The sequence below is a fragment of the Diadema antillarum genome, unplaced genomic scaffold, assembly GCF_040938485.1.
Source record: "Diadema antillarum isolate AM-2024a unplaced genomic scaffold, OU_Dant_1.0 scf00000031, whole genome shotgun sequence".
NCBI classification, from domain to species: domain Eukaryota; kingdom Metazoa; phylum Echinodermata; class Echinoidea; order Diadematoida; family Diadematidae; genus Diadema; species Diadema antillarum.
In genome coordinates, this window is record NW_027270920.1 from 1,560,392 (window position 1) to 1,620,984 (window position 60,593).

General features: G+C 37.2%; 2 protein-coding genes across 2 annotated transcripts; one reads left to right on the forward strand and one right to left on the reverse strand.

Moving 5' to 3' along the window:
* Positions 1-6,053: 6,053 nt before the first annotated feature.
* On the forward strand, positions 6,054-16,733 carry LOC139741369 (very-long-chain enoyl-CoA reductase-like). Its single transcript, XM_071651954.1, has 11 exons — positions 6,054-6,145; positions 8,526-8,576; positions 10,085-10,136; positions 10,717-10,761; positions 12,140-12,243; positions 12,719-12,831; positions 13,560-13,665; positions 14,439-14,511; positions 15,093-15,136; positions 15,540-15,732; positions 16,068-16,733. The coding sequence occupies exons 1-11, from the start codon at positions 6,140-6,142 to the stop codon at positions 16,193-16,195; spliced, it is 915 nt and encodes a 304-aa protein (XP_071508055.1). The 5' UTR covers positions 6,054-6,139; the 3' UTR covers positions 16,196-16,733.
* Positions 16,734-29,989: 13,256 nt separating this feature from the next.
* Positions 29,990-48,458, reverse strand: LOC139741756 (dystrophin-like). The gene is made up of 14 exons (XM_071652343.1): positions 48,318-48,458; positions 47,856-47,917; positions 46,997-47,071; positions 45,962-46,166; positions 43,062-43,147; positions 42,068-42,147; positions 40,451-40,525; positions 39,559-39,667; positions 38,692-38,858; positions 36,558-36,688; positions 35,707-35,763; positions 34,557-34,742; positions 33,164-33,407; positions 29,990-31,012 (listed from the first exon to the last, which is right to left on the reverse strand). Exons 1-14 carry the CDS (start codon positions 48,371-48,373, stop codon positions 29,990-29,992), a joined length of 2,556 nt encoding a protein of 851 aa, XP_071508444.1. The 5' UTR covers positions 48,374-48,458.
* Between the last annotated feature and the right edge of the window lie 12,135 nt (positions 48,459-60,593).

Consider the following 60,593-nt stretch of genomic DNA (forward strand, 5'->3'; position numbering starts at 1 on the left):
GTCAAATTCATGTTGCGGCTAGCCAAACACCACAGTTCTGCATGATAAGCCCCATTACCCCCAGCACCACTCTCCTATGCAACATAAGGCAAGGTGTTTGTTGTAGGGCTAACCAATTGCGAGTATCGAGGTGGAAGGGGAGATGATACCTCCTTCTTTTAACCAAAAAAGTTCAAGAGATAATTTCAAACTGAATTATTCAGAGAGCTGTTAGTGCAGGGGTGCACAAACAAACAAACATAAAAATCCACAGGTGCATGATAGTGTGTATTATGTCTTTTTAAATTATAATCCTTACGTATATTTCATTATGCAGGAATGGCGGAAAATAATTACTATCATTTTTTACTATATATATCTATACCATACACACACACACACACACACACACACACATATATATATATATAACAGCAATAGGTTTCTGCTCGGAGTCTAAGAAAGCATTGATTCACAACAGTAGTTCAATATGAAAACCCCCTGAGAGATGTAGTTTTGACTGCTTACGTCTCTCACGGAGTTGTCATATCATTTGTGTACACTGTATATATATTTCACAGTCTATATTTCACACACTCACTCTGATGGGAATACACTGCATGAAACTGTATGTGAGAATCATGTGAGGAAGTTTGTGTAGATCACTTGCTACATGTTTGAGCTTATGTGATTTGAATTATTGTTTCTGCCTGGTAATAAATAAAACATTTCGCCGTAAATTAACCATAGCAGAACATTATTTTAAAAAAATGACAACTAACATTGTTACAGCATGTGACGAACTGGAGGGTAAAGAGAAGAAATAAATAAGATCGATCAAGAATATATCTACCAAGAGGGTTCCCATTACAGCCTCTGCAAGAGTTTAAAAAGAGTTTGGATTCTTCAGAATATTCAGAGCCATGGGTATATTAAGAGGAGATAGAGAAACCCATGAATATATATATATATATATATATATATATATATATATATATATATATATATGTATATATACATAGAAAAGATAACGAAGTAGAGTAGTACTGTAATGCATTTTGACAGTCCAACATGTTGGACTGTCAAAATGCATTACCACTCTACTTCGTCATCTTTTCTATACTGGTACCAACACGCGGACTACAAGTATCATTTATAAATATATATAGAGATATGTACATATATATATATATATATATATATATATATATATATATATACAAAAAGCTGCATCGCTTCGGCGATCCCTCACATTTATTCCAAAGTTGATTTACATCATTTGGGTTTATGTCAGGTTAATGTGTGTGTGTGTGTGCACACATACACACACTACAGCTTCTGACCACACGAGCAAAGATTAGGACGAATACCGATCTAGGGCTTGCAATAGCTCAGTCGGTAGAGCACCGGTCTAGTAATCCGGAGGTCTCGGGTTCGAATCCCGATGAAAACCCATTTTCTTTGCTCAAAGTTTTCGCTTTATATATATATATATATATATATATATATATATATATATATATATATATATACAAAAGAAAATGAAATGCATAAATGAGTTCTATGATGCTCAAGACGGGAGGGAAAGACAGAAAAATAAAAAACAAACATACAAACAAATGGGGGAGCTCATACAGGATGAAGGTATACTAGCAGTGTCAAAAACGACAGAAATGAAGGAGTGTGTGACTAAGAGAGAAATGGATGATGGGAGAGATAATGTTTTTCATTCATTGATTTATCAATCTATTTCCAAATAATACTGACGGAACTACATTGGTCACAATGTATAATAAACGGAATTCATACATTTTAACAATATTTAAGGTATATAGGCCTATCCTGAAATGCTATAGGAGATGAGGAGGAATGCTAAAAAGTAATTAGCTTATATAGAGTGCATTCCCCATAAATGATACAACAAATTGCATGATTGATATATTATTACAGATAAAAAGCAATATTACAAAACAAACCTTCCAAATATTGAAGACATGGAACCTTATAGCTAACTAATAACACCCTGCAAACGTTGTCATGCAGTAGAGGAGAGATTGAGAGAGAGAGGTAAGGAGAGATGGGGGGGGGGGGGGAGTGCAAGAAACTAATTACGTAATGTTGAGATAAAGCGGTACATGATTATAATTAAGAAGACAAGATTTTATGGATGGTTATAACCAACGTAAGTAATATTGCTTGAGTTTGAAAGAAAATAGAGTTTGATGTTCCTGGCTCTTTTACAATCGTTAAAGAATCAGTAGAATTTCTTGATGTTGAATAAAAACGTTAATTTTGATGATGCGACTCAGGTCAAATTTTGTACATTATTATATTTTCTTCAAATAAATTGTGAAATAACATAAATTTGGGGCCGCTTTTAAACTATCACAGAGACTATCCCGAAATTTGGGTCCACCAAATGTAAATGTAGATTGTGCGAAAATAGTCCCATATAAGGAACAAAAGCATAGAATTCAGTAAAGTGATGAGTTGTGTGTGTTTTTTTTTTTTTTTGGAAGGAGTGGTTTCTCGCAAACATAATGAAAATGAGAGGTAATGAATTATTGCTGAATTTGTATGAAATTGGCCAAGATGATAATAAAGATCAGTTATCTTTAAAATCTTGTTTTAGGAGAATAAAACATCGGTGTGAAATTTCTCAGGACACGTTGCTAGAAGGGTTATTGCAGCAGACGCAACAGCTATAGTCTATCGAAATAATTTCCCTCAAACTAAACTGATAGGTCTATACATGGGGAAAAACGATTTTGAACTTCAATGTTTATTATCGATTATCAAACCTAACAACTTCAATAATGTAACTTTACATGCACCTAACATTAAAGAGGTATATGTATTATTGGGGAGATTGTGTCTAAAGTGTTACTTATACAGTACTTGGTTTTGAGAAATTTTAAAGACAACTTGTTTGACCCTATCCTACAAAGCACTTTTTTTTTGGTAAGATCAAAATTAAAGGTATGATGTGTCAAAGCGCACATCACGAGCGCGAAGCGCAAAGTTCCTTGCGGTCGAGGTCCAGGGCTCACTTTTAAAGGGCCCTGGAAGCGAGGGTTCTAGATGCTCTCTCGTGCTCTCGTTATATAAGGCTTATTTTTCAACATACGATTACACTATACGTAAGAAATCATTTCAAGCGGGAGACACAGAGCCAGGGAGGGAGCAATTACTATTTCTCAAGCGGGAGAACGGGAGATTTTGCAAAAATGGGCTTTCGGCGGGAGATCTGCCGTCGACAGCGGGAGAGTCTCTACGTATAAAAGTGCTAAGGACCGCCCCCCCCCCCCATCTACATTATTATGTATCATCATAATCATTCATCTTGTTTCTTCGTATAATCTGAGATACTTCCTAACTAGTTCATCAATTCAATTCAATTTGATCTCTTGTTGCATAAAACCCTTACCGCTTTATTATCTTCAAATTAGCTAATCCTTGATGCTGATTGGCTGTGAAATTTTGACGGTAGTTACCATTGAAATTCAATGGTAAGTTTTATGCAACGGGCCCCTGGTTTTATTATCCACTTCCTGAAATTTGTTCCGTTTTGCATCCATTATACAGGACATATCGGCACATAGGTACTATATACATAGGCCTACATCAACTCATATGTACAAGTCATTGCTCCTATCTATGTATCAAAAATAATGATATCAATGTAAATGTCAAAATAAACATAAATTATAATAGATTTCATAGAGAAATGCTAAGTGAAAATTGTGCTTGGTATGATGTGTGAGCATGCAGGTAAGTTTGTGGGTTTCAAAATGCAACATTTAAATATTATAGTGGATGGTGTATTATTGGAACAAAAACAGAGTATTAAATTCCTCGGAATATATATAAATGAAAATATGAAATGGAATGTTCATGTACAATATATCTCTGATAAAGTATCTCGTAATGTTGGTATACTTCAAAAGTTAAAGTATGTCCCTCAGAATATTTTATTTATGTTATATAATTCACTGATATTATCGCATATTTCTTATTGCAACATTGTATGGGCAACATCAAAAAGCCACATTGATAGTATATTACTTTTGCAAAAGAAAGCAATACGTATATGCACCAACTCAGGTTATCGAGACCATTCAGATCCTTTATTCGCAGAATTAAGAACACTTAAGGTAAATGACATTAACTTTTTGCAAAACTCACTCTTTATGTTTCGCTTACATAATGGTCAGTTGCCATCTTCTTTTTACTCATTATTTCAATTAAATAAGGAAATACATTCTTATCCAACAAGACAATCTGATAAGTTTCACTTGTACAATCCCAAAACAGTGATGGCTCTGAAATCTGTCAGACATACCGGACCCGATGTTTGGAATTCTCTTCCTTCTGAAATTCGAAGTTTAAAGTCCACGTATTTTTTTAGGAAGGCTGTAAAAACGATGTTGTTCTCTGAATATCAGTAATTCCATTGTCATTGTTATATACACGAAATTCTTTCGTACAAATATCGACACAATTAATCTATTATGTAATAATGATTATGTAACCGACCATGACCTGTATCAACTGTCCACCTGTACCTCGTTGAAGAAATATTTTGTCATGTCTTGCTAAATCAGTGATACAGGTGATTTTATTTTGTATAAACCTTTAGTGAAAGCAGACAAGCCTCTCCCTTCCTTTTCTCCTTTCAACTATCCTATCTCTATGCAAGTCATCCCTCCCTCCTATTCTCCTTCCGATGTAAATTATATATTATGTTATGCTACGGGGGCTGCACGCAAATCAAGCTACGCTTATGCTGTAGCCCCTCTGTATTATTCATTGTAGTATGTTTTGTTGTACTTTTGCTGTACATTGTACACAGGCAATGAACAAGAAAATACTTATATATATTGTGATATTTATGTTTGTACATGAATGTGTATATGTACAATGATGATACAGAAACCAATAAATCAAATCAAATCAAATCAAATCAAATCAAATCAAATCAAAACGAGTTAATTGAAGTAGGTCTTTATAGTATAGGGCCTATACTGTATAATCAGTGAAAGTTTTGCAGGTTATGTGTGAGTGTGTGCGTGTGCGTGTACTGGTGTAGGCCCTTTACAGTGTGTGTGGAATAATGCATCATGGTCATGATTTATTCTCCCGCTGACTCAAATTACAAAATTATCATTTGTTAACAACTCGTATCCAAATAAGCTTAGGCCTTTATCAAGATAAATATCAATTTGTAAATACATTAACATCAGAAACTTTACAGTGTGTGTGGAATAATGCATCATGGTCATGATTTATTCTCCCGCTGACTGAAATTACGAAATTATCATTTGTTAACAACTCGTATCCAAATACGCTTAGGCCTATATCAAGATAAATATCAATTTGTAAATACATTCATATCAGAAACTTGAATATATAATTTAATCAATATGTTAATCAGGCCTACTTAGGCCTATATGCTTGCATAATGGATGATTTATGGGATTAAATTAGGCCTGTATTGTTATAATTCATGATCACTGAAACATTAAAGACTTTCTTGTCCAGCCTTATGCTGTTGTTTTGTTCTCTCCCCCCCCCCCCTTCTCTCTCTCTCCCCTCCCTCTCTCTCCTTTATAAATCTCTCATATCTCTCTTCTCTGTTCTCTTGATTTCATAACGTACGAGTGGTCAAACATGGTCATTTTGTGACTAAAACATTCCATCAACTATATAATGTTTAGGCTATAAGTAGCCCGATATAGAATATGGATATCATTGTTGATGGGTAGAGTCCTATGGGATATGCATTTCAGGGGCGGATCCAGGAATTCCGTAAAGGGGGAGTGGGCGCAAAACAATATTTCTGGTGCTACTCCTGGGTTTCATTTTTTTTTTTTTTTACTTCTTTTGTTTAATAACAACAAATAAACAGGGTGCGGGGGGGGGGGGGCGCCCAGTGTGCCCCCTCTGGATCATTTAAATACAAGTATCAACACCTGGCGATATTTTTGGCGATATAGGAGCACTCTGGAAAGCAGAAAATACCAATCATGCACGCGTGATCAACTACGTAACCAACAACCCCCGCCGCCTGGCCAATTGAACCCGCGCAGGATCCAGGACACTAATCGAGGGTCGTGCCTGATTAATCATCTCGTTGCGTCTTCCACGCCATTTAAGCACCATGGATGTAAGTTCATATGCGGATTTACTGTTTTGGCAAAACACTGCTTTCATGTCAGATAGAAAAAATATCACAGGGGTCAATTTGTTGTACGAAGTATCATAAATATCAAGGCCGTAATGAGGCAGCATGGATACGGGCACTCGATCCCCTGCTGCTGCAGCTGTTGTGCCGCACCCGACGACCGGCGGCCAGGCTTTTCTATGAGCTTACTGAGTAGGCTTTCATGTCAGATAGAGAAAAAAAAGCATCACAGGGGTCAATTTGTTGTACGAAGTATCATAAATATCAAGGCCGTAATGAGGCAGCATGGATACGGGCACTCGATCCCCTGGCCCTGCTGCAGCTGCTGTGCCGCACCCGACGACCGGCGGCCAGGCTTTTCTTAATGAAGTAGAAAAAGGAGTATGGTATGACGATGAGCTTAGTGCGCGGTAGAATTGTACAGGGGCAGTATGTCATTCTGCTGATGCAATTTTCGGTTACCCTAGCTCAAATGAGTTTAGAGAGAACATTTGCTCTTCCAAGTTGTCTTTTTACATGTGTTTTAGCAGTTCCGGAAAAAATGAAAAATAAAACTGTAGAAGCTAGACCCCAACACCTGTTACTATTAGTCGTTACCACTGGACCATGGCCATGCTATTAATAATTAACGTTATAATTTATTTAACGTTATGGAAATAAAACTATTGACACAGAGTAACAATTAGAAATAGAAACTAATAAAATCTGTTAGACTTATGAATGAATATCTAAATTCTAACGTGATCATACAACATTCTTGGCATCACCCTCTCTAAACAAGTTAAGTACCGGTACCTTGGTATTAATGTTCAAAACGACTTGCGCTGGTACAGCCAGACCCACCAAGCAACAACGAAAGCATCGGTTGTCTTGAACTTCCTCAGACGAAATTTTTCCAACTGTTCAACATCTGTGAAGGAAAAGTTATGATCTTGAATTCTTGATTATGCAACTGCTGCTTGGGACCCATACACAAACAAGAATGTTTCCTCCATCGAACAAGTCCAAAGACGGGCTGCTTGTTTTGTTACAAACACATACGACCAAGAAGCAAGTGTCACCCAGCTGCTTAGTTCATTAAACTGGAACTCACTCCGACACAGACGGGAAATACATCGCTTATCCTGTTCTCATAAGATGCTCCATAAGGAAATCGACATACATCACACAGACCATATTTGCCCTAAACCAGATAGAAGTAGGCGGGGGCATTCAAATCAGTTTGAGGTACCATCTAGCAACACAGATATGTACAGGAATTCTTTCTTCCCTCGAACCACAAGGACATGGAATAGCCTTCCTCAATGTGTAATCTCTCAAGTTCAGCTAAGGACTTTTAAGACCATGTTTTCAAACTGTATTCTCCCAAACTGAGTCCACCCTCTGCTGCCACCTCCAGTTTAAACTCCACTTGGGGTCTTTTGGAGGATCACTACCAAGTACCAAGTTACCAAGTTAATACTACAGAGACACCAACCCAAAGCACCTTCTGATCTGGAGATTCTCCCGCCTAAAACCCCTAGCAAACGGGAGACTCCAAGTTGATGTGTGCAAAGCATGAAGTTCCTAGGGTTCTAGATGCTCTCTGGTGCTATCTAAGGCTTTTTTTTTTTCAACATACAATAGCAATAAGTAAGAAATCCTTTCCAACGGGAGACACAGAGCCAGGGCGGCAGAAATTAAATCTCAAGCGGGAGAATGGGAGATTTTGCAAAAATGGGTTTTCGGCGGGAGATCTCCCGTCGAAAACGGGAGAGTTGGAGTCTCTGATACCAGGTACTATGTAATTTAATAATACTCAATAGCCTGGTGTCCGGACTGGTGAGCGAGCAGGGCAGTTCCCCCCCACTGACTCCCCCGCCCAAGAGAGACACATGTCCACATGTCATGATCATGGATGAATGTTATTTAAAGACCTTGAATGCCTGCTTGGAAAAAGAGGTTTCTATTCTTTCCAGGGTGGCCCGGCTTGGAAATATTAAGATTGAGAATCTGCCCCATACTGAATTGTGAAGTTTCCAATTGTTCACTGATATTTATGCCAGTACGCACACAGCCAGAGAATCTTGACTGGTGTTGATGTCATTACCAATGTCGTGATGAGCGTATGGTTTGATGCACATAATTCACTTATAGGTGCTTAATTTATTCATGGTTTTCAAATGTACCCAATGCAATGGGCAGCAGTGATTGAGTCAGGCCACCTAACGTAGGCCTTACCTAACGTTAGTGTGAATTTGCACAATCCCAAGATTCAGGGTTTTGAATACTTCAAATATTCATTAGTGCACACTTGTATCCATTTCCACATTTTGTGTCACCTGTTAGACAGTATGTGAGCATTTCTCTCATCTGGTTTCAGGTCAAAATCTTGAGTGCCCGCTCGGGAAAAGAGGTTGCCATTCTCTCCAATGTAAGTATGACTTTTCATCAATCATAGAAGAAATCATAAATGTGGTGAGAAGCAACATTTCATTGTTGTAAAGTGTTTTACCATTAGTGGCAAACTTTCATCATTTTGTTACTTTAGCATTAGAGGTATAGAAGGCCTTTAACTTGTGATAAACAAACAATAGAAAAAGGATGCCACAAGTCCACTATATTTAAAAGTGATGTAAAGACCACACTACAATAGTCCATGTCAAGGAAAGGTTTATATCCTGTAACTTAGCATTTGAAAAGCTTTAATTTGGCTCCTGTGGAAATAGTACAATCCCTGTAAAGATCTGAGTTCTAGATGATTCTTGTATATTTTGCATTATAACTACTAATATTGATTAATTTGCATCTCTCAAGAAAGTTCAGTAATCAGCCGTTTGTAAACTGAAATAGTGGAAGGCTAGTCCCTTGTATTCTCGGGCAAGTGTGTAAGGGAAATGTGCATTTTGACAATCAACTTGTCAATGAGTAAAGGTGTGGTGTGCTTCATGACCTGCGATGTTAGATTTGAATCTATATTTTGAACTTGTTTTATCATTTTTGATAAAATGTTGGCACATCCTTTAGAAATGTTTTAAATATGAGTGAAGACTAAACTGGAACTATGATTTTACGGGTAATTCATTTTATGGTCCCTCTATCTAATATCGTGACAAGATTTTGTACTTTCCAACTTAATGATGTGCCAAAGGGGGGCAGGGGATTTTAAGCAAGCCATCATGTAATTGGCTCTGCCCCTGGTATAAAGAATGACTGATAATCACAAATGTCATTCACAGGGATGCAACATTCCATTATGTTTTCATACACATGATTATCTCTTCTTTTTGCTTTTTTTTTCTTTTGTTTATTCTGCTTTCTTCATTATTGAAGATTTTTGCAGAGGATTTTTTTTTTCTTAAGAGGGGAAAGAAGTTACTGTAAAACGAGGAATTTTCGCGTGCATTTTAATTTCGCGAGCGCCGAAATTCGCGAAATTAAAATGCACGCGAAAGTTTTTGTCTACACTACATGCATTGAACGCTAGTGGCTATTCGCGAAAATTTCATGCCACGAAAAAGGCTGTCGGCTCCAATTCGCGAAAATTTCATGCCGCGAATATATCATTTTTACAGTATTTCCATCCATCCATGTTGTGTTGTTATTTTATTATTTTTTTTTTTTTAAACAAAATTTTCATGAGCAACTGTCGGTGATGATGTAGAGTAGAGCTACGCCACCAGGGAGGTGAAGGACCAGCAGTGTGCTGCCCTCGATGGGAGAATGGAAAAAAAAAAGTTAAAGGTCACATGAATTGAATGAAATTCCATCATGTATCTTGGAAGTGTGTATGATCATTCATATATTTCCTTTTAGTTGATATCATTTCTCTTGTTATTTTGCAGATGTGGTGTTTGCTATTTGTAGGCCTACAGCTTATCGAAACAAGAAATTACTGATGTACTATAAGCCACCTTCACACTAATTTCTTTTCTTCCCCAGTTGAGCTCCAGCTCCACAATTGGTGATGTCAAAGATGCGCTCTACCGGAAAAGTAAGTGATGCTGTGGACACACGTCACTGAATGTCACACACGAACATGTCCACATTGATAAGTGCTTTGATAAGTCACAGGTCCACAAAAGCCCAAATTGTGTGCTCGTTAAAAGACTCAACTTTATTGGGGGCAAGGATTTCATTTTTCTTTAAAAAAAAAAAAAAAAAAAAAAAGATACTCTGGTATATTATTGTGCTTTGTCTCTCACTGTGTCAATTTCCTGTGTTAGTCTTGCAGCATATGTTTAGAATTACTAATTGTTTTAAACTTATTTTAATTCCAAGCAATATTATTGTGATAATGTGACAATTAACTGTTTGATTTTGTATTGTGAAAGGAGTGCTTACAATGCATAATGTATAGTGCAGCTGTATTCCTGAATTGATGATTTTTGTGGTAAGATGCGAACATGGTATTCATGCAGCACCTTGCTCATCTCATCATTAGAACTGGCAGGTAGAAGCATATCTATTTGCTATTTTCTTTTTTTATGGTAGCAGTAGATTGGTAATTTTTGGCATGTGCCAAAAAGCCAAATTTAGCCATTGGATTTTCCTGATTATTTCTTGTTGTGTAGATTCCAAATATTATCCAGAACGACAGTCATACAAGACAGAACCAAGTAAGTACATGAGTGCATTTGATGTTAAGTGAATATCACTTTGGAGGCAATACTGAGCATAAAACATTTGAGTTGTAAGCAGCAATTGACTTCCAGTAGTTGCAAAGTAATACAGCTAGTACTTACCTTTTAGGAGTCACTTAGAATAGCAGTTGCTTCAAATCAGTCAGTCAGCCATAAGCAATATAAAAGTCCTTCCCTGGACTGTCCCGTAGACTCAAAGACTAATGTGAAGGTAAGTATTATGTCCCAAGAGATGTACAGCTCATATTAGTCAACAGGTGATTTGTTGTGTGATAGGGTTTACGGAAGTGTTCCATAAAGAGTTGGCAGCAGGGGCAGTACAAAACCATGTATTTGGCAGTATGACTCAAACACTTGCAAAATTCATAGATGGTTAGAGCACTTTGCTCTCTAAACTGGTTTATGAAGATTTTTTGTTCTTCCTGCTTTATTTTTCCTAACTCTCTTTCACATGTGAAGCTGAATTCATTTTGACAACTTGTGTGGTACTCATAATGCAGAATGTATGAAATGTTACATTGTCTTCATTTATTACAATTTCAAACCTCAGTCATGTTTCAGAGCCACAGACTGTGTCTCCAATGCTGAACTGGAATGTCCATTGTTCTGTCTTTCTGTCAAGTATAACTCCTTTTCCCCCCAACTATTGGAGAATGATGCATATCCAAATGATACCAGAATAAACTTGATGTATGTATACATGCGTACATGAACTAATATCACTTTGTGTCATAAGGTCGTAGATCACAGTTCAAAGTCAAATTAAAGTACCCATGATAATTTCCAAGCATCCCAATTGTACTTGAATCCATGATAAATAGTACATACCCCTGCTTGAGCAATTTATTGTCAACCTGAACTCTCCAAATTAAGTCTGACATGAGGAATTAGTACTCTTGGCAAAGACTGAAAATTAAATGGGCATGTTTTGAGGGTTAAATGGCATTGCTTAACTATTTACATGTTACAAGGCATGTATTTTGCCTATTGCATAATTTTGCTTATGACCAGTCATAAATAAAGTATAGTGACCTTTCATTAGCACATACACATCATAATGGTAACTAGGCAAGATTTCATTGTTTATTTACCAGGTACTTTTGATGAGGGTGATTTACCAAATGACAAGGTTCTGCTTCATCATTTTATAAAGCAAGTATTGGTAATACACATCAGTCCAAACACCCTTGCCTATTGCCTCCAGCATGTGAGACTGTGCCAAAGATGTCTATATTGTGTGGGTAATTCTTGATATTGCCCTCATTGATGTGTATTATGTGTATACCACCACATCTCAGTGTTGTAAGTCGACATCTCTCGCCTTTTTTACTCTCACTGTCATCAATGATGTCAGAGGGCAAGTCACTAAAGGGGGATGTAACTCTCGGTTCCCTGAACATCACCCATGGAGACACTCTCTACTTCAAGGATCTGGGACCTCAAGTGGGATGGACTACAGTGAGTGAGACACAATGCGATGATTGCTGTGAAGGTTAAGAAAGCGTTTTGGATCGCTGAACCCAAGGATGAAAAATACTGGCATTGATAGGGATGAGGTGTGGTTGTTTTAGCTTTGCTTTCTCTCTCTTTGTATTCCATTTTTGGATGGGGGTCTGAAGAAAAAAAAAAATGTGTGAGGAATGTTAAATCATTGTTATTGCTAAGTTTGTGTGTACATTGTCTTGTTGTTACATAGTGTGTGTGTTGGGAGTGTTTGGTAGGGCTTTCCTGCTTTTTTAGTAGGAGGTGGAATCTTTTCAAACCCAGAATTAAAAACAGAAATTACTTTCCAAATCACCCCATAAAAAAAAAAAAGACAAAGTGGAACGTTCATGTAAGGGGATGATAGGAAGAACAAGTTTTTGATATTTTGAAAGATTTTTTTGTGTATTTCTTTGTTCCGTTATTATCTTCTGATTTTGATCATCCTCAGGTTTTTCTGACTGAGTACAGTGGGCCTCTTTTTGTCTACCTTCTCTTCTACCTACGACCGTCTCTCATCTACGGAGCTGAAGCTGCCTCCCAACCCCGCAATTATGTAGTGAAGTAAGTACTTTCATCATCATATCACACTGTACTGACTACTATAAAGGAAGTGTTTCAGAGAGTACTTGAAATTTTGGAATATTGCTGGTACCCTATCTGTGTGTTGTATGATTATTGTGTATGTGTGTGTGAGCATGTGAGGGTGGATCTATAATTGTTTTTAAGTGTCAGGACCCCTGGAATGCACAGCAGCAACCTTTGGGTATCCATGATTTTGCAGAGAGATGAAAGAAAATATGAAAGCCGCTTGTTGCTGAAGGCTACAAACGTCTCTCAGTGTCTTGTCCAAGACCACAGGACAGACCCTGCAAGACCTGTGAAGTAGACATTTGCAAGAGACGTTAACATATCTACACTCATTTAGATGGATATCATGGTGATGGTGATTATAATGTTGATGATGATGATAGTGGTGATGATGATGATAGTGGTAATGATGAATGATGATGATGGTGATTATAAATGATCATAGTGATGATGGTGAATGACGATGATGGTGATGAGGGTGATGGTGATGCTAAATGATGATGGGGATGATGATGGTGATGCTAAATGATGGTGATGATGGTGATGATGATAGTGAATGATTATGATGATGGTGATGATGATGGTAATGATGGTGGCGAGTGATGGTGATTATGTAGAGGATGAATGATGACAAAGGTGATGCTGGTGATGTCGATGTGATTTTTTCATGCCTAACATCTCGCCATCTTGCCTCCATCAAGCCTTGCTGTTGGATGTTGGGTCCTCCACTACGGCAAGCGGCTGCTAGAGACAGTCTTCATTCACCGATTCTCCAATGCAACCATGCCTATCATGAACATATTCAAGGTTTGTTTCTCCACCACTTTAACCTTCTACATTTTGCCTTCCTCCCTAAACCCTAATCTTGCCAGATCTGACACAGATCACGGTATATAGTATATATTTCTAGTGTGATGTAAAAGTTTAAATATTGTCTGGTGGTTTTTTTGTTTTGTTTTTTAAATCTCACATTTGTGTTCCAAGTCATTTCTTCACAAATCGACATGTCTAGTGATGTAATGATTACAAATGATTACAGATTACCTGGTATTTTGTAGGAGATGGATTACTGTATCTAATGTAATTAGCATTTTTCTTCTCACTCGTAGAATAAGTTGCCTTTTCAGCTAGCACCTTTGTTTTATCCATATTTGTACATCCACATTTGCACAATAGTGTTTTACATCCTTTTCTTTTTCCTCTTGTGAGGATCAAAATTATCCTATTAGTTGATAATATACATATGGACAGTCAAATAGCCCTCCTCCTCCCCCCCCCCCCAAAAAAAGAAGTCTGTACATTTTATTATTATTATTATTATCATTATTATTATTATTATTATCATTATTATTATTATTGTTATTATTATTATTATTATTATTATTATTATTATTATTATTATTATTATACTATTATTATTGTTATTATTATTATTATTATTATTATTATTATTATTATTATTATTATTATTATTATTATTATTATTATTATTATTATCATTGAATAGGACACTTGTAAGAGCTTTGTTTATGTTTGCTGCTTCATTTTGTTACCTCTTAATTGGCTTTGATGTCTTACAGAATTCCAGCTATTACTGGGGATTTGCTGCCTTTATCGCATACTTCTTAAACCACCCTCTCTACACTCCTCCAAGTAAGTTGAGAAAAATTTTCTCTTAATCACAAGAGTATGTCCTTACAGCAAAGTGAAACAAAAAAAAAGATTTTGCCTCAAACCCAAAAAAGGAATATATCACAGCAGAGAGAATATTTGTTCAGTAATTTGCAGAAATTTAGGTGTGTGTTGTAATTGACTAAATTGGTTCAGACTAATTTATACATTAACACATCAGTTCCACAGCTCCTTCCCTGATCTCATGTAATCAAACGATACCTTACTGTTTTAGGTGGGAGTGTTATAATATGATGTGTATTTCAGGGTGGTAAAAATATCTGTGGAACAGTGCAATACATCTTTTTGATGTTTTACAGAAATATGGAATAGAAAATGTAGGTTTTATAGTAACTTTGATACATGATAGCATGAGAAGAGAAATGTATTCACACTCTAACTTATTTTCAGCTTAGATATTTTCTTGCCTGTTCTTTTGTTTCGATTTTTTTCTTCCTCACAGCAACTTAAATGAATTCATATTATGCTAGCTTTCACTGATTTTCATAGTGATATTCTGACGTGTGATTGAAAGTTGTTGTACCTTTACTCTTGACATCCAGCTCTTGGCAGTGGACAGGTGTATTTTGGACTGTTTCTGTTCCTGGTAAGTGATTGTCATGAAATTCTGTATGTAAGGAAGTGGATGTTGTCATGGTTAGGGAGGGGGATTGTTTAATGATAACCTTGAAAAGATCCTATGTAGCGTGTGTATATAACCAAGGTTAATATCATCACTGGTACAATGAATCAAGTGTTGAAACAAAGAAAAAAAAAAGAATTGACTGTAAACTGATTGCACCATAATGCTTCTATATCCTGGTATATGAAATCATCGAAAAAATATCTTTTTATTCAAATTGATTGCCGTCACCTTTCTTCAATATTGTCTCTGAAATCTGTGGTCTCGAAGAGTTACATTGCAAAACTATGTCCTGTTAATGTGACTGAATATATTCTTCACATATCGTGTATGTATGAATAAAAGGCTTGTGCTATACAATTCACAGCTCTCTGAATACGGAAACTTCTGCATCCATGTGGCACTGCGTGACCTCCGACCCCCAGGCACCAAGGAGCGACGCATTCCCTTCCCGACCAGTAACCCCATGACCCAGATGTTCCGCTTTGTCAGCTGTCCAAACTACACTTACGAGACAGTGGCCTGGATCGCTTTTGCCATCATGACGCAGTGTTTACCAGGTCAGTGTTTGGGGGGAAAATGACAGTCTTTATTCACAGTGGTAGCTGTGGAGAGCTCACCTCTCAGAATAACATATGTGGGACTATAGTGTGTGTTCAACGAATCCCTGTATAGCTAGTACATGTAGGACATTCTATATTTTTTCATGGTCGGCAATTCGCGAAAGTTTAATGCCGTGAAAGAGGCCATCGGTTCGCATTAAAGAAATTCCAATGCTTCCGGTTTTTCAGTATTCTGTTTGCTTGATTTTAACTCAAGTCACAATTCATTCAAGTCACCTTGGAGTGACATTCACCTTTGAAAGAAAGTTTTTGTCGTTTCCCATCTTGTCCAGTGCTGCTGTTCTGTCTGGCCGGCTTTGGCCAGATGGCCATTTGGGCTGGAGGAAAGCACCGCAACTACAAGAAGGAGTTCAAGGACTACCCTCGCAGCAGGAAGACCATCATACCCTTCCTCCTCTGAGTATTGAACCACCGACCTGCTGGTCCACTGCGGCATGGCTGTGTGAGGCATGATCAAAGCTCTGGGCAAATGTTATTTGCTGGAGGCAACCATGCATTTGAGAATCTGGTGTTTTTCAATCACATATGCAAGAGTGTTTCTGAAAGGTAATGGATTTTGATATATGAGAGAGTAATCAATTGAAAAGGATATGGCGTGTAAGTAACTCGGTGAATTTTTGCTTGATTTTGTTTCTGAAAGTCGAGCCATTTTGCCTCTCAATGGACAAAGAGTTCAGCTAAGAAAAATCTTCCAGGCATGCAACTAATTTGGCTTCTGGGATTTGATGTAAATGGACATTTCTCTCTTTCTTTTTCCCCATACCAGCTGACAATGCTGTGTGTATGGAAATCATCGTAGCCAACAAATTGTGGAGCAATGAGATCAAATAAAGAACATTTGTATTTTCATTACGTTTGTGGACATGATGGGTTTCAATTCTGTTTTCCATAATGGCTCTCAACTCCCGGGATGATTCATGTATTCTCTCTAATCTACTGTAAAACGAGAAATAATCGCATGCATTTTAATTTCGCGAAATTTTGCGAGAGCCAAGATTCGCGAAATTAAAATGCACATGAAAGTTCTTGTCTACATTACATGCATTGAATGTTAGAGGCAACTCGCAAAAATTTCATGCCACGGAAAAGGCCGTCGGCTCCAATTCACGAAAATTTCATGCCGCGAAAATACATAATGTATTGTGTTTTACAGTATTCCACAATCATTTAATCAATCAGTACAAGATCTGTAAAAATGGGCACATCAGATCTGTGAAATAGACTGAGTTTATTTTCTGTGACTTCTGATGGAAAAGAAAGGTTGGAAATGAGATTGTTACCTGTATCTAAAATGTCTTTCCTTCTTTTCTAATGATGGGGTCATTTGCTGTGTAATTGATGCCGAGCAATTTCAAATAGACGAACTTGGGGCCTCAATACTACCATGGTTTGAATTTGTCTAATGAGGCGCATGGTATGAATGGTACAATTTGTTCAGTTTCCCAGGGTATTCATGTGAATGTTTCTTTTTATGTTTATGAAGGGTGACAAATTGCAACTTTTTTATTTTGTTTTTAGATTGGTTGTATTTTATAAAGATTCCTGTGAGTTTTCCATGTGAGATGCAATTCTTTTTTAGAATCATGTCAATAAATATCAACCATGTGTCTGTCAATTCTTAAGGTATTCAAACAAAAGGAAAAAATTGCATGTTGCACCCAAGCCATCATCAGAAAAGGAATTTTTTTAAACATGTAACATTCATTCCATAGGTTGAAGGCCTCGTTCTGATATCTTCCAGAAAGAAAAAGTAATGTCAGTCCAGCAAAGTAGAACAAAGTGCTATGAATGATAGGCAAGATATACTAGTTGTGCTAGCAAGTAGTTCAAATTTTAACTCCATAGTTTAAGATTTTTAAAGGTATGCCCGATTCGTATCCTCTGTTTGCATGAATGTGTGTGTGTTTAAAATATCATTCTGTTTTCTATCAATGTAATTAATGTCTGATCTAGCATGATTTACCAATACTTATTCACAATGATGAAGATGCATCGTATACTAATGCTTGTATTGCAATACAGGATATTTGTTTTCTGAATTACCAGTAGAGATCGATCTTTGCATTTTTTCAGTGACATGAAAGTCTCAGTATTTGGATATAGACTTACCAAGGATGGTTGCCACCAGTATGGATGATTTTCATAGAAATTTCCACTTGAGCTACAGTACTTTAGGGAAAAATGTCTTCAATACACAAGTTTTACATACATCCAGGTCAAATGGACCTGCCACATCAGTGTATACTGGTACATACATCACAGTTGTGATAAGAATTAAAACATTTCTACTTGTATCAAATATTGTGAAAGGTTTGTTTGTGACTTCCCTTGTTTCTGTGAGTCCATGACATATTCCAACCCTTTGTTAGGTCAAACATCCAGCTAATTTAAGTTGAAGTTAACATGCCTTCCTCTGGATCAATTGTTGACTCTAGTGGAAATCAAATGTTTTTCAGTCTCAGCAAATTAGGCTTCCCTAACATTTTTAACAAAAACAGAAACAACAACTCTTCCCCTCTGAATTGATATTTCCTTCTCGTACCCAGGTCACTCTATGAAAGAAACTGATGTCATATTAGTTGAAAAGGTAGAATGATACTGTTAATATTGAATGAGTTCTCAGCATTGTTAATGTGTGTACCAAGTAGTCTATGTCATGCATTCATGCTATTGGTATGATGTAATCACTACACAGTTTGTCCAAGGTACAAGATGGTATGTACTGGTAGTTGTGAATATCTGTGTGACATTACTATGTATGCAGTAACTAATTGTGGAAAATGTTTTTAGTCAACCACAGACGAAAAAAAAAAAAAAATGAGCCCTTAACCACTGGTTTGATAATGGACTGGCCTCTTTATAAAAATGTCAAGTCACAAAGTCTTCTTAATGAGTGGTGGTAGGCAGTGATATTTAAATCAGATGGGGTACTCTTGTGAAATTCAGAATCATTTGTAAGGTCTTCATCTTCAATTTTTCAGTAGCATATTTTGTACAATACGCCAGTATGTGTTCCCCAATGTTTTGACACACCTGTTTTATAAAGACATGATTTGATTATTCTGAAAATCATGCTGATAAATGCTTGTTGAGGTGTTTTTATTATGTTGATGTGTGCTTCCATATCGGTAAATATTGTGGAGAGTAGTGATTATTGTGTCTGTTGCAGTCACACGACACAAGATCGATCAAAGAAAATTGAATTTGAAGTACACTTTGACCCTCTTTTATTTCGTGTTCTCCCAATTCCCCAAAATATTATAGGAGGTGATGTTTCATAGTAGAACACAGTGTTATGCACAGGGCAGACTTTGAAAACAGCTTCATACGCTGTGCAGGAGGTGATGTTTCATAGTAGAATACAATGCATGAAACTTTTGGTAAAATTACCATAAATATGGACATGACAAAAGTTATGGCATTTCCTCTGAACTGCTTTCAGTACAATGTACTAATGCTTCACCATTGCCTACAATAAAGACCTGTGAAGAGTGCAAAAAGTTTGTTTAACCTGATGCTCCATCAAGCAAAAGTGGTCCAATCAGGGAGGTGTTACAGAGAAGGAGAGACAACTACTGCTCTCCTTTGAAGTCATGCGCGGCACCGCCGAGAAGTTATGCGTTCAACTACAGGTGTTACCCATGTGCTTTGACAAAAGAGAGCATCAATAATCGGGACTAGCGCTCTCACATCTAGAAATACTTGCCCCTACTGCAATTCGCTCTCTCTTTCAATGTGATGGCAACAATGAATTTGTATACCTTGAATTGGAGCAGCGAATCAAAATGCAGTGTAAAACTGACAATTTAACAGCAAATATTTTAAAAGCACGCTGGAACACACTTTAGCGGAGTACTTTATTTGAAAGATCAAAATATACCAGATTAAAAAGATAGAAAACTAACATGCGGAAATGTGCGCATTATAGAAAAAATTAGGTTTTTAAGAGGGCCTAATTTTCATTTCATTTCGATTTGCGCATTACGAAGAAACTAGAAATACATGTTTATGATATTGAATTCTTTTTTAAACTATTTTAAATCAATTCGAGTATTTCATTTAAAATTTTACGGTGAAATAAAGCTTGTAATTCAACGAAAGAAGAAATGCGTTCTTCGTCTCAGAACTTCCGTCTTGCAACTAGAGCAGTGCCGAGCATGACTTCAAAGCGTAGTGGAATGCTAGACATCCCATTGTAACGCCTTGAACCCAAACATGTGTTTGCATGAATTAAGAAGAGTTGCCACTCTATCTCTGTAACATCCCCCTGGTCCAATGAAATGGAGCACTGTGGATGAAGCTGTCTTCAAATTCTGCCCAGCACCTACATCTCTGGACAAGATGTTTAACCTAGTGTGTCCCTTTAAAACCTTGTGTAAAATTGTTCTGCTGGCAGAGCTGGAATGAATTAAAGTGGTGGGGTCCTCTGGAAGAACAAAGGTTACACTGAAGTGACTACACTTTGTAAAAACAGTAGGACCACATTTTGTATGATCATACACAGCATATGAAATTTTGTTGCTACACATTGTGCCAACAGTCAAACACCCTCAACTCTTTTGTGCCACATTCACACACCCAACTTTAAAGCTTTTTCTCTTGTGTCCGTAACATGGTTTATATTTGTCACTACTACACTTGAGAGAGAGAAAAAAAAGTAGTTATGAGTACCTGAAACTTCCTGGGTCCATTATAGCCGTCACACTGTGGGTTTTTTTTTTGTGTGTGTGTGTGTGTGGGGGGGGGGGGGGGTGTTTGTGTGTTCTGAAGTGTGCTAAGATTGATCTATTCATATCTTTTGAGATGAGTTGATGTGTTAACATACATGCATCATCTACGGACAGCACCTATCAGTGTTGAACTTTATAGACAACATAATTATCTGTAAAAGAAGATGTAAGAACACAGGACTAAATCTAAACAGCTTAACACAGCATTTAAACATGTCAAGTCACAATTCATTTATTTCAGCTTCTTTTTTTCTCTCTCTCTATCAAAATAAAATACAAATACAAATGTAACTGACATAAATATTAAGCTTTCTCAAGGTGATATTTTTAAAGGAATCTTTTTTCCTTCAGAATACCCAAAAAGACTCAAATTACATATCTTTGTAGAAAAACTGAGCCTCTTCCATTTTGTGCAATGCTTAAAAAAAAATGTTGGAATGTTGCTAAAATGCCATACAGTGTAGCAAAAGCAAAAATTGTCAGAAAACATTGGGTATGAGTACAGCAACCTGAATACAGTATAAGTGGTACATGTATACGGGTCAGAATTTTGAACGATGTACAATTGAGCCAAAACAAGACAAAATTTAAAAAGTAGGAAATTCTCCAAATTATTCATCTTACCTGAAAGAGTATAACTCAAGCTTTAATATGAACCCAATTATACTAGGATTTTCCCAGAGGAACAAGTTTTTATTCACCGTTGAAGATTACCATGTCCAGAGCAGCGAACGTCCGTGAGGAATAGTACTGCACATACACTTGAATACCATTTAACACAGTTTGCAAAGATCTGATTCAGTTCAAAATCCTAACGAAATATCTTAAGGGACATGTGTACGTGCTTGCAGAATATTAAGCTTGTACTTTTAACCTGTACGTAATGGTAGACAACTGATGATCTCACTAAATCCGTCGTTTCTGTTGAAATATTGCTCTTCCGCTAAACACTTTCTCCACTTTACGCGCATTTTACAGAAACTCATTATTTTGACCTCTTATTTCACTATCCCATACTTTAATCCTCACTCCCAAATAATAACATACCTTTTTAAGATGTATCTGATCTAGGCAGTCTCTATAACCCAATAAACATAGCATAGTTGTCATCACGGAGGTTCGCATGTAGCTCACGGACGTTCGGAACAAACAAGATGCAGCTCTCTTGAGTTGGAAACGCATTCTACTCACAACAAACAGCAATTTTATGTCGAGAACAAACTCCTCTGCAAAATCCTGAATAGATATTACCAATTCTCAATTATATAAGCTTGTTTATCTTCTCATACTGAGGAGTCAAAGAAAACAATTTTCCATCTCTCGTAAGGGAACGTACAAACGTACGTGTAATCTCAGTGACGTAGTCCATCCTTGAGAACGAATATATTTATCAAAATTTCGTTATCATGAAGTAAAGATTCAGGTCCTAAATTTGTTATCTAAAGTCTACAATGCAAAATTTGCTTATAACGAACATGGTCACAGCTAAAATTATGACAAAGAATTAACATAGAAAGACAACAGAAATGTGCTCCGTTATAGAAATACGAAGTTTAGCTGAGGAGGGCAAACCGATACGTTGGGAAGAAATCCCTCTATGTTTGCTCCTTGTGTTACACACTGTTACCGAGGAGAATTTGCATTATTATTTTAGTCAGAAATGATAAAAGGTTCAATACTGCGAAGTTTCGTCATAACAAGGCAAAATAAGTCCATATAACTTGGATGGATGTTTGTGACTTCGATATTATACAATATGGTTTGTTATAACAAACATTTTGTGGCGCGTCATTTCGGAGGCTCGTTATTCATACAGTTTGTCAATACGAAAATTGATAGAGTTCCTATAATTATGAAGCTTTTTTATTCGGTAAATGATAGGAATCTCCGAAGGTTAATCAAAAGGTTTATTAATTGGAACATGAAAAATCATGTTCGCTTATCCAAATGTGGAGAAACAAGTTAACAACTAAAATCCTCCAAATTTCAAAACCTCATAATAACCGTTTTCACCTAAACGAATATCAGGCCCTTTCCACTTTTAGAAGAACGGACCTAAAAATGATGATCCTTAACATTTATTTTTCGGACTATCAAACTTTCGGAATAAGGAAATTTTTAATAACAAACCTCCTTAATTAACTACAAACTTTTTTTTTCATTTTCGGAATAACAAACCTTTGGACATCGGAGTAACGAATCTTAGGAAGAGCGAACATATCAAAGTGCAACCTTAAACTTATTCTTAATCATTACTTTTTTAACATGTGTTTTCAAAGTAAGCACAAAAGCACAAACAAGTTGACGATCTCTCTGTCCCTTAAATGTCAAATGAAAAAAAAAATCTTGGAAAGAATTGAAAATGAACATTGCTTTTCATTGATGAGTATAAAACAACACCATGTGATGATAAGCGGAGGATTTGTTTGTTTTCATCAGACAATAATTGTATACTGCATTATTTTTGTTCGCTTGTGACGGCATTTCGATGAATAAAAAACATAAACAACCAAACAAAAACTTCTCCAGAGGAATTTGGTACAACGGGAGTGCACTGGTAATTCTTTTCTCTGTGTGTTGGAGCTCGATCCCTTCTCTCTTTCTCAGTCATTTTCATTCAACTGCTTTCACGTCCTTTTGAAACTTTTCCATTTTTTTTATTCAACACATGCCCATTACAGACTTCTTCCGTCATTATCCTGCTTGTGATTATATAGCACTTTTCGGATTCGTTTTTGTGTGTTTTGTTTTGTTTCTGTTTTCTGTTTGGTCGCAGCATGTCCAGGCTATTGAGGGAATGAGAGAAAAATCGTCATGAAGAGAAAAATAGGAATGAATTAAGGCATTTAATATCATGACAATTACAGCGAACGTCCGTTATGGAGACCAAAACTGGATGTGTTCTGTTTGAGACGGCAGCTACCATACTCAAAAGATAAACACTTGGAGCACCTGTCACTAAAAAGTGGCACTGATCCTCTTTCTCCTACTATGTAATCCATTGATTTATTCTACCAACGAACATCCGTGACCAAAACGTTTTCCTTTTGTTATTACAAGTAAATTGAGTGCTGAACATTATTCACTTGTGGGTATGAGAGGCTCGGTGATTTGGTAATATTTTCAACAAACATTAACTTTATGTGCAGTGATATATTTGTAATTATCAGAAATTTCCTTTCTCGGACAGAACGTCCGTGAGCGAAACTTTCAGAACCTGTAATAGTACAAATTGTCTCCAGATCCTCGTTAGAAATACATTTAAATGCACAGAAATTACAGATTACGCAAAATTCCATTTTCCTATAACTTTGTTTTCAGTGTTTAGCTGTTTTTGTATAATTAGAGGGAAAACAAGCGTAAAATTGTGAGTAAATTTTCAACTGTTTGTTCATCATGATCACATAACGCCTTAAAAATTCTGAAACTACTGCTCTAAACTCATTGTTAACTTTGTAAAACTTTATTTGTGGCTATTGGACCTAAAAGTTTTAAAGAATACAGGACACTTTCGGGACAAGTTATCCCTATCGGAGGGATTGCATACGTCACGGACGTTCGCTGGAATTGTCACGGACGTTCGTTCTACTGATATGGTCATGTTCCAGGACGGATAACTAATCGGCAGAGAGTACCTAGCCTTCCTAACTCTTTCAAAAAAGTGAAAAGGTATTGTCAATGCAAATTATAAGAAATATGACATCCTTACAACATATGTATTGCTCAGAGGGGGATCAGGAGGTGAATTTTCAGAGAAAATATTAATTATTTGCTTGGTTTTCGGTGAATTGCATGGTCCAAAAACTGCGGACAAGCCTCAGTCCGCTCCAAAAATAACATGCAGCTCCTCGGCTAGAGAGCCAAAGGTAAAATGCACCTTCGTCATCAAAACAAGATGGTGTCCCACTCGAAAACGTTTTAATCATCACGGACGTTCTTTTTTTCTCGGAGGTTCGTCTAAAAATATAATTTCGGTTCCTATTTGACAAAGGATGGACAGAAACTCAAAACAAACATATTATCGTGTGGCTAGATCTTAGTTGATTACGACTCAGAACAATATCGCCAATAACGTTTAATGGGATACGATCTTTATTAGAAAATAGCGGAAGCACGTCCGTGACGAAAACTTAGTATAATTTTGCATAAAAGAATATTACGTCCCTTGTACAGCCAGCAGACGTACAATTTTTGCAGGATATGTTCATTAGGTGGATCACCAAATTTTCGTATACATTACAGTTGGGACAACAAAGTAGAATTTGCAGCAGCGACAGAAATAAAAGCATCACGGATGTTCGTCTGTTTTGGACTTTGATATTTCAATTGTTCTCTGTGATTTTATACGTGCTCATAAAGTTCTTATAATTTTGTGGTTCATACCCATGATATGTCAGATTTCAGAACATGGTCAGATATTAGATGCCACGTACCATTAAAAATGCACATCATTAGTTTGAAAAACAAAAAATATTGTGAAAATAGCGTTTTTACCGTATTTTTACGCTTTAAGTCCTTGTCAAATGAAAAATATCAGGCAAAAGTCAACCAAACCTATATTTCCTGAAAGGAAATTTACCAATCTTTGAGATGACATGAAAAAATCTGGTTTCTTATGTCATCCTGGCGTGTTCTAAGGGAAAGAATGTCATGAGGTGCGAAAATTGGCAATTGTACATCGTTCAAAATTCTCACCCATACATATACAATATAATGCCTTTCACACTGAAGGAACATGCGACCTATGAAAAATGTTCAGAAACTGGCTTTGGCGTTAACACGACCTGCTCTGCTAAAACAAGGATAAGGTGCACACATTGGAGCGAGAAGAATTCAAGCCACATACAGCATACAAGCACTGTGCATTTCTGTGAGCCATGAGGGACTCTATTAAGAATATGTTTGAACAAAAGCTTAATGATAAAACCAAGAAAGCTTTGGGGCTCAAAGTCTCTTGCATTCATGGTCGACCAAGGCAAACACTGGTTGTGCAATCAGCCACATAGTTAAAGTTTAAACAGTGCACTGACATCAAAACAAAAGAGTATACAAGACTTGCCTACACATTACCCAGATAAAAGTCTGAAAAGTGTGTACTGGGCAGAGTAAAAAGAATATGAAATTAGGTTAAACTGAACTTTCACACCCCTGTTCGAAATCATTTTGTTGTTGTTGTTGTTGTTTTTTTTTCATCTTTATTTCATGAATATGCCGAGATGATAGAGAAGTGCATATAAGAGATGGCTTGGTAATCAAGGTCAGATCGTACTTACAATCAAAAGGTCTGTCCCATTCCAAAACTGATTTTGGAGTAACATAGAAAACTAAAACCTGCATACAAATACCCCACTATTCAAAATGTCTCTGTGTCTTCATTGGTAGATTTCACAGATTAAAGAGGAAGGCACACTTGCTTAGAAATAAACTGTCAGTAATTTCAGCTCACTTGATTTTGGCTTAAAGATTGTTGAATTTGCTAGAATCCACTGTGGTAGCAAAGGATAAGTTAAAAAACCACGGCTAAACCAGCAGTTCGTCGAGTTTAATTGAGACACACAAACATTGCTCACACCTTTTAAGTCAATGGGGTTATGTGCTACAAGATAAGGTTTGGGACAATGTAGCCATTCTTACGTAACATGGATAATCAGAAATCCAGAATTTAAATGAACCTTCAAGTTAGCTTACAATTCTCATACTCGATAGATCTCCTAATCATTGTCTTTGCATAAATTTTCTAGAAAATAAACCCCATATCCTCTTGGCCTTATTGGTAATGCATTGATATAATCACATTTATTAAGCTAGAATCATTCATTTGAGATTGATCATCGTAGCTAAAACCAGTGTATAAGATTCATCTAAAAATGCCCACACATGAGTTTTAAGATTTCTTTGACATTCTAAGACTTATTTCCCTCAAGATATTTGACCCCCCCCCCCAAAAAAAAAAGAGAAAAATCAACAACTTTTAACATTTGCCATGCATTTGCCATGCATTCCGTCCTACAACAAGCTAAATTGGAATACCTTGGCACCAAATTCCACTATAAAAGCTACAGAAATCACTTATGTAGTCCCCTGAACAAATGAAGATTTGAAACAATTGTCTTGAGTAGCAAGGTGAGCAGGGTTTGAACATTGCAGAAGACACACCACAGATGTACAGCTATAGACTCTTGATGTGTCTGGACAGGTTGATTGACATCTCGGCTGTCATAGCTCGGAATCTGGAAGAAAAATAAGTGTGTGGATGAAATTCAAAGTAAAATGGCAGACTCACTATCTCATGTGTAACAGTATCAAACTGTAAGATCAGTAACTGATACTGGGGTACCAGTATGTTGTAAAATTGGCACCTCATAAAACAGTCATATGAAGTGAGTTTCTTTCATTTTCCATCTAAGAAGATGGCTGGATAGCACTATTCCTTGATGTAATATAGGGAAATGCAAGCTGTTGTAACTTTCACATTTACAGAGCGAGTACCGGTATTACAAGACAATCTATTCTCAGAGAGAATGCTTACTACATAGAGTAAGAGGGAAAAAAAGCTTGAAGGTGAACTTGGAGGATGGCAATATGGTTGAGAATTAAAAGTTTAACTGTGTGAAGCATGACTATATTCCACACTTTCTTCAAACTAATCATGAAGCATTACTTGACATATAAGACACTTTTTCAAAACTTCTCAACTAAAATATGAAATATATAAGCAAAATGCAAAATGTAATTCAAACGATACCCTCATTCTTTAGAACTGCAATATATGGAATTTCGAGCTAAAATTTTACCATCAGACCATTGAGATATCTTGTGCTACTGATAAAAAAAAAAATCTTATATTTCCTTCTTTACCTACTCAATCATCTATCTATTTATTCATATACTCATGAGATTATCTAATAAATTTGAATATCATTACTTTATCTCGGGTTGATTTTTTTTTTTTTTTTTTTTTTGGGGGGGGGGGGGGGGGAATGTGTCGTGATGAGTCAGATGACACTAAGTTTACTGGCTGGGAGATTTTTACAATTTGTCTGCAGTACAACAGTTCACTAATCCTAACTGGTGTGTCCACAGAAACATTTTTCTCCTGACACAGCACACAGAAAATGAAGAAACTAATTTGGTCGGTTTGAATCGCTGTTCTCCAAACATGATACACATCATTCATAATTTGACTGTGCTGAAAGAATGAGCCATACCTGCTATGCTAACCCTCGTTACAAGGGATGACATGGCCTTGCCGATACGATTTGCAGCTGAGAAGAGGTCCCCACTTGGTCTTGCTCCTCCTGCGATTAAAAGAAAAGGTCAAGATTGGTTGATTTGATTTCTTAATTTGATTCATTGATTTGATTCATTCTCTGTACGGCATTGCTTTACAATTACATCAATTTTCAGCCATTTCATTATCATTATACATTGTACATACAAATACAGTGGACTCCCATTGTAACGAAGTCCTCGGGACTGGCAGTTTTCTTTTGTTATATCGAAATTTCACTATATCTGAACAAATAAACAATACAAAACATAGAGCAGGTAATGTTAGGGCTTGAATTTTCACTTCGTTGTAACAGGAATTTTGTTATAACCGCATTCATTATAATATATAGGAGTGCACTGTATGGCATTTTACAGTATGGTTATTTTGTACAATTTCAACTACATCTGTGTGCATATATGGTCATTTTTCATTATTCCTAACACCAAAGAGAGACAGACTGGTCTTCATTTCAGAAAAATATTCACATGCCAAACCATCCATGTACACTTATTTATTGTGGGAAGTCTGAATAATCACCCTTGCCCAACATATGACTTAAGGAGTTTGGTTGCAAAACAAGTTAATTCACATTCCTGTTAATTTGAGATACACCGTATTTGCAATCAAAAATACTAAAAACAATGAAAATGATAAGAAATTGTTGGATATTTTTAATCAAAAATTCAAGAATATTCCTTGTTATGTATCAAATGAGGTATTGCTGGAAAGTTTTTATTTTCATTAATTTCAAAATGCTGAAAAATGGCACTTAACCTGTCATGTAAGCAAACTCAATTTTTGTATACATTTTCTCTTTTTTACAGGGTGGTGGGGGGGGGGGGGGGGTAGGGGCATAAAGGTAATGTACTCACTTGGTCTGCGAGGCTGGGGCTGAAGAATTTCCCCTAAAGTCCTGATTGACTCTTCCGCTACCTCTGAAAAGACCAAAAGATAGGAGAAGCACAGTTCTTTAGCAGAAAGATAGGCAATCAAATCAATACACATTAGGTACCTACTTGATGTTTGTTTTATAGACAAATCAAACAGCATACTTTGGATCACATAAATGGATTCTTCTTGTCTATTACCTTGGTTTCTCTTCAACTACAGCAAAATAAAGTTCTCCATGCAGTCAGTTTGATAGATTTCAGGCATGAAACTTAAGTGCAATGTGCATGTTATCTTCCCAGTAGCACTAGAGAACTAATGACCCCAATTTCTGAAGGTAGTCTACATCAGATCCATATTAATACCCCTTTCAGTCACTCATTCTGTTTTTGGCCAGCTCCTGGCCAGTGCTAAAAAAGCCCACGCCAAGCAGTAAATATTGCATTCAGTGACTATTGCAGAGCCGCACTACTTTTATGATGACTGGGAGACCCATTCACTAACTCGGTCACGTAAGGGATAACTGCCATGGTAACTAAATGTGCGTTCCGGCAGAGGCATGACCGTGCAAGGTATTGGCCAAAGCCTGGTGCTGCTATCGTTCATTAACCCTTCGGACGGTGCCAGCCATGTGCCTGCCTCTAGCCTATTAAAGAGCAGCATCAAAATAGCCCAAGCCTGGCTGGACATTTTGGCCCATGCCATTCATAAACTCAAAATTTTACAACTTACAGTATGTAGCTTGGGCCACGCACTAAAATAAGCACAAAATGGATGTACATTGCAACATATGTCTGCGTGCAGTTATCATTGAATCTACACGACATCTCTTAGTAATGTGTCACATAAATCTATGCAGATGAAATGTGCATTATCCATGGAGTAGATATTAACTACCTTGTTATATTCCAGCAAATGTGATAACTTTTATGAATATCAACATCAATCGCATGAGATTTAAAATTCCTTTCTTTGCAGAATGTGGAAGACCAGAGCTTTGCAAAATATACCACAAGTTCCTATAGAGAGTTAATTACCTGCATAGTAGAAACATGAATATACCACACAGAATGATGCCAATTTCCTGAATACATATGATGTCATACAAGTATGGAGCAATATGATCAGGTGTGTTTGGCAGTATTACATCTACATGATTTTTTTTTGGGGGGGTGGGGGTGGGGGTGGGGGGTTAGGATGACAGAAAACAGAAAGGATGTCACATAATGGAGAACTCCTACAAGAGGAAACTTAGCAGGAAATCTCAAAAAGAAAAGAGAGATATGACTAGAAGGGAAGACTATCACAAACCCAGTGATGCCAGGTCGTCATGGTGAGGGAAGGCATCAGTCATCCTCTGCACCAAGTCATCCAGCTCTGCCTCCTCCGTGGGGTAGGCCATGGATGCTGCCAGGGTCGGGAAATGGACAGTGGACTGGTCACCCATAGCCGGCAGGAGGTGACGCAGATCCAGCACGCTCTCGAAGGCACGCGATTGGTCGATGGGAACCTTGCCTTGTTGCAAAGGGAAATTTTTCAGTCCCGACAACCAGGACTGGTCTGCGCTTGATGCCGATTCTTGGGACGGATTTTCCTGTTGATACTGCAGTTGCAGTTGGTCTGATTGATGAGGCAGTGCAATGGGTTGCGACTGGTTGGATAGAAAACCAGTCACGTGTGATTGGTTGGATGGGAATCCAGCGGCAGTTGATTGGTTGATCAGAAGATTGCCCGACTGCTGACTGGTCGTCGGGGAGAGGTAACTGTGTGAAGAGAGCTGGTGGACGGAGGCTTGGGGAAGGCCTCCGTTACCTGAAGGTATCTCTCCAGACCTTGAGGGGCCCTCAAGGACTGATGACAGCATATTACCATCCCTTACAATGTGTCCCACTCCAGCAGTCCCAGCAGCATCTGCTGCACTGAGCCGTCCTTCCTGGGTACTCCTGGCAGTATTTCTGAGTGTCTGGTCAGTTCTAGCAACACCTAAACCATCTACAGCATGTTGTGGGAATCTGAGTACTTGGCCACTTTGTCCATGATGGACGTACTGAGGAGGAACATTAGCTGTGGGTCCAGGCCATCGCTTTCCATCTGTCTGATCTCTGGTGAAGATGAAGCGGGGTTGTGGACGGGAACTGCCCGACGACTTCGAGGACTGGTCAGCAATGGTGTCCAGGGCCGGGTGAGATTGGCCGTAAGGGGGTAGCCGCTCTGCTGTCTGGTCATAGCTGCTGCTAGCCTGGTAGCCAGAGCTGTGGGCTGACACACGGTTGAGGATTTCCTGCTGCTTTTCACGGATGCTGGAACTCACATCTTTCAGCTGATTCTGTTTCAAGTAAAGAAAAAAGATTTATAATCACCACAAGAATACAGTTGAAGGTCATGTATTCCTTCTTCAATTGTCACAAAATTTTGCATGGTTGAAGAATAATGTGAAATTTTATGGTAACATCATAGTTTTAAAAAAGAATTCATGTGTCTCAAGAATATGCCCCCCTTTCATACCGAGAATAACAGTTCAAATTTTCTCGAGGTCAAAATGAATGCACAGTGAATCTATAGATTGTTTTCCCATTATTTGAAAAAAAAAATTCATGTTTTATCATTCTGAGGAAAGGTCTGAATTACCTACTTCTACAATATACCAGCTTATGAAAGGAATCTAATCTTCTGGGTTGCAAGAGGGACACAAAAATTCAGATCTTGTTACGTAAAACACTGAATTACTAGATTGCTGCCAGTACACATTTTTCCCAGTTCCTTTGTTAGAATATCCTGTGTATATAATTCTTTGGCATTCTTAACATTTAGTAAACAACAGACAATCAACACTGATGATATCACAAGTTTGCATGGTACTTGCAGAAGTGTGTTAACGTTGAAAAACAGCAAATGCCATGCTCTAAACCTACAGTCACACTTCAGTAATTTGAACTTTGACCTCTTAACCAGTTCTGCTGAGATTGGAATTTTGATCTTTCACAGTTTACAGATGGGAAAGGTGGATCTAGAGCTGATTACATTTATCAATAGGCATACTGATTCTGATTTTTTTTTCTGATTTTATTTCTGAATTTCTTTTTCATACATAAATGAAGTAAAAAGTCAATAGAACAAACAAATTGAGCACAGTATAAATTGAATCTGACAATTAAAGCAAATAAACGATTAATTCAAATATTCAACTTTTTTCCCCTGATACAATTCAAAATGAAAATAAACTATTTTGCGCATACATTTATGCAAACATAAGTTACAGTATATCTCTTGCTCAAAGACAAATTAGGCAATTCTTGATGTACAGAAATTCAGGAGACCATCGTCATAAGCAAGCGTTTGACGAGGACAATGGCCTCAGGAATGATTGTCTAAACAATACAACATTGTAAGAATATAACATAATAAGTCACCACTCACTGAGTGGCGAAAAAGAGAAAGGGAGGGAAGAATGAGGGGAAAAAGTGCAGTGGTGCATTGTGCATTGTGCAAGATGTGCGGTGTTTGCGTGGAAATGTGTTGTGAATATGTGTTTAATGTTCATGTTTGTTGTGTATAATACGATCAGTTCGGAGCCCTTACTTTAACTATGGAAGTAAAAATAAAGAATTAAAAAAATACATAGCAACATGCTGTAACATTCAGATACATATTGAGTTAACAACATATCTTTAAGCTGTCTTTTAAATAAATGAATAGATCTACATTGTTTAAGGTCAACGGGTAAAAAATTCCAAACATCAGGGCCATGATGTTTTAAGGATTTTTGTGCTAAAACAATTCTTGAGTTTTCAAGATGATAATCAGATGAACGGTAAGAATGAATATTGAAATTAGGAATTTAATTAGGAAATCATTGAACACCGAGAAAAGTTGGTTGAACCTGTATTTGTGCATAAAAATTGCCCTTTGGAAAGTATGAATCTCATTAATCTTCAATGTATTTAATTGAGAAAACAACGATCAAGAGGGAGATAAGTAGAGGGAGTTTGTAATCAACTGTATAGTGCGTTTTTGTAAAAGTAATATTGACTTTGTTTTAGTTGTACCACAATTTCCCCACACAATATTACAATACGTAATATATAAGGTAATATCAAAGCATTAATACACAATATAAGCAAAGATTTCTGAGAAACCAAGTTTCTCAGGTGTTATAAGATTCCAATGCCTCTAGAAACTGGAGTATGATCATTGTGTAAATGATCATTCCAAGACAAATTTGAATCAATGGTAATACCTAAGAATACTGGTACACACTAGTCTGTATCTTTCTTCTTTTTTTCTTTTTTTTTGTGGTCTATGGGCCTACAGCCTATGAGGAAATAAAAGACAATTCACTTTGTACTGAAACAAAGCTAGAAGTCGGGGTGTTATTACAGAATGAGCATATGAAAAATCTTATCTGGTAAGATGTACAATGGTGTCATAATCCTTTTACTTGAAAAGATGATATGAACTGTTAGTGTCTCCAGCCAACCTGGTTGATCATGACTTTCATTTGTTTCAGCCTGTCCTCTAGGAGTCGATTGTGTTCCTCCAAGACTTCGTAGCGGGCAAAGACCTCATTCCGCTGGTCCATCAGTCTAGAGTGGGTGCCAGGATCTGGTCTTTGAGGTTGACGATACCGCGGACCCTGGCGCGGCTCTGATTCAGACGACGTCGAGTCCCGGTCATCGTCGCTGATGGGTAGACCCATCTTTTCAAGCTCGTCCATCAGCTCACTGTTGACATTAAAAATACTATATTTCACTTAACCAAATAACAAGAGCACTATGGGCAATTGCTCTAGCCACTGATTGCTGTCCCTTTGAAATGAGTCCTTTCTGGGGCTAGCAAATGTTGGTCATCTAATACTGTAAAAGTGGACATTTCGTGTGAGTATTTTTTTTTTGTGCTCGGCTGGGTGAGAGGAATTGTGTGTGTTTTTTTATTTTGTGGAATCAAGACGTTAACTACTGGAACATATGGCAAGCAAAAATATTTGTGTGCTTTTACTTTCGCACTAATTTCTGGTTGTGGGAAATGCGTGATAATTTCAACACCACAAAAACGTCCACTATTACAGTAAAGGGATTGAAATGGTCTCAAGAAAACATTCCTCAATTAACATGTGAGTAATGAGTTTTTGGAAACATGAGCAGCATGGGGCGTGATGCTCACTTGAACTTTTACCGGTAGATATATCTGACCTTGATACAACCTCCCTTTCGTGCCCTTTGTCATAACTAAACTATGTATAACTAAGTTATCAGAGGACCATACGAACAATATTACCAGTTGCTGCTGGGGTTTTTTTCCAGTAAGGGTTTCTACAGATATATGATAACTGTATTATATTATTTCCAAATGGAAGGCTAACAAAAAAGAAAAAAAAAACCTCAGAATTCATGATTAAAAACAGAAGAAAAAGGTTGATTAAAAGGCTCTCAAGAATCACAAGGTTACAAATCATCAAGAATTGAAAAGAAAGGTCCAAAGAATGCAGGATATTGCAAGGGCTCTGAAAATTTGAGGGTTAACAACAAGGGTCAACAAAGGGAAGGCTTTTCAATAAAGCTCTCAGAATTGAAGGATCCAAGAAAAATGAAAGGTCCAATGAATTATGATTTGAAATAATGAGAATGGCAGGGCAAAATAAAGGAAGGTCCCTATGACGATCCCTTCAAAAAATTTAGCGTAAAAATCATACTGAATAAGTGGAGACAGATGCACTCAAGATTGTGTTGGCTGACAAACTTCGATACAATTTTGCAATTTAGTATTTCACTTTGCCATCTATCCTCCGTATCAACAAATCAACACTTGTAGATTTGACCTATGACTTCTAACAACTGACTCAACCATCCAGAAAGGAAGGGGTGGGAACCTACTCATTTTCCATCTCCAAGGCATCAATCAAATCCTCCAACTCTCGCCTCTCCCGGTAGCGACTCTCGTCTGTGGTCGCCGTGACAACGGACTGGTGTGCGGACTTCAGGGACGGCTGCTGGCTGACGCTGTCCCTCATACTGATGTCGTCATACCTCACTGGTTCAGCTGCTTCAACAGCCTTCAACCTGAGGGATAAGATACAAAATGCATTGATTCTGCATCACTGCTGTAAAGCAAGATATTTTCATGGCATGAAATTTTTGTGAATTGGAGCCGATGGCTTCATTTGCAGCATGAAATTATTGCAAATTGCCACTGGCATTCAATGCATGTAGTGTAGATGAGAACTTTCATGCACATTGCTGTTTTTACAGTACCTCATTCATAAGAGGAGATCTCAGTAGCAGTGAGAGTGATTTCAATTAAACAAGTGAAACACAAGCAACATATCTAATTATGTACTTTTAAGCAACGTTGGAGCATTTGAAGACAATTGGAAGCATTTCAATGTCAGTAAGTTATTTCCCACTTTGCACTACATCCTGTGGGCATCTTATCACCATTTCCTTGATCATGTGGCCATAAAACTATATGCATACTTTAGTAGTAACGTTTGGGAAAAATGGAACATATCATCAAAGGAATTGCGGAGTAAAAGTGGTAGAGATATATGACAGTCGAGATGACACGCATAGTGGTGTTGGTTCTATAAGCTAATAATACATTTGTATATAGCGGGCAATGATGATAACGATAAAACGAAAAGGACAATATCCATGCTGATCAAGAGCATTCATCTTTGCTTTGATTACAGAATGTATCATAGAGTTTGAAGCCTCCCTAAGGACATGTATCATCTCCATTCTTTTGACCAAGATACAGAAACATGTTCTGACACACTATTCACGATGAAGCATAGTCCTATCTCCACACGCAAGACAACCATAGACATTGGGTGTCAATGAAACCAGTGGAATGACTGTGACCAGACCCAACATAGATACTTACAAGTGGTCAATGCTCACTACATTACCGAAAAACACTGTCATGTGAAACCTGGTAATTTTCCCATAATTTATCTGATATCATGAGAATGAGAAGATAACCAAGATATTCAATTTACCACAGAAAAACAAATGGATACCATACCTCTCTGACATTTCGCTAAGACGAACATGTGTCTCCAACTCTGGATCAATTAAATCACTGCGGAAGGAAAAAACAAACAAACGAACAAAACAATACCTCAGTTGGATAAAGCAGGGAAAAAAATGGTTATGACAACAATGCACAGTATCAGCTCAGCCATGGTTTGACAATGATTTTTCTATGATCTTCATCCACCAAATCAAAATTCTACTGTTTAATGTCATTTATTCTATCCTCTCTTCTGTTGCATAAAATATTGAATTATTCAATTTCCAACGAGATTCAGACATTCCTATCAATTTTGCACAGGATCCACAGTGTACCCACAAGCAAAGGGATGATGAATATAATACCTTGATTGTGATTGGCTGAAAGTAGAGCCACGCCAGATGTAATATATCAAGTACATTTCTACTTTCGGCCAATCACAATCAAGCTGTTTGGACACTTTCTCATGATTGTTGTTACAATGAAAAATAGAGTCTGTTGTTGGGTTTTAATGTAAAATTGCCTTAAAATACAACTATCTGCAATAAGACAAATGCACTTGAGGGGCTACACAAATAACAACAAACTCAGTAGCTTGTAATCGTGTCTATACCATCGGAAAACTATCATAATTATTTGAATGTGTCTTGATGTAGTATTAAAACATACAGTACTCTCACAACAGCACACACACACACACACACACACACACACACACACACACACACACACACACACACACACACAAATCATCTCAAATATTGATAAAGTGGAACAAAATGAAGTCAATGAAAAAGCACATGGTAGTGATGTACTCCTTAAGTTGGATGGAGAGGAATGAATATTGAGAAGAGTGTTCATACCTTGATCCATCATCTCTTTCCCATCCATCCTCAATGGGTCTGTACTTCCTCTTGATGCGACGACCATGCTTCTTACTCAGGTTGTTGCGGACGGTCTTGGTGAATGCTCTCACATCTTCCTTCGTCTTACTCTGTGGAGAGCAAATGTATATACACATATTCAAATTTAAAGGGATTGTATAGTTTTGGTTGAGACCAAACTTCAGGTTTCTAACATTTTTTGGTGAGATAATAAGGAACCTCATGAAATATGACAGAGCATGTACTTCCAAGAGGGATTCAACATTTATTTGAAGAAAATTGGTTTTAAAATGGCATCTAAAACAGAGCAATTCTAATGAAAGGTGGAACCCACTTTTTATTGGGATTGCTGTGTTTTACTTTGTTTTTGGATGTTTCAGCCATTCCAAAACCTATTCTTCATCTTATAAACTTTGAATTCCTCTTAGAATGGTATGCTCTGTAACATTTCTTAGGTGGTTTCTTGGTATCTCGCAAAAAGTTAAAGCCCAACCCTCATCTCCACCAATACTATACCATCCCTTTAATACACACATACCCTTGTATCAAAGGTTGTTCTTAAAGGACAAGTTCACCTTCATAAACATAAGGATTGAGAGAATGCAACAATATTAGTAGAACACATCAGTGAAAGTTTGAGGAAAATTGGACAATCGATGCAAAAGTTATGAATTTTTAAAATTTTTGTGTTGGAATCGCTGGATGAGGAGACTACTACAGCTTGTGAGTCATATGCGTACAACAGTATAAAGAAAATGTAAAGAAAATTCAACATATTTTCACTTTTTTCGCATAATAAAAGAGCACTTGACTTGCCTCTTTCTAAAGGCAGGGGGAATAATATTACCCATAACATTTGTCGGTAACGAGTCGGGGGAATGCGTACTTTTTTCAAAAGATGAAATTTTGTGAAATTCTCTTTATATTTTCCTTATATTGTTGTACGCATGTGACATCTAAGTTATTCACACACTGCAGTAGTCTTCTCATCCAGCGGTTACTGCACAAAAACTTCAAAAATTCATAACTTTTGAACGGATTATCCGATTTCCCTCAAACTTTCAATGATGTGTTCTACTAATATTGCTACATTCTCTCAATCCTTATGTTTATGAAGGTGAACTTGTCCTTTAATGATATAGCAACATGTCACTGAAGCAGACTTGATTTCCAAGTACCAGTAGTGAAATGGATTCAGTAAAAAGGGGCGAGTTGAAAAGCTACATTGCAATTCCTACAAGTTCCTCAGGGGAAAATACCCACTACAAAATTGTAGTTTGAATACATCAGTAAGTTACACTATCACAACAATACATGGCAGGTATAATGTCAATGCCAGCCCGTGTAACTTTTATTGAAGTCAAACTACATTGCAAACTACTGACTAAATATTGCAGCATGGCTACTAACTTCAGACTACATGGAGATTTAATAGTCATCAAGCCAAGTCATTAATACATCTACTGTGTACGCCATCTACTTTGCGAGTATAATGTATAATATACATCATGTGTTGTAAATTGGGACTTGTAAGACAATTATGCAAGTGGTGGTATTCATAACCAAAGAAGCAAACTCATTGAGTGAGAAAAAAGTACAACCATTATCACCTCTTGAGCAAGATCAATAATTTCCCACTTTGGAAATGACATAACATTCATTGAAGTTATAGGAGGCAATATTTTCACAAGTTGTTAATTTCCTGAGTACAAAATTGACTCATGAAATTTGTGAAAGTAAAAACACGATGAAATAAATTGCATGTGATGTATGTCATTGCAGTAACAACCTGGGGCAAAGATCACTCATGATATATGTGTAGGTCACTTCTGTGTCAAATTTGATTCCCACCACCAACCTCATATTACCCCATTCCTCTTCTTTGCCATTTTTCCCCCCACCATAACAGAAAGCACCAAATCACAGTCGCCATGCTGGCCAGACTAGTCAAGACACACCTGCTATTATTAAGGATTACCTACTGTAAATTCAAAGCACGGTACTCCCTCGTGTGGTCAAATAGATTCATTGATGATGGAAATTGGGGGGGGGGGGGGGGGTGGAGGGTGTTTAGGGAGGGCAAAAATATTGTGAGAGGGGCACACATTCCTACCGAGAGACAATATTCCTGGATGGGGTGGGTCCTCTTGTGGTGTCGAGAGGTGCGGCCTGTGAAGAAACACTCCTGGCACAGGTCGTAGTTGAAACATTTCAGGCACTGGTAGCGCAGCCCTACCACGGGGTACACCTTGCACACACAGCATTTAGTCTCGTGTTTCACTGCATCAGGGATGAAAAGTACAGTAAGATGTTTCCAAAAACTTCAATTCATTTCATCTTATTTACATAACACTTTCATAAGTTAAATCTTGCGTATCTATACAAATGCAAATATATATATATAAAAACTAAGTGATTTGATGTAATCACAACATGAATAATGTTTCTCACCCAATTCTAGAAAATAAAGTAAAGCAATAATCAGAGCCACATATGCGCAGGAGATAAAAGTACCAGCAGTACATGCGTACAGATTTGTTGAACACAAAGCAGTACTCATTAGAGGTGCGAGAGTACTTGCACTCACAAAAAAAAAGTTGTTAAAAATCTGAAACTTATGAAAAAGAAGTCTGAAGTGCATTACAGTGTTAACATTTCAATGCATTTGAACAGCAAAAAATCTGAAAAGTGGGTTTTGGGCAGAGTAAGAATTCTGAAATGAGATCAAACTGAACCCACACATCCCTGATTCACACAGATGCAATTCACTGCAAAACAGAAGACACCCTTTGAACAGGTTTGCTTATTTCTGATTTCATTATACTTACATGAACAAAATTGTGCAATGTACTGTACAATACAGTATAAATGGACTGACAAACTACAGTGCAGCAATCATGATTACTTTATGTGACACTAAACATGACCCTTCACTGCTTTAAAAATAGAGAAAGCCAGGGGAGCCCATAAATTGTCTCACTTGTTTCAGCCGTGGAGAAGCGGTGCAGAGTTGGCAGCCAAACGAGGGTCTGAGGTTCACATAGAAGCCACTGGTAGAATTCATCCTGCATGATGGTTGGACCTATAGCCTGGCAGAGACAAAAACATATGAAGTTTTCAGCAATGGTCATTCATAGCGAAGACTTACTGACTTTAATAACTTGCTTTATGTAAGCCCTATCAAGTTGCTGCTTATATTTTATCTCATACAACTAAGGACAATCATATCAAGCAATGTTCATTGTTAGACATAGATAGATATGGAGAGATGCAAATAAATAGAATTATAAATAGAGGGAGATTTGAAAAGTTTAGAAAATAGAAAGGAAACTAAGAGCTCACTTAGTGCGGTCAGATTAAGTGGTGGCATAGAAAACTAGAAAAGCACTTGAGAGCCCAGACCTCCGCCAAGCAGCTACTTTTCACCAATGATCTTGCTCTTTCAAAGAGATCAGTGATTTCCACCCACTGAAAAATCACCCGATTTCCCAATATATAAGCCTTTGTTACGTCATGAACCCTCAGCTGCGCGCCTCACCCTAGCAGAAACTTGAGCACGCACTTTAGAAAACCTCAAAAATGCGCAGCTTGAACTCCCAAGTTCATTGACCCTCCCTGCCAAAATATCAAAAATTCTTCATAAAATCCACAAAAATTTCTGGATCACTACCAAAATTGAATGATTTGTTCCTTGTGTCTTCTCAACCTTTCCTGCAAGTTTCATCCCAATCTGTTTGCAACTTTTTGAGTTATCTTGCACACTGACAAAACTATCAGCATCAAAATTTTTACTGTGAATATTTGTCCAAACTTGCGATATCTGGTATGGTGTAGATAGAAAGTGGTGCTACAAATAGCAAACGCAAACTCACCGACTGGAAGCAGTCCTCCACAGAAGATGTCACATTCTGACCGAATGTCGTGCCTTCCCCTATCATGTCTGTGATCTGAAATTTCCAGAATTTATGAACATAGAAATATCTTAATTATGGGTACGGCAGAGTAGGGTCTGAATTGTTAAGGTGCAATGTCAGTAATTAGTAGATTCCAACAACAATATATGTCATTTTTCAGAGCCGATTATTTCACTGCTGGAATTTCAGTTTAAATGAATATGAAAAGAAAGAAATGAAGTGCCTCATCTTTGATCAATTTTCAATACTTGTCACTCTCTCCATCTCTCTGTGCATCATCATCAATCAGAACATGTAATGCATGGTGAAAAAGTGCAATGAATGGTTGCAATTACATCAAACTTGTGCACATAATTCCTGTATACGCTATATATTTAGCGAGTCTAAATCTTTGCGAATCGCAAGGGACTTCCCGACGATTTCGCGAGTGGCTGAATGCGGGATCGTGGTGTACAGTACTGTACAGAGAAATGCATACGTGTGCGTCACATTCATATCAGGATCAGAGCGTCATTATTTTCGTGTGTCTTTAATTTCACAAATAGCACCTGACTCACAAAATTAGCAAAACTAAAAACCTTGCAAAATATTCGGCGTATACAGTATAGATAAGTAAATTACAACAAATCCTCATAAATAATTACAAATATATTATAAATCATGTACTGCACACTGGCAGTCATAAGGAAGAATGGTGCAATCTCTTGCATTTAACAATCACTGTCTCCTTCCATTGTTATTAAAACACTTTGATACATTGTAAAAGTATATGAGTAAATCCAGACAACTTTGCATGTCCACCAGTTATGTTGAATTAGCAAATATCGTTAAAAGCAAATGCTGCTATTTTCCCACGTAGAAGTATGTCAAAAGAAATGAATCCAACACCTAGGCCCCGTTTCATAGAACTTGTTATCATTAACAAGATATGATAGTTATTACAAGCTACTGAAATCCTTGTATCTGATTGGCTGAGAGCAAATTTGTCACAGAAATGTGGCAGTTGTTACTGAAAACAAATTTTATGAAACGGGAACCTGTTTTGTTTTTTATAGAAGTTAAATTTCAAACAAAAAGAAAACAAATCATTGGCAATGTTTTGACCTTTCAATGGGGGGGGGGGGGGGGGGGGGGTCTGCTTTTTTCTGATTGAGGACTTCATTCAAAGGACTCCATAAAGATAAGACAACCTTTTTCAAATGAATGCCGTAGTGCAAACCTGAAATACACATCGCATCATCAATCAAAGTCAAGTCAGCAAATTATAGAAAACAATCTTTTCTAGAAATTATGCTGTTCTTCTTACGAGTGCTACACACAACTTACCATGAAACTTAACATCTGCTATTTAGATCCACCATTTCAAAAACAGGAAAACCTGATATCCGTGATCCAGGTTTTTTTGTTTGTTTTTTCTTCCTACGTCAAGAATCCTAGAACTCTTCAAGATTCCAGTCACATTTCTTCCTTTTTAGTGACAGTCACATCTGTTTTCTCTCCTAAATCAGGATTTCAAAGTACTCTACAAGGATATGATGACCACTAGGTAATGAGAACTATCATATATCCCCTCACCTGCCTGATGTCATGCATGAACTCCGTCAACATTTTTCTTGAGACTCTTCCAGACCTGTCTGATAGCAGCTCTTGAAAATCTTTACAAGAAAAAAAGGAAGAATTAATCCAATTTAACAGACACTTGGTTAATTGTTCACATTAACTCACATTAACTCACACTAAACACCACACTAAGTTGCTCTTACGCCCTGTAGTACACGTAACCATGAAAGATGAAATGACCCATTTACACTTTACTTTCAAATCTTTTCTTCAGTAATCTACATGATGGTATCTCTATTCTTTTTTTTTTCCATTCCACACTTGTCCCACGGAATACCACTGGCAGACACATGGAGCTTTCAAATACTGTAAAAGTGGAAATTTAAGCACGAGCAATTTCTTGCCTTGGGCTGGGTACAACGAATTTCATGTGTTTTTAACTCTGCGGAATCAGTAGTACATATGACAAGTAAAAAATTCCACATGCTTTTACCTATGACAAGCAAAAAAAAAAATATGACAAGCAAAAAAATCTGTGTGCTTTCATTTTCGCGCAGTTTCATGTCATGTGAAATGCACAGAAATTTCCACTTGATTGTATTGCATGACAAGCAGAGTGGAATTCTCATTGAGATTGTTAAAAAACTTAAGAATCCTTTTGCATCTGATCCAAAGTGACCTTTGAAATCCTTACTGACACGTTGTTTCTCAACACTAGCTGACAAAGTGAATTGATTTATTTTGCCCTTTTCACTGCACATGTGATATATTGTACCTCAGATGACGTCACGTGCCATGCTAAAAACTTAGAAACTTTCACAGCATTTTTGCTCTCAAAGAAAGCAAATGATAACAAATTTGATACTTCCTAAAAACAACATCCACAAGGCTTCATATCGCATAACACAGGCAATGATTATAGAATACCATGGTCCAGCTACCGTAAACAACTTAATTTCAATGCAACAAACTTGCATTTTTAAAGTGACAAGATTTGACAAGTTCTTACATCTGTACTTTTCTGTGATTCTTCCGGCACACATGGTTGAGATTCCTATCTTTACAGGCAGCACCCGTATGCATCCTGTCCGCTGACTGGAAGGTCAAAAAGAAACACATACAATTCAAAAACAGTTTTATGCAACTCTTGCTGGATTGTGCAAAACTTTCAATGTAATGTATATTCAGAAATATACTTGTAAACTCTCTTGTTTTAAAGGCGTAATTTACCATTTGCAGATGAAAAAAAAACCCAGCATTAGTGCTTTAAAATAGTTCTAAAATGTGAGTTACGGATAGAAACAACAAATGTAAACATTTGAACCAGTATAATCGACATCAAGTATCGTTAAATATACCAAAATGTGAACAATAGTTCTGATAAAAATGTTTCCAGATTAAACCGTCTACAGTTATGCTTTAATGAGAAAAATAGTGATATCTCCTTATCTTTTAGGCTTTATTGCAAACATTTTATATGGTAGGATGTTTTGTGATACAACTGACCTACACATATGCATCAAAAGTGATATCTTGAACATTTTTTAAATCACTGCTCAAAGGTTAACAGGACAACTGTTATTTATCACACTATTATCTCTTGAGATGTGTATTGTTTGAGGGATGAGAGATGAAGGAGGAGGAGAAGGGAAGGAGGGGGGAAAGAGACAGTTACTTTCTTCTATTTCTACCATTCGTTCTGTCCATCCACACACTCAAGTTTTCCACTCTTCTTTCCTTAACTGGAGCAGCTCTTCTCACATCTCTTCCAAGATCAGCCCTAAACTACTGCCTGATGCATGGCAGTCTCTATACTATGTTTCAATCTTTCTCCTCTGGACACGATTGGCTTTTGCAGGAAGGTGGACATGGTTAATTGGGAATAACGCCGAACTTTTATCAAGCTACATTACAGTAGTCCAATTATTTCCTTCCATGTCAGTTTCATAACAAGCATGGTGCACAGCTCTTTTTGTTCTTGTTTCTTTTTCTGCCTGGTAGTCTTTGAAAATACATTAATCTGACACACAGGAACTGACCATTCGCTGATAACATCTTACATTTCACGCACCACACATTGAGATTTCCTTGCGTCTTTCCTGTTTTCCCCAACTATCTACCACAGCGGCCAGAGTCAATATCATAAAAGATAAGATTATCTTATCACTATCACAGGGTTCTGCCTGCTCTATTCCTTTTTCCTGCTAAGAAGTGCAGATACCAAAACCAGCTGGCACCAGCAGCTAGGTGACTGAGACACACTTTTAAAACACATTACCAGATTTGTGTTTTTGACAGGAAAGATTTGGCCAAAGAGTTTGGCCCTTAAGAATTGTCTTGAATACACTGGATAAATGATAACAAAGCATATATCTTGCTACTGCACGACAACCAACAGTACTACACATCCACCAATGGTGCTACATAATGTCTCAAAGTTAGGTACTACACATCCACCAATTGAACTACATATATATATCTACACATGGCTCTACATAAACATTTAGAGAAGCCCGCTGAGAGTGCAGACCTCCGCCAAGCAGCTCATTTCCACCACTGATCTTGTTCTTCCATAGAGATCAGTGATTTCCACCCATACGTGTGCAAGCTGAAAATCGCCCGATTTCCCAATGAACCCTTTTGTTATGTCACCAACTTCCAGCTGCGCCGTGCACCTTTCCCTAGCAGAAACTAGAGCACGCACTTTAGTGCGCATATGCAAACCTTGCAAAATGCGCATCTTGAACTCCCAAGTTCATTGACCCTACCTGCCAAAATATCTAAATCCTTCATAAAATCCATGAAAATTCCGGATCACTATCAAAATTTAATCATCTGTTCCTTGTGTCATTCTCAACCTTTCCTGTAAGTTTCTTCCAAATCCATGCACAACTTTGAGTTACTTAGTATTTTGCACACAGATAAACCAACAAACAAACCATCGCCGATGAAAACATAACCTCCTCCTTTGGCAGAGTTAAAATTGGTTCTTCATATCCACCAATGGTACTAACTTTTCTGCTTGCAATAAATCTGTTTCCATGGGTTTTGTCACAAGACCAAACAATGAGGGTAGTCACAGGCAGAGTCTACAAGCAGCACCTGCTTTCAAAGTCATCCTTGTAATGTACTGTATGTCATATATTTTGTGAGCGTAATATTTTATTAATTTAGCTTTGTAAGACAATATTGCGTGAAATCTAATCTGGGTCAAGAAAAACAGTGACAGGGTGAGAGATAAGTATCTAAAATCCCTTTTTAGACTAAAAGTTGGTGATTTCCCACCTAGAAGACCCTATACAGTGCAGTTCTGTTACGGGAGGCAATTTTTTTGAGAGCTGTCAATTTTGCAAATATCAATCAAGTTGCAAAACTCGCACAAGCAAAAACCACCATGAAAGTATTCCACACATACAGTATACTAATAACTACACATTTTACCACATGCCCAAAACACGGCATAATAGTAAATGGAACAAGTTACCACAAGAGACAATGTTTCTCTCATTCTCTTATTCCACAGAAAGAGTGAAGTGTTCATGAGGAACTCTATGAAAATCCTGATTAGTTTCACATATGCATTTTCATTTCTGTATGTGTGCAACTAAAACAGTTTTATGAAAGATTTGAATGTGGTTTTTTGTGTGTGTGTGTGTATGAAAAGAATAAGAACTTCTGAGATTACATTTCAAGAGTCCAAAGTAAATAAAAACTTTGCTTATTATATCACTGTCCAAAACAATATTTTGATAATTTCAACATGAACTGTGCTCAGTAAGAACTAGTTACCATTACTCTTCTCACTATGATGCAATAGATTTCTTAAAAGTGAATTACAAAAATACCAGCCACTGATGACAAAAACAGAATAGGATGAAGTAGGGAGAGGAAGGATGCTACGACACTCACACGTCATACAGGTTAAGGAGCCAGTTCAGCATGAGGTCGCTGCAGCGGTTGACGTGCAGCGTGCTCCGTCCCCTCATTTTGGTCATCTGGTACATCTCGTGGACAATGTTGAAGAGCTGAACAGCATCCATGACCGTGTCGTTGTGGTGGCTGAAGCCATGCAGCTCAAAGGCCATTCTGACCGTGATCAGATTGACAACGTCCACTGGCAGGGAGGAAAGGGGTAAAAAGAACATTCAAATCAATGGAATTCTTGCATGGAGTTGCTTTTTTTTTTGTGACTGATTGACAAATTACCTTTCATCGATGTAAACTTTATCATGGCCACTACTAAAACACTGAATAATGGGTGCCCACTTACATTGATGAAGGGAAACTTCTCAATCAGTAGCAATAAAAACAACTCGACACAAGGATTCATTGATTTGAATAAATACAAAAGGACCTGGTGCATGCTACAAGGATAAGAACCCGCACTGGCTGTTGGTTGGAAGCTCAGTAGTCTAGTGGACACTTCACTTGTCTAGTAATCAGGAGATTGTCGGGGTGATTCCAACCCATGTATGTATGCCCAAGATTTTTATCATAGCTACCACAGTGGACTCCCGTTATAACGAAGTCCTCGGGAGCGGCAGTTTGCTTTCGTTATATCAAAGTTTTGTTATAACCGAACAAATAAACAATAAAAAACAGAGAGCAGATAACGTTGAGGTCTGAATTTGTACTCCGTTGTTACCGGAATTTTGTTATGACCGCGTTTGTTATAACGAGAGTGCACTGTACTAAAACACTGAATAATCAGTGCTTATTTACGTCGATGGAGGGCAAATTGTTAATCAACGGCAATAAAAACAATATTTTTGGTGTGTACGTATCAGTTACCAACATGTCGATTCAGGTCCGTTAACCCTCATATGGCTTTGTGTTGATAAAACAAGACTTAACAAAAATTCTGACTTCTGCAGATGAACGTTCATCTTGTGTATCAACTGGATAAAAGCCAAGTATCCCTGCTGTGACCCTGTCAACACTTACTGTGGAGAATTTTCTGAAGCCTGCGAAGTTTTGCTGCAGTCCTGTACGCCCCATACTGAATGTTGTCCATGAGGCCTGCAAAAACAGAGGAGAAAAGGATTGGATTGGATTGGGATCAGGTGACTTGGTAACCAACACTATATCACAACACAACACAAAACATGCACACAATATTCCTGTTTACACCAGCATTGGCATGGATACACTGTACAGCATGTTGGTTGTTGGTGTTGGTTGTTGTTATTGTTGTTGTTGTTGTTGTTGTCGTTGTTGTCATTGTCGTTGTTGTTGTTGTCGTTGTTGTTGTTGTTGATGTTGTTGTTGTTGTCGTCGTCGTTGTCGTCGTCGTCGTTGTGGTGAAAGTCTGTATAGAACTGTCACTCATTTCTCACTCACGTACAGTGCTCTCTGGGACTGAAATGAAATAAATAGCCTTTCTGTTAAGGAGTGAAATACTTTATATGTTTTGCAGTGTTTTTATTTTCACAAATTTGTGAGTTAATAACAAATGCAACCACTCATAAAATTTTCGTAAATGTCCCGATTTGCAAAATATTATACTCACAAAATTTATGGTGTATACAGTAGTCATCATGGACTGCCCTCAAAATTTTGTGAAGAAGTAATTTACTGCAACAACAATTACACAATAAATGCCACTACACATAACAAAACACGTTCATTAATTCGCACAAGAGACTAGTCTTGAGTTCTCATCGTAAGGTTTTCTGTGAGCCTGCACATACACAAACACACAAACAAACACACACATAAACACAAATGCACACATACACACATGCACACAGAGACAGGAAGAACAAATGCAACTTTTAAGACTGTGCAAGCTGCAGATACTCACTCAAGCTGGCCACGGCTGTTACCAAGTCAGGATGGTCCCACTGTGTACACTCCGCATCATGGCTGGGAAGGACAGACGTGGACATGAACTGTATAATGTACATACAGGTTACAATTTTGAAAAATCATATTTTAGTAACTTATCACCTAGCAGTGCCATTGTATCACATAAGAGCTCAGTTGCCCATTATGATTGCAACTTCTTCTAGACATATATGAGAAAAAACAAGTAAAATCAGATGAAATAAAATTTCATCCTTTTCTACCAATATGCATCCATTGAATGCTGCTTGCTAAACTAGAACAAACATGACTTCTAAGATCTTTTAATTTCACAGTGGAAACATAAAATAAACAAAACAATAAAATAACACATGATTTATGTTGCTACACATGGAAGACAACAAACAGCAATATCGGGCATGTAACTCGTAGACAGTTAGAAACTAATAATCATGCTCACTCGATGTAATATGGAATGCCATTCCTCGTCTCACTCTTGCTCCACTGACTATCCATTCTCGCTACATTTCTCTTCTTAACCTGTGAAAGACAGAACAAGAAATATGGCAGTCACTGTACAGCTATTATAGTGGTGCTTTTGATTTTGTGCTTTCAAAGTTTATTTCTTCATTTCATGCATGAAAGCAGTGCATTTTCATCACACATCCGCACATATCGAAACACAGAGCATACACTTGTAAAAAGTCTTGTCATATTTGCACAGGAAAACATCTTCAAACCAGAAAAGCGCTCAGAGAGCACAAACCTCCGCCAAGCAGCTCATTTTCACCACTGATCTTGTTCTTCCGTAGAGATCAGTGATTTCTACCCAATATGTATGCTTCCTGAAACTCGCCCGATTTCCCAATATAGAAACTTTTTGTTACGTCATCAATGACACCTGCGCAGCGCACCGCGCCCTGGACCAGAAACTCGAGCACGCATTCTAGTGCGCGTATGAAAACCTAAACGCCCCTTGAACTCCCAAGTTCATTGACCCGAGCTGTCAAAATATCAAAAATCCTTCACAAAATCCATTCAAAATATCTGGATCACTAACAAAATTCAATCATTTGTTCCTTGTGTCATTCTCAACCTTTCCTGGAAGTTTCATCAAAATCTGTGCACAACTTTTTGAGTTATTTTGCACATGGTCAAACAAGCCAATAAACCAAAGCCGATGAAAACATAACGTCCTCCCTTGGTGGAGGTAAAAACTTCAAGGCAAGCAAGCAGGAGCCAGCAAGACAAGCAAACTAATCTTCCAAGAACTTCTGACAGTGGAAGGTTTCAAAAATACCTTAACCCATTGAGGACGGTTTGATTTTGCTACAACACACATTTCCCATAGACACCTGTCCGAGTATACTCGGGACTCCTCCTCAACGGGTTAAAAATATGGCAGCAAGACGGCAACCTACACTTTGTCATAGTATGGTGCACATTCTACGTGAGAAAGATCTGCAGTCAGTATGTTAACAAGAGCCTACTTTGAGAAATGCACCTGTACTCTGTAAGGTCCAAACTGTGTGTTATCACACTGAGAGACTTTGTCAACTAATGTAAGCTGAAGTGAAATTAACACGTCCCATCGTAAATACGAGTAGTCCCAGTCCTACTACAGAACTAGAGCAAGATCTAGTCTGATATGTTGCTCAAATCTATGTGAGTGATCTGATAGATTGCAGCTGATTGACAAATTGCCCTACATCAATGTAAATACCGGTAAGCACTGAATTGATCAGTGTTTAAGTACTAGTCATGACAAAAGAAATCATGGGCTTACATACTTGAGCAGGATTCGAACCTACGACCTCCTGATCTCTGGACAGGCGTCATCTCCACTAGACCACTGAGCTTCCGCCCTACAGCAAGTGTTGGTTCTAATCCTTATAGCATGCAGCAGGTACTGCGTAATTATTCAAATTCATGAAATTCTTTCGTCGAGATGTTTTCATTGCAACTGATTGGCAAATTGCCCTACTTTGTACATCGACGTAAATAAGCACTGCATTGATCAGTGTTTACAGGTCAAGTTAGTATAAGTCGTTGCCAGATAGTCCAAGAAGCTTTTGAAAAACATCAAGCTATAGTCCTGGTATCATCGTGAGTGCCTGGTCAGCTGTAAGTAGTAGCCATGAGAAAAGAAATCATGCTTCATAGATTTTTTTTTTCTTTTAATCAGAAGAAAAAAAAAGCACTTGCAAGATATAGTAGCACTAAAAATAGCAGATTCTATATTACCTGAATTACCAAGATGATGATGCCCAGTAAGTCAAAGACTTGTAGAGGGCCATTCAAAGGATCAAAACCTGTGCCTGAGGAGTTCAATGTGATGTATCCACCATAATATGATCCACGGGTGGTCAATTTGCACTGTGTAGGCTCTATGCAATCTGGATTAAATTTGTTATGTTTCTGTTTCTAGTAGTACAAGTGATCATTGAGCTTAGACTTGAAGGCATTAACTGATGTTGCCTCGACAGCTTCCACAAAAAGGCTATTCCAAGAATTTACTACTCTCTAGCGGAAAGATTTTAACCTCTCTCTCATTTGACACCTTCTTTTACACAACTTAAACTCAGCTGCATGTAACTTGATCATTGATAACAAAAGAGCTGGATCAAAATCTTCCATACCATATCTAGAATCATACAATAACCAGCCGGGGCACTCCTTGTACACAGTTATACTGTGGGAGCACCCTGAGTCAAAAGAGTGCTATCTCTGTATGTTGTAAAACAAACAAAAATTTTTGCGCCACTCTAAGTTTCGTATTTTACCAGCAAAAGGCTTACTTTTATCATATTACATACGTTTCTCACCTTATTAATATGATACGTTTACTTGTTAATTTCCACATTGATCCTATGCAGTCTTGAAAAGACGTTTTTCTACAAGTTCATATCCATCCCTCCCGTTCATTCTCTGGCTTTCGATGCAACCTTTGCGTGGCACTTTTGCGCATTGGCGATATGAATACGCATGAGAGTCGCGATGATTTAAATAGCCTTTGAACAAGGCCCTTTCGCAGCGTGCTGTGTTGTGGCGAGTGAAAGGGTTCGAGTAAAACGCGCCCACACCAGCAGAGAGCAATCGGGGGCCACACGATGTCGCGCAGCAAGAGTGCCTTGTCAAAAAGGCTACACTGCTACCGACTCACGCAAGCGCAGAGGTTTCAAATCTCGTTTATCTGGGCAGCTGTCAATCTCGCAGATCCCTCCTGACCGAATCATTTAAAATCATCGATTTAGACAGAAATGGACTATTAGCGGGCTATTTCGTTCCGCATATCCTCTTGTCAATAATTGGAATACATTGGTAAGTATTCAAATTGACACATTTTGTAGTATTTAAGGTGATATTTAACCGCAATACTAGGCCTTTCCAGATCCAAAATCCTACAAAACTGGTCACAGTTAATCGTACAAAATCTTGAACACTTGAATCATATCCGAACATTTATGTCAATACTCGAGGGATGGAATTCCCAAAGACTTGAGTCTCTCAGAATATGACAATGTCAATGATCTAGAGTAAAACCCCTAATTTTCGGACACTTAAGCTTTTTTGCAATATTTGTTCAGCTCAAATAATACTCTCACAAAATTTTATCTATATAATGTACATTGTATGTTGAATACATCAACCTACTTTTTCCCAATATTGGTTTTGTTAAATACATCATAAAATTTCACAGAATCCCCAAATATTATCACCTTATCAATTCCCCAAAATTCGGACAGCCTCTGCAAAATTCTGACACACGCGCAATGTCAATATGCATACAAGGCCGCTGAAAAATACATGTAAGTGCGTGCCATACCTTGTTGGCGCAAGGTTGCATCAGGGACGCTGCAGCACCCGTTCGTGTCCGAATTTTAGAGACTCTGCACTTGCATTCAGCCCCTGTACATTTATTCACTGCATCGGTACGTACGGAGATTTTGTTTTTCTTTTGTGTTTTTGAGGATACCATCATCACACTCTGAGCTTGCGATAAGCAAAAAATCTTGCAGCAGAATGGTGTAATTTTTCAATTTTTAGCACTTTTCAGAGACCCTGATTCTTTACACAGGATGTAAATTTGCACGCGCTTTGGAAAAGTTGTAGCAATTCTGGGTTTTCGATGGTAAAATTTTTGGATTTTAGATGGATTTTTTTGAGGTGACTCAAGCATTTTCCTGTGGTGAACGAGTGTGCCAGTAATAGTATGTGAAACGATCCAAGCTTTTTTGCATCACTCTGTGCAAGTTCGTTCCATACACAAGAGCAATATTCCAGATTAAGTTGTGGTGAGAATGGTTAAGCTAGAGTCACTGTCATTGCCATACTTTCTTCAGATGTTGTGTAGCTCAGAACTGTGTTTCTACATGTGCTGTGCGCTGTGCTGTGGTAGAAAATCACCACAATTACAACAGTGGGAAAATCAGAAACCTTATGCAACACCAATTATAAGGTATGGGACTATGCATTCAAATCGCCACATTCTCGCAACTCAACTGACAAAAACGCTATCTTATTCTACCAGATCATTTTATGAGGCAATCACAATTTAGGCCACAGCATAGTCGTTGAGATCACAATTTGTCTGAAATTTCAGAACTTACCAAGGCTTTAGTAACTTCACGTTTTAAGGACCGGGCATTACAAATCACCTGGCGTCGCGTCGCTCGTCAATAAGGACATCAACAGAAGAGACGCGCTCGTTCGTTGTTTATGTTATTGTGGGCAAAGGAAATTATTCGATTTTAAAAGGGATCGATTATTCATCTTCGCGATGAAATTCAAAAATTAATACGAAGGGGTGTATAAGGGCAGGTCTTGTACTGTTTTTAGATTATCAGAAGGTTATGGGTCGTACGACCCCACACCCCCACTCACACAAAAAAAAAAGTCCACTTTTTGTAAGAGACATTTTTGTTTTTTGAGGGCTTTTTACCCTATATACAAGAGGAAAAAAAGTGACCAGGTGGTGTTACAGCAAATTGTCAAAAACCTCGTAAATTTCGTAACTTAGTTTTCATATGCCATACCTTATTTCTAAGCCGCACTGCCATGCCGAAGTAGTCACTTTTGTATGCACCAAATGGCCCCATTTTGAGATATAAAATTCAAAAACTCCCTACCGTGGGAGGGGGGACATCCCCCTCCCACACCCTCCCCCCGCTCGGTCGCTACGCTCCCTCGCAAAGGTAAAGGTCAAAAAATTTTGATTACGACCCTCCCAGAAAATAAATCCTGGATACACCCCTAAAAGGTGGGTTAGAAATGATTTTCTTTTTAATTAGTTAAATCACAGCGAGTTATGTGGGTCAAGAAACTTCTCGATAAGAAGGAAAGTATGAAATGGAAGCAATATTTCAACTTCATTACTGAGAAACTGGAGGAGAATTTATATTTTGTGTTTTACCACTGCTGCCGAAATTGAAGGCGCCTCAATTAGTATGGGGATTTATTAGAAATTTGGGAAAAAACGAGATAAATAAGAAGCATAACAAGTAATAGTCTGTACACTGGTAATGCCATAGTAATCAATAATAGGCCTAAGAGTATTCAATAGAATGGAAATCATATACAGAAGGATGAGAAGATGTCTTAAAAGGAGGTTAGAGAAACTTACAACTTGGAAATACTGGTGAATTGAAATGTGATAGACATTTGTAAAAAAAGAAAAGAAAAATGAGTTTAGAAGTGAAAGACATTTTATGAAAATATGCCGATTGTTTGGAGAAGAAACATGTGAGAAAAAATGGGAATATTTCGGAAACTGATTTCATTGCAAAGGAAAAAAAAAGTAAACATAGGACCTAAGTAATTTCAGATTAAAACAAATAATGTTGCAATTCCTTAAAGAAAAAGAAATTATATCACCGATTTTTTATTGTATTGAACGAAACTATGAGTTTTCTTTCAAAGAGTGAGAGTGTGTGTGTGTGAGATAGAGATACATATATATATATATATACACAATGAGAGATAGAGACAGGTAAAGTGAGAGATATGAATACATAGAGAGAGAGAAATACAAAGAGACAGACAGATAGAGGGAGAGAGATATATATACAATGAGAGATAGAGACAGATTAAGTGAGAGATAAGGATAGATAGAAAGGGCGAAATACAAAGAGACAGACAGATAGAGAGAGAGAGGGAGATATCAAAGAGAGATAGAGACAGATTAAGTGAGAGATAAGGATAGATAGAAAGGGCGAAATACAAAGAGACAGACAGATATAGAGAGAGAGGGAGATATCAAAGAGAGATAGAGACAGATAAAGTAAGAGATAAGGATAGATAGAGAGGGAGAAATACAAAGAGACAGACAGATAGAGAGAAAGGGAGATATACAATGAGAGATAGAGACAGATAAAATGAGAGATAGGGATAGATAGAGAGGGAGAAATACAAAGAGACCGACAGATAGAGAGAGAGGGAGATATACAATTATTGAGAGATAGAGACAGATAAGGTAAAAAGATAGGGATAGATAGAGAGGGAGAAATACAAAGAAACAGACAGATAGATAGAGAGGGAGATATACAATGAGAGATAGAGACAGATAAAGTGAGAGATAAGGATACTGTAGATATAAAGGGATAAATACAAAGAGACAGACAGATATAGAGAGAGGGAGATATACAAGTACAATGAGAGATAGAGATAGATAAAGTGAGAGATAGGGATAGATAGAGAGGGAGAATTACAAAGAGACAGACAAATAGAGAGAGAGGGAGGTATAGAGAGAGAGAGACGGATAAAGCGAGAGATAAGGATAGATACATAAGAAGGAGAAATACAAAGAGACAGACAGATAGAGAGAAAGGGAGATATACAATGAGAGATAGAGACAGATAAAGTGAGAGATAGGGATACTGTATACTGAAAGGGATAATACAAAGAGATAGACAGATAGAGAGAGGGGGAGATATACAATGAGAGATAGAGACAGATAAAGTTAGAGATAAGGATAGGGAGAGAGGGAGAAATACAAAGAGACAGACATATATATATATAGAGAGAGAGGGAGATATAAAATGAGAGATAGAGACAGACAAAGTGAGAAATAGGGATAGATAGAGAGGGAGATATACAATGAGAGACAGAGACAGATAAAGTGAGAGATAAGGATAGGAAGAGAGGGAGAAATACAAAGAGACAGACAGATATATATATATATATATGATTATATATATATGATTATATATGATTACATATGTATATATGTATATATTTATATATATATATGTATATATATATATATACAATGAGAGATAGAGATAGATAAGTGAGAGATGGGGATAGATAGAGAGGGAGAAATACAAAGAGACAGACAGAGAGAGGGGGAGATATACAATGAGAGATAGAGACAGATAAAGTGAGAGAAGGAGAGAGAGACTGTTGCATTGGTTTTAAAAAAAAGTCACAATGTAAGTTTGACATTATTTTGCACAATGTTTGTATATACTACATTTTGTCTTTGTATATAAATAGAGTAAGATTGACATTATTTTGTACAATGTTTGTGTATAATGCAGTTTGCCTTTGTATAATGTTTGGTTTTTGTTTCTGTGAACGTGAATTTTGTGTTATGAAATTGAAGGAAATTCGAATAAAGAATTAATACAAAAAATTGAGCCGGCATTCAAACAATCTTGAAGCCAAAACTGCAATGTCTACATGAATATTTCTTTGTAGATTAATTTTTTGAGTGTGTATTTACAAAACTGTGCATGAGATATAAGAAATTGAGTGAAATGTGTTGAAATTTAACGTCAATTCATATCATATATACATGCCATTTCATGTCCTGAATTTAAAGACGTGAAATGAAGAACTGATTCTGCTGTCTAGTTCAGAAAGCATGCTCCTTAATAAATTGGTCAGCAGAGAAATCTATCAGAACGAACTTCACATGTCGAACTTCCAGGCTAAACTTAAACGTCAAGGTTGATACATCAGATCAGATTGGAATGCGAGTACTCATAGTGTAAATTGCCAACCACTGATAATTAGTGGGGTGGCTTAGTGAAATTATCGTGACACGGCGGACAAAAGCATGATTTTTTCACCAAAGGTACTTCATGATGTACCTTCTCAAAAAATAGGGTGCTCCAAGAAAATTGATGCTGGGAAGGAGGTCAGAGGTCAAAGGTCAATGACCTTTATTTGTGAAATAGGTTTTTTGGCTATTTCTCAGGTCAGGAATATCCAATCTGGATAAAACTTGGCAGGAAGAATATTGAGAACAAGTAAAATATTTTGATTGAATTTGGGGTGAATTTTCCAAAGGTCAAAGGTCAAAGGTCAATGAACTTTTTCTAAAAATCATGTTTTTGTTTATTTCTCCAGGTAGGAAGATTCAATTTTCACAAAATTTGATATGAACGTTATATAGAAGGTACCAAGAGTATAAACCAGGGGTCAAATATAATTGTTGATTTGTGCGTTGCCATGGCAACCCAAAACGAGGGTTTTTGATTGAAGTTAGTTACAGGAGGCTATTTTCCAGTTTGGAAGAGATTCCATTTGAATAGGTACAACTGATCAACGGGATGTATAGAGGTTTGAAATACTTTTCATTAGTGTTAAGTGGTATGTTGCCATGGCAACTACATATATAGATTTTGGTTAAACTTAAAGGAGACTTCAGAACTTATGAATTTGAAGAGATTTCCATCAGGGTTGGTATAATTGATCAACAAAAAAGTCGCCAGACAAAGATTTGTCACCTTTATAGCATGTGGGTTGAGTGAATGCAGCAACAATAGTAGAACACATCAGTGAGAGTTTGAGGAAAATTGGACAATCCGTTCTAAAGTTATGAATTTTTGAAGTTTCTGCTCATGCAGTCGAGGCTGGATGAGAAGACTACTATACCTTGTAATGTCACATGTGTACAACGATATAAAGAATGAATAAAGAAAATTCAACATAAATTATTTTCGCTTACAAAAGGATACTCGACTTCTCTTTCAGAAGGCAGGGGGAATAATTTTACCCTTGACATACGTAAGTAGCAAGTCAAAGAAACTATGTGAACTTTATTCAAAAAGTATGGTTTTGTGAAATTCTCATTTCATTTTCCTTAGAATGTGTGCATGTGACATCATACACTGTGGTAGTCTTTTCATCCAGCCGCGACTGTGCAGATACCTTAAAAAATCATAACTTTTGAACGGATTGTACGATTTTTTCCAAGCTTTCTGTGATGTGTCCTACTAATATTGTTGTATTCACTGAATCCACGTGCGCATGAAAGTGGACTTGTCCTTTAAGGACAGATTCTGAAAGAGCAGACTGTAAGCTTTAAAATGATGTATCACACAATTCAAAGGGATTCCCCTAACCTATCTAAATAATAATACCGGTACTGGAAAGAAAGCACACACTCTGGATAAGTATGAACTGAGAAAAGAGGCTGCATTGTCTATTTTAGCGTTTAATCTTTACCAAGCTGTCTCATGTCATTATGTTCATCTTTTCTTCCCCCCTCCAATTTTCATTTGAGTTTGCCATTATTAATTTTTGATGATAAGAACGATGCCACAAGGCATTGTTTCTTAAAAATGCTTCAACTGCTCCTTCAGGTCCAAAATCTACATCAATATATATTATTTTCCTGATCTCCTCAACATTTTCCAAAAATAAAGCATACACCTTTTATGCACTGAGTCCTCCTTTTTGTGGATAATTAAAGGCAAAAACCCAAAATTAGTGCTTGAAAATTATTCTTAAGTGTAAGTTACGGATACAAAGAACCTCTGTAAAAAATGAATCTGTATAATCAATGTTAAGTATTGTTAATAACACAAAATGTGAACAATATTTCTATGATAACATGTTTCCAGACTAAACCGTCCGCATTTATGCTTTAATGAGAAAAATACTGATATCTCTTTATATGTTTGCTTTGATTGCAAAAACTGTATATGGTAGGATGTCTTGTGATACAACTGGGGGGCATTTCATGAAGCGTTTTGTCAGATATTTCGTCTGACAAAATGTTAAAAGCTACTGAAATCCTTGCATCTGATTGGCTGAGAGCATTTTTGTCCGACAAGTTGTCGGACAAAAATGCTTCATGAAATGCCCCCCAGGGGGGCATTTCATGAAGCAGTTTGGTCAGATATTTTTCTGACAAACTGTTACAAACTACAGAAATCCTTGCATCTGATTGGCAGAGAGCAAATTTGTCCGACAACTTGTCGGACAAAATGCTTCATGAAATGCCCCCAGACCTACACATATTATGCATAAAATGTGATATCCTGAACATTTTTTTTTTCAAGTCACTCTCCCAAAAGTGTATAATATAGGACCTTTAAGTTTTTCTTGTGTTTGTTCCTGGCAGATTACTAGTACACAAATGCTCCAATCCATGATGACCTAACGGAAATTAAGGAAATTAAAATGAATATACTGAAAACCAAAACTACAAATACTAATAACTTACTTCATTCTTCTCTCCCCACCCCACCCCACCCCTTCTTTTTGGTTTCTTGATATACTCGTAGATCTAGCTGACTTTGATAATTGTCATTATGTAACATCATCTTCAATTGACAAGGCGATAAAACTTAACAATCATTTCATTATGCTGCTCGACTAATGGGGTTAGTTGAACTATATTGTTTTTAATGTACTATACTTTTTCCTCCTATCAATCACATGTATTTTGGGTGGAATGTATTTTGACATAAAGCATCATAGAATCAACCGCCTTTGGGGTCGGGAATTTTGTCATATCATATTGTGATTTAGATTCTGCTCTATGCCGATTTTGTTTTATTTCTATCAACTTTTTAAACTTCCCCATAGACTTTGTTCACCAGCCAACTACATCCCACCCTCTTTGGATAATGTGAACCAATCAAACATTGCTTTTACTTTTTAATAACATGTCTATACATAGCTATCAGACCAAAAATATTCAAACCGCTTTAAGTCTTTATGAGTGAAATTACAAATATCAATATATTTTTAAAAATATTCAAATTGTCTAAATTCAACTTCATCTATGAAAATAGACTTTTAACCTTTTTAAACATTTGAATAACCCCCACAAGAAATAAGAAACATATAAAGAGGGGAGGTGCGGACTATAAAAATTGCTTACGGGAACCAGGTAATCCCTGCGCTAAACCTATGGAATTCACACAATCTTGGAGGAAACGGGTTAAATTTGTTAGGAAATATGTAGGTCAATACCCAAAACCTTAAGTTCTCAATGGAATATGCAGCTCTTCTACTGGTAAACTAGTAGTTCTGGGAGAAAAAATGAACTGTGACATAGTCCTACACCTGGCTCAGTCATTGCCCAAGATTTAAAGTATCTGAGCCAGAGTCACATGTCACTCTTTGCCATTTCTCTACAGGAGGTAGACAGTACTAAAAAAATCCTTTACCAGAAATTATAGGAAATTATTTAATGAAAAGGTGCTTAAGAAAACTGGACTATTCCAACACACCTCCCTCAGGTCTGCAACACAGACTAACCACCTGTTACCATAGGAAAACCAGTAAAAATGGTGTATTACTGTAAACATGCACACAATATGTCGTATTATGGGTCTGAATTTTAAGACTAGCAACCATGTACATTGCATTGCATTGTACAGAAACCTGGCGAATGCCCTGTGTATAGTCTTTGAATTCAGACACTATTGTTATGTACAAATTAAGGGCATTTTCTCATCTTTTCTGTTAGCGGATTTCTTGGAGCACCCCCTAATTTTGATCCTCATATATATACAAATGTCTGAGGAAAAAATGACACTTTTGTCCGGCGTGTCACGATTATCAGTATATTTGTCACTAAGCCACCCCACTAAATTATCTACTTATGTGGATATAATTATAATTTGTATAATTATATCACAGTGTCGTATATAGATAGCAATCATCCGCATATCAAATGCCAAATCATTTTTCGCGGAACTCCCGAGTATTGGAAAACACCGTCTGCAAAATAGTGACATGCGCAGAAACACTATATACCTCGTTTCCTTGTCGTGTCTCTCTGCAACCTTCCACTTTCCTGTTCTTTGCTCTTAACCCATTCTGCGCTTATGAGACAGATTTGCACAAATTTCATACACATGCTTATGGACAGGAAATTAACATGGCACACATCGGGTTTAAAATGATGTGTCGCACTGCAGACAAGTTGGGTTAAAGTCAGGAAAACAGACAAATGGAAATTTCATAGAAATCAGTCATTTAATAGGAAAGTCATAGAACCAGTTACAATTTTGAATGCTTCCATCACATAACGAATTTTATTCGCAACCAATGAGCTGAGGTGCAAATTATCATCAAATCATAATTCTCCCCAAAATGCTATTTTTTAAATATAGATAATGTTTCTTATATTGATGATTCATTGTAGTTCTCATTCGATCACTCCTCTATAAAAGTCGTCATTTCAAATGTTATTGCAACAAAAACAAATTGATGCGGATGAGTTTCATTTTCGCATTGGTACATTCGAAACAGGTAAATTAAGAGAAGATTCCTGTGAGTTGTGTTATCATATGTATGAGTGTATACACATACACAGACACATAGACACAGACACACACACAGACACACACACACACACACACACACACACACACATATATATATATATATATATATATATATATATATATATATATATATATATATGCTAATTGGAGACTACTGAAGCCGTGATTCAATTCAAATTAATTCAATTTTGCTTCAGTTGTTT

Excerpts from the sequence above, each read along its gene's own strand:
- LOC139741369 (XM_071651954.1), top strand. Across the intron at positions 12,244-12,718 it reads CTCAAGTGGGATGGACTACA|GTTTTTCTGACTGAGTACAG; the intron begins GTGAGTGAGACA and ends GATCATCCTCAG. Across the intron at positions 14,512-15,092 it reads CCCTCTCTACACTCCTCCAA|CTCTTGGCAGTGGACAGGTG; the intron begins GTAAGTTGAGAA and ends CTTGACATCCAG.
- LOC139741756 (XM_071652343.1), bottom strand. The coding sequence starts at position 48,373 with ATGGATAGTCAGTGGAGCAAGAGTGAGACGAGGAATGGCATTCCATAT. Across the intron at positions 46,167-46,996 it reads GCTTCAGAAAATTCTCCACA|TGGACGTTGTCAATCTGATC; the intron begins GTAAGTGTTGAC and ends CCTCCCTGCCAG. Across the intron at positions 38,859-39,558 it reads CTTCTCCACGGCTGAAACAA|TGAAACACGAGACTAAATGC; the intron begins GTGAGACAATTT and ends TCCCTGATGCAG.